The sequence below is a fragment of the Glycine max genome, chromosome 9 (assembly GCF_000004515.6).
Source record: "Glycine max cultivar Williams 82 chromosome 9, Glycine_max_v4.0, whole genome shotgun sequence".
NCBI classification, from domain to species: Eukaryota; Viridiplantae; Streptophyta; class Magnoliopsida; order Fabales; family Fabaceae; genus Glycine; species Glycine max.
In genome coordinates this window covers 26,137,356-26,209,444 of record NC_038245.2, presented here as the reverse complement: position 1 = coordinate 26,209,444, position 72,089 = coordinate 26,137,356, and the positions used below count along the sequence as shown (strand labels likewise).

Sequence of the window (72,089 nt, the reverse complement as noted above, 5' to 3'; positions counted from 1 at the left end):
TTTTTCGCATTTTTTGATTCCGTTTCGCGCTTTTGTTCATCACCATCAAGTAAGTATTCCATCCCTAAGCTTTCTAGCTTTTCATTGGTGTATTTTGATCTCCTTTTGGTACTCTAAATTGTGGGAATGTGCTCAAATATGTGGGGCAATTTTGGTTTGTTTTTTCGCTTGATTAAGTTGAATTGGGGGTTTGTATGAGATGGCCCTAGGCCTATAATGCATTTTGAAGTAATGGGGCATGCCACATTGTCCCCGTTCTCTTGCTATTGATGCCTAAACACGCGCCCACCAAGTGTTCGGTGAAATGCCTCAATGGCATTAGCGCGTGATTTTTGTAGGGAAAGAACCCATGGGGCAATTTGGTTTGCACATATTTTTGGGACATGCCGTCATTTTCGAAAGAGCTAGAGTAATTGCCACGCATATGTCCTAGGCCTAGGAACCAAAGTTTTTATGCAAAAGAACACAAAAGGAGGTGCATATTGGGTAAAGTTACCTTTTTTTTTTTTTTTTTTTGGCCAGCAATCAGCTATGGGCCACGCTACAATATTTTCCCTAGGCCTAGATGGTTAGGAATTTTGCTCATCATAAATGTGTAGGTTTAGAATAGGTAGCGAAATACCTTTGGCAATTTACACTTTGGGTATGATGGCAAAATACTTGGATGTATGTACATATAATTTTTGGTAGTCAAAATGTCTCACAAAAAAATATACATAAATATGTTGCATGTTATGTAAAGAAGATACATTACCAAAAAAATGTATACCTTTTAATTTGAATACAATTTTAGTCAGCAAAGGAAAATATACTGGAATTTGCATGCGGCTTTAGGTAGCAAAAACTTGAAAAGAGCATGAAATGTAGCACCTTATTGTGTAGATAGTCAAGATTCATCATAAAGTTTGTGTATGTATAGGTATTAGAAATACCAAGAGGTGTACATGTGCAATTTTTGGTAATCCAAAATGCTTTGAGTATGCATGTATGTGAATTTAGCCAAGGAGATGTGTGTGATGTAAGTAACAAATACACCTTGGAAGTACGTGTAAATAATCTAGGTAACGGAGCTGCCTTGATTGTATATGGGTGCATTTTTTCGGTTAATAGAATGTCTTGTGCAAGAGAACATTTGTAAGGAAATATGCGCATAAGCTTGCTCTAAATTTACATTGATGTTTGTATTTATGGGAGGAGGTTATATGCCATTTTTGCTTTAAGAGTAACGTCCCACTGGTAAAACTAACTTTCCAAATGTTTGCCTTCGCAGGAATGGCCCCGAGGAAGCTTGCCTCAAAGAGGTCCAGGAAGGACAAGGCGGCCGAAGGAACTAGTTCCGCCCCGGAGTACGACAGTCACCGCTTTAGGAGCGTTGTACACCAGCAGCGCTTCGAAGCCATTAAGGGATGGTCGTTTCTCCGGGAGCGACGCGTCCAGCTCAAGGACGACGAGTATACTGATTTCCAGGAAGAAATAGGGCGCCGGCGGTGGGCACCACTGGTTACTCCCATGGCCAAGTTTGATCCAGAAATAGTCCTTGAGTTTTATGCCAATGCTTGGCCAACAGAGGAGGGCGTGCGTGACATGAGATCCTGGGTTAGGGGTCAGTGGATCCCGTTCGATGCCGACGCTATCAGCCAGCTCCTGGGATATCCGATGGTATTGGAAGAGGGCCAGGAATGCGAGTATGGCCAGAGGAGGAACCGGTCTGATGGGTTCGATGAGGAGGCCATCGCCCAGCTGCTATGTATACCGGGGCAAGATTTTGCCCGGACTGCTGCAGGAAGGCGAGTGCGAATCATGCGCACCAACATGACCACCCTGACCCAGATATGGATGACGTTGCTCCTCAGCAACATCCTGCCCACCGATCATAATTCCGACCTCCCCATGCCGAAGTGCCAGCTGGTGTATGCCATCCTGACACGGATGAGCATCCATGTGGCTCAGTTGATCGCTGATGCCATCTATATTTTTGCAGGTATGACGCCCACTAGGCACCCTTTGGTATCATAAGTCCAACAGGGCCCTGGGATTCCCCGCACTGATCACAGGACTCTGCCAGTCGTTCGGAGTCCCCGTTGCACCTACCAAGGTGATTCGGCCGCCCATCACCCGGGCTTTTATTGAGAAGTACTGTACCCAGAGACAGGCTCAGGGTGATGCTCCACAGGCCGCAGGCGCGCCACCACCACCTCATCAGGCTGGCCAGGCTGGGGCATTTGACATAGAGCAGTATTTACGGCATTTGATTCGCCAGCAGGCGGCCAACCACCGAGCACATGTACGGACCCATGACTGTCTGTACCAGATGAACCTTAGCATGCAGAGCCAGGGCTTCGCTTCTTTTTCATGCCCTACTCCAGACCAGTTCAGGGCAGAGGTAGCATGGCCCGGAGATTGGCCCGAGGCCCAAGCAGGAGAGGCGCCCCCGGAAGCTCCCGGCGATGGAGAAGAAGCCCACGAGGATGAGGAGATGGCCGATTTGCTTGACTTCTTGGGAGGGAGTGGAGACACGTGACTGGGAGATCCCCAGATTCACGTTTTCTTTCATATTTCTTTTATCATTTTTATTCTATGTTATTGTTTTGACTTGAGAGACTAACGTTTGTTTTTGTTGTTTCGATTGTCATTTGTACAGCGCATACATTTTTGTTTAGATTGTTGCATTAGTATCTATATATCACTACTATCAATGATGTTTGAAATTCCAGAACCGTGTAGAGTTCTTCGTTTAGGAACATCGTCCAAAAGTATATATGTGAAATAAACAAAAAATCATGATAAAAATGAAATAGAAAAAGAAAGAAAATGAGATAGAAAAGAGAAGAAAGTGAAAAGAAAAAGAGAGCAAATAAGAAAAAAAAAGGGGTAAGTAAGGAAAAAGGTAGAAAAAGGAAAAAATAAGTTGTTAAGCTGAAAAACCAACATGCTTTTGAAAAGAGACGATTTCCAACTTTTCTTTGAAAAAATTCATTGATCATAACCAATTTTTGGAAAATGTGTATACACCTGAAGGGTGAATGCTGTGAAGATTTTCCCAGACGCCCGAAATGGACTCGGATGAATGCACAAATTGATAAAAGAACATATTTTGGAAACGTTGGGTTGACTAAAATAGAGGAAATGAATCCTGAACCCTAGCATCACATGACCATAAAGATTTGACACTTGAGTGTCCGCATAGGTGCATGCATGACCAGTTTTGCATAAAGTTTCTAAATCATCATTTTTGCATTCGTGTCATGGAAATAATGTGGGGCATCCCTTTTTATCCTTGAACCAAACCAAACCCCGACATGTATCATGTCTAGCCATTCTACAAACCTTGAGCCAAAATCCTGACTCACCATGAACCTTGACCTAGGGTGAGAATGTCAATCCTTACCCTCGGGAGCAAAAGAGAAAAGAAGGAAAATTTCCAATCAAAGAGAAAGTCAAAAAGAAAAGAAAGAAAATTCCCAACCAAAGAATGGGAGAAAGTAAAAAAGGAAGGAAAGAAAGTTCTTGATCAAAGAACTAGAAGAAATGTGCAGAAAGGTCTTTTGACCAGACAATATCTGAACAATACAGAATTGTCACCAAATGAACGAAAAAAGAAGGAAAGGAAACCACGACCTAAAATGGTCTTCTCCCTTTAATTACCAACCAAAATCCCGTGCGCTAGCGACCCTTTTTTCTCGCCCCGCACTAAAAAAAAAAAAAAAAAAAAAAACAGAAAAAAGAAAAAGCCAGGAAAATCAAAAGCCAAAAACACACAAAAGCCGAAAGAAGAAACCACCAAAAGAACCCATTCCCAAGGGAAGCCCTATTGATCCATGATCACACATGTGATTTTTGATTTGATAGGAAATAATTTGCAAAGTCAAGTCATGACATATCTATGGTTCGGAATTAGGATGAGACACTTACCTGTGCGAGATTGATACACTTTGAGTGGATTTCTTCTATTTTTGTCGAACCCAGTGTTTCCTCTAAATGGTCATTTAGAAACGAAATGCTAACATCCAAAATCTCATTTATGGTTATGGGAGATTTCATCAGCAGACTCTCCTTCCCCGGTAGGCGCATTGTTTTTCACTCAAAAAAGCATATGCTGCTCTAAATCAGTTGGAATATTTGTCTCTTTGCTAAAGCATGTTTGCATTTTAGTGGAGAAAACACCGAGACTTTTTCAAGTCTCACAAGTTATTCAGAACTACGTAGGTCTGAGTTCCTCATTGGGGGATACGTAGGAGCAAGAGCCTCGCTTTTGTCGACCACACCGCCTTTTGTCGCCATGACTCAAGAGCTGGTAGTACGCGGAGATACCTTACGGTTATTCGCACCCTTTTGTCATCCAGAGGCGGCGGGCCCGATGACAAGCAGAGACCAAGTTTGGTCATTCTGCACCCTTGTATCATCCAGAGGCGGCGGGCCCGATGATACGCGGAGATACCTTACGGTTATTCGCACCCTTTTGTCATCCAGAGGCGGCGGGCCCGATGACAAGCAGAGACCAAGTTTGGTCATTCTGCACCCTTGTATCATCCAGAGGCGGCGGGCCCGATGATACGCGGAGATACCTTACGGTTATTCGCACCCTTTTGTCATCCAGAGGCGGCGGGCCCGATGACAAGCAGAGACCAAGTTTGGTCATTCTGCACCCTTGTATCATCCAGAGGCGGCGGGCCCGATGATACGCGGAGATACCTTACGGTTATTCGCACCCTTTTGTCATCCAGAGGCGGCGGGCCCGATGACAAGCAGAGACCAAGTTTGGTCATTCTGCACCCTTGTATCATCCAGAGGCGGCGGGCCCGATGATACGCGGAGATACCTTACGGTTATCCGCACCCTTTTATCACCCTTTTGTCATCCAGGGTGCGTCGTCCTCCCAGTGGAGTCGCCAACTGTCGCAACCTACCCTTCGGCGGGAGGACGACGCGTGACTCGCGGGATGCGTGTTCCATGAAAGGAATACGCGCGGAGTCGCCACCAACGTTTATTTGAGGAAAACGTCGGAAAAACCGGAAAAGACGCGATCTACGAACTTTTAAGTGAAAGGTTCGGGAGTTGTATTTACGCACGGGGAAGGTATTAGCACCCCACACGTCCGCCCCAAGGGACGGCAGCCTTTAATCGAATGTGCAAACATGACTTTGATTTTTTATGTTCCCTTTTTATGTCCTTATATCCTTTATACCCTTTTTATATTTTTTCTCTTTTTGTGGTCGACAAGGGTGTTTCCCTTTGCTCCTACGTATTCCTCAATTGGGATGAGAAAATCAGACCTACGTAGTTCTTTTATATCAAGTGATTCTCTTTTACTTTAAGTGGTGATCATTTTAAGGCGTTGGACCTAAAAAAATGATCCATTTTACTTAGTGAGGAATTGAAATGACGAACTTTCGAAAGCCTATTTTTGTGGACGAGCTTGACTAGGCGAGTTGATTTTAGCCTTAGTTTCACTTTAGTTATTAATCAATTCGATTAAGAATGAGAAATCCCAAAGAGAAAACGTCCGATTGATTTTCCGCTTTATTTCACTAAAAAGATATTTTTTGATTATTATATTATTTTTTACCTCTTTTTGATTTCCAACATGGTTACGGCATGACCGAACGGTCGGAATTCATTTTAACCGAAGTTAATGGATAATACAATTCAAACGTTCGGTGGAAATTTATTTTATTTTTAAGTTAAGCGAGAAATGACTTAAGTAAAAATGGCTTAAGCACGTCAACAGGGGGTATAAAAAGTAAACAAAACGAGAATAAAAATGCACGAAACACAATGTGGACCACTACGGGTACATAGAATGAATCGAAAAGCTTGGTTCGAGGTACTTACCCGTTGAAGATCGAAGAACGATGAAGAACGAATGAAGAACGTCGGAGAATGGTTGAAACCTTTGCGAAATTCCTCACGGAAAACGTTACGGAAACGTTTCGGAAGCGCCTCGGCTTAGATTTTCTTCACGGAAACAATTTTTCCAAGCAAATTCGAAAGAGAGAGAAGTGCCTAAGGGGCTGAACCCTTTTCTTCTTCACTTCCTCCCCTATTTATAGCAAAATAGGGGAGGTGGTTGCCGCCCAGCTCGCCCAGGCGAGCTCAGCTCGCCCAGGCGAGCAAGGTTGCTTCCTCCAGAAGCAACCGCCTTCTGGAGGAATATTCCAGAGGGCCCAAGTGGGCCTGGGTGCTATTTACACCCCCATTTTTACTAAGTACACCCCCCTCTGCTGTTTTTTTGGTGATTCTTTTTTCGTAAAGTTACGGAAACTTACGAATTTCGTAACGATACTTGTTTTCTTTCCGTAATGTTACGGAACCTTGCGGATTACATAATCATCCCCTTTTTGACTTACGGAATGTTACGGAACCTCACTTAATTATGCAACGATGCTTCCATTTGATTTCCGGTGTGTCACGGAAACTTACGGATTGTGCATCAATATCTTTTTGGTTTTTCGGCATGTCCTGGAATTTCACAAATTGCCTAATGATGGGTGCCAAGCACCTCACGAGGACCAAAGAATGGTCGCACGTCATCGAGCAAAGGTCCCCGGACGAAATTAGGGTATGACACTTAGTAAGAAATTGAAATGACAAACTTCAAAAACCTATTTTTATGGACGAGCTTGACTAGGCGAGTTGATTTTAGCCTTAGTTTCACTTTAGTTATTAGTCAATTCAATTAAGAATGAGAAATCCCAAAGAGAAAACGTCCGATTGATTTTCCGCTTTATTTTACTAAAGACGTTTTTTTGATTATTATATTATTATTTTACCTCTTTTTTTATTTCCAACGTGGTTACGGCACGACCGAACGGTCGGAATTCATTTTGACCGAAGTTAACGGATAATACAATTCAAACAATCGGTGGAAATTTATTTTATTTTTAGGTTAAGCGAGAAATGACTTAAATAAAATGGCTTAAGCACGTCAAAAGGGGGTATAAAAAGTAAATGAAACGAGAATAAAAATACACGAAACACAATGTGGACCACCACGGGTACATAGAATGAATCGAAAAGCCTGGTTCGAGGTACTTACCCGTTGAAGATCGAAGAATGATGAAGAACGAATGAAGAACGTTGAAGAACGGTCGAAACCTTCGCGAAATTCCTTACGGAAACGTTTCGGAAGCGCCTCGGCTTGGATTTTCTTCACGGAAACAATTTTTCCAAGCAAATTCGAAAGAGAGAGAAGTGCCTAAGGGGCTGAACCCTTTTCCACTTCACTTCCTCCCCTATTTATAGAAAAATAGGGGAGATGCTTGCCGCCCAGCTCGCCCAGGCGAGCAGGGTTGCTTCCTCGAGAAGCAACAGCCTTCTGGAGGAATCTTCTGGAGGGCCCAAGTGGGCCTGGTTGCTATTTGCACCCCCATTTTTACTAAGTACACCCCCTGCCTTTTTTTGGTGATTCTTTTTTCGTAAAGTTACGGAAACTTACGAATTTCGTAACGATACTTGTTTGCTTTCCGAAATGTTACGGAACCCCACTATTTATGCAACGATGCTTCCATTTGATTTCCGGTGTGTCACGAAACCTTACGGATTGTGCATCAATATTTTCTTTTGTTTTCCGGCATGTCCCGGAATTTCACAAATTGCCTAATGATGGGTGCCAAGCACCTCACAAGGACCAAACAAAAGTCGCATGTCATCAAGCAAAGGTCCCCGGACGAAATTAGGGTATGACAGTTGCCCCTCTTTACTTGTCTTTTATTGGAGATAAAAGGAAAGTAAAGATAAGACACTAATTTCGTTCCTCTCGGTTGACGAGAGTCGCGGGTGACTATAAAATTTCCGCATGCAAATGACTTGTTGTTAAAAGGTGCAGAAGACGATGTCAGTCTCTGCCTGCTATCAAGCGTTCTGTCTTACAGATAGCAAAAGAATGTTTATACGGATAACCACTCAGGTATTTCCGCCCGTCAGCGTGACTCAAAAGTCAGTATGACAGATCTTGTAAGTGCGGAAGATGATGTAAATCTCTGCGTGTCAACGGGCTTGTCGGCCGCGATTGACGAAGGGTGCAGAATGACCATAATTTGTCTCTGCGTGCCACCGGACACAACTGTGTCTGAATGGCAAAGGGGTGCGGAATGACCATAATTTGTCTCCGCATGTCATCGGGCCCGCAGCCTCTGGATGACAAAAGGGTGCAGAATGACCATAATTTGTCTCTGCGTGCCATCGGACACGACTGTGTCTGAATGGAAAAGGGGTGCGGAATGACCATAATTTGTCTCCGCATGTCATCGGGCCCGCCGCCTCTGGATGACAAAAGGGTGTAGAATGACCATAATTTGTCTCTGCGTGCCATCGGACACGACTGTGTCTGAATGGCAAAGGGGTGCGAAATGACCATAATTTGTCTCCGCATGTCACATGACCTCAGGGTCAGTATGACAGAGATTGTGGGGCGGCCGACAAAAGCAAGGCTCTTGCTCCTACGTATCCTCCAATGAGGAACTCAGACCTACGTAGTTCTAGATAACTTGTGAGACTTGAAAAAGTCTCCACCGGAAGATGCTGACATCTCTGGAAAGGGCGCAGATGACCACATTGGCCTCTGCTCGTCAATCACACTTGGGGTCACTGACTGACGAGGTGCGGATAACCGTAATGTGTCTCCGCAGGCTACTAGCTCTTGGGTCATGGTAACAAAAAGCGGTATGGTCGACCTTGCTCCTACGTATCCTCCAATGAGGAACTCAGACCTACGTAGTTCTTGATAACTTGTGAGACTTGAAAAAGTCTCGGTGTTTTCTCCACTAAAATGCAAACATGCTTTAGTAAAGAGACAAGTATTCCAACTGATTAGAGCAGCATATGCTTTTTTTGAGTGAAAAACAATGCGTTTACCGGGGAAGGAGAGCCTGCTGATGAAACCCCCCCATAACCATAGATGAGATTTTGGATGTTAGCATTTCGTTTCTAAATGACCATTTAGAGGAAACACTGGGTTCAACAAAAATAGGGGAAAATCACTCAGAGTGTATCAACCTCGCACAGGTAAGTGTTTCATCCTAATTCCGAACCATAGATATGTCACGACTTGACTTTGCGAATTATTTCCTATCAAATCAAAAATTACATGTGTGATCATGGATCAATAGGACTTCCCTTGGGAATGGGTTCTTTTGGTGGGTTTTTCGGCTTTTGATCTTTTTTTTTCTGGCTTTTTCCTTTTCTGTTCTTGTTTGACGCGAGGCGAACAAGTCACCGACGCACAGGATTTTGGTTGGTAATCAAAGGGAGAAGACCACTTTAGGTCATGGTTTCCTTTCCTTCCTTTTGTTCATTTGGTGACAATTCTGTATTGTTCAGATATTGTCCGGTCCAAAGACCTTTCTGCACATTTCTTCTGTTTTCTTTCGATCCTTGATCAGGAGCTTTCTTTCCTTCTTCTTCTTCCCTTTTTTTCTTTCTCCCATTCTTGATCGGGAATTTCCTCTCTTTTCTTTTTGCTTTCTCCCACTCTTTGATTGGGAATTTCCTTTCTTTTCTTTTTGCTTTCTCTTTGATTGGAAATTTTCCTTCTTTCCTTTTTTTGCTTCCGAGGGTAAGGATTGACATTCTCACCCTAGGTCAAGGTTTATGGTGAGTTAGGATTTTGGCTCAAGGCTTGTAGAATGGCTAGTCATGATACATGTCAGGGTTTGGGTTTGGTTCATGCATGTACCTATGCGGACACTCAAGTGTCAAAATTTTATGGTCATGTGATGCTAGGGCTCAGGATTCATTTCCTCTATTTTAGTCAACCCAATGTTTCCAAAATATGTTCTTTTATCAATTTGTGCATTCATTTGAGTCCATTTCGGGCGTCCGGGAAAATTTTCACAGCGTTTACCCTTCGGGTGTACACACACATTTCTTCCAAAAAATAGCTATGATCAGCGAATTTTTTCAAAGAAAAGTTGGAAGTCATCTCTTTTCAAAAGCATGTTGGTTTTTCAGCTAGACAACTTATTTTCCTTTTCCTTTTTCCTCTCTTTTTTTTATTTGTTTATTTCTTTTTCTTGTTTGTTTTTGTTTTTTTTTTCTTTTTTTTTTCATGAGGTATTTTGCTACCTAAACATGTGTATATTTGTGAGGTATTTTTGCTATATACATGCATATCCAAGGTATCTTGCCACCTAAACATACATATATATATATATTTTGTGAGGTATCTTTTTGCTACATACATGCATATCTAAGGCATCTTGCTACCTAAACATACATATATATATTTTGTGAAGTGTGTTTTTGTTTACATACATGCATATCTAAGGTATTTTTCACTACCTAAACACGCATACATATATTTTGTGAGGTATGACTACCTTCCGAGCTTGTGCTCATTTTATTTAAATTCCCAGGATCATGAGCAACTAGGTGCGTCCTACTATAAAAAGTGATCAAATAACAAGCATAGATTCAAAAGGTACTAGGTTGCCTCCTAGTAGCGCTTCTTTAACGTCTTGAGCTGGACGCCCTATGACTTGTTGGTCATTGACCTAGTACTTTGCTTACCTTTGACTTTGGACTTGGTCGCCTATGGGTCGGCCATGTGTCGTAGGCAACGCTCTAACCTTTTTATGGATGAGCTGAGGTGAACTCTAGAGGTGGTGGTGGTGTGTCTATTGCCCGCTACCAGCCATCCCAATGCTGATGTGGTGTTTCGCCCTGCGCCTTCCTGGGGGCGCAGTACTTCTTGATGAAAGCTCGATTGGTAGGGGGGCCTGATGACCTTGCTGGGGGCGACAGGCACTCCCTAGAACTGATAGAGACCCGTATTTAGAGCTGGCAACTCCAAGACCCTGTTGGCCTTCTTCGGGTCCACTAGGTGTCTTGCGGGCACAATCCCTGCAAACAATAGATGACATCAGAAATCAGTTGGGGGAGGTGCAAACTTACCTATGCCACGACGACATGAACTTGCTGGGGGGGAACGGGCGCCCTGTAGGGCCGACAGAGGCCCGTAACCAGAGCTGGAAACCCCAGGGCCCTGTTGGACTTCTTCAGGTCCACTTGGTGTCTTTGTGGGTGCGATCCCTGCAAACAATAGATGGTATCAGAAATCAGTTGAACCATATGCATACTTACCCATGTCGGGACGACACAGACCAACTGATACTTTTGCAGGGGGAGATTGGCATTGCGGTCGCTGGGCAGAATGTTGCTAAGTAGCAATGTCATCTATATCTGTGTAAGAGTGGTCATGTTGGTGCGCATGGTCCGCACTCATCTCTTTGCAGCGGTACGGGTGAAATCTTGCCCCGGTATGCATAGTAGTTGTGTGACAGCCTCCCTCTCTGGTTGTGCTCGCACAGTTGGCCCTCCTCCAATATCAGGGGGTGGCCTAGGAACCGTTAAAAGGAAACTACTGGCCCCTTAACCGGGAGTGCAAGTCTCGGTTAAGCATTTAAGGACAGAGGACCTTAAATTCTCTTAAGGTGTAGATGTGGAGCACACTGAAAATGAGGACACGTAGCCCTCTAAAGGTGAGGGCGTGCAGTCCTCTCAAGGTGAGGGCGTGCAACTCTCTGTTGGCGAGGACGTGTAGTCCTCTCAAGGTGAGGGCGTGCAGCCCTCTGTTGGCGAGGACGTGTAGTCCTCTCAAGGTGAGGGCATGCAGCCCTCTATTGGCGAGGACGTGTAGTCCTCTCAAGGTGAGGGCGTGCAGCCCTCTGTTGGCGAGGACGTGTAGTCCTCTAAAGGTGAGGGCGTGTAGCCCTACGAAGGTGAGGACATGCAGTCCTTTGATGGCGAGGGCGTGTAGCCCTCTGAAGGTGAGGACATGCAGTCCTCTGATGGCGAGGGCGTGTAGCCCTCTGAAGGTGAGGACGTGTGGTCCTCTAATGGCGAGGGCGTGTAGTCCTCTCAAGGTGAGGGCGTGCAACCCTCTGTTGGCGAGGACGTGTAGTCCTCTTCAAGGTGAGGACATGCAGTCCTCTGATGGAGAGGGCGTGTAGCCCTCTGAAGGTGAGGACGTGTGGTCCTCTAAAGGTGAGGGTGTGTAGCCCTCTGAAGGTGAGGACGTGTGGTCCTCTAAAGGTGAGGGCGTGTAGCCCTACGAAGGTGAGGACATGCAGTCCTCTGATGGCGAGGGCGTGTAGCCCTCTGAAGGTGAGAACGTGCAGCCCTCTGTTGGCGAGGACGTGTAGTCCTCTAAAGGTGAGGGCGTGCAGCCCTCTGTTGGCGAGGACGTGTAGTCCTCTAAAGGTGATAGGTACAAGTACCCAACGGTCCACCCTTATGAGAAAGCAAGAGATCGACTCATCGAGAGGGCCGGTCATCCCAAATCCACAAGATTTGGACATTAGATGTAGGAAATCTATGCAGTTAACATGATTTTTAGGGATGCAGATGCACGCAACCTTTGTCGTGAAATTTGGTAAATGCGGACTTCATATGAAACAATGCAATGCAATGGAAAGTTATGCAATGTTCATGACATTCTTTCCCTATTTTGTGGTTTTGATTTTGATTTGATTTTTTTTTGGAAAACACAAATTGACTGTCCTTTTGAAAGAGGTGATAGTCCATGCAACCTTATCCTATCTTTTGTAAATCTCTCCGAGAACTTCCTCTGAGTGTTGTTCTGTTTGATTTAGTCATTTGACCATTTTGGAGTGACGGCAATGGAGTCGTTTGATGTTTAATCAATCCATTGAAATTCCAGGGCTTGTCTCCCCCCTTTTTTTGTTTAAAAACATCGACGGGTGAGAACTTTTGATCTGCCCCTATGTTCACTTGAGGCCCATGCATGATGCCCCTCATTGCCCCAGTGTAAGGCTTTGAGGTACCAATTGTTATCTTTCGTCATGACCTTGTAGCTGGGAACCTATTCGGTGAGAACTTCTAATCTGCCCCTAGGTTCGCTTGAGGTTTTTACATGGTGCCTTTCGTTGCCCCAGTGTAAGGCTTTGAGGTACCAATTGTCGTCTTGTTTTCACAACCTCGTAGTGAGGAAGAATGAAAGAAGCAGTTGATCCTTGCAAAAAGAATTTTCCAAGGACGAGAAATAGTCAAAGGATTTTTCAGTTGATGGATTAAGTCAAATGACTCCTATGTAGAAGCAAGATGTTTTGATGCTTTGATGATGCCGAAGGATCAAGTGCTTCTAAGTTTTATTCAAGACAAGAATCCAAGAAAATCAAGATATATGATCAAGTTGATCTCTAGAATCTTTAGGAAGAAGTTTCCAAAACAAAAGGTTTGATCGAAGAATTCTATCATTTCAAATTGAGATTTTCTCTCTGGTAATCGATTACCGGCAGTTGAAAATGTTTATCACAGTTACTAGAAATTTGAATTCAAAATTTATAATGTGTAATTTATTACACATGGATGGTAATTGATTACCAGCAGTTTATTCAAATTTTAAAGCCTGTGATCGATTACACAAGTCTTGTAATCGATTACCAGAGGAGATTTTCAGAAAATAATTTCCAAGAGTCACATCTATTCAAATGGTTTATGAATGGCCATCAAAGGTGGCATGGAAGCACGAATTTAAAGAGAGTTTTCATTGCCCACAAAGTTTATCCTCTCAAAAAGATTAAGAGTTTTTCTGAACTGAAATGTCTTATCCTCTCAAAAAGATTCCTTGGTCAACCACTTGCATATTCAATAAGGAATTTTGATTGATCTTCATTGTACAATCTATCTCTTTTAAGAGAGATTTCTTCTTCTTTTCTTCTTATTTTTGAAAAGGGATTAAGAGACCGTGGGTCTCTCGTTGTAGAGGATTCCTGAACACAAGGGAAGGGTTGTCCTTGTGTGGTTCAGACTTTGTAAAAGGAGTTTTACAAAGAGAGTGGAAAATCTCAAGTGGGTTGCTTGAGGACTGGACGTAGGCGCGGGAAGTGACCGAACAAGTATCAATCAAGTTTGCATTCCTCTCTTCCTTTATACTTCTTTTATTTATTGCTATTTATCTTTTACTTTAAAGAAGTTTATTTTGATTTGTCTTTTGAGTAATTCATGTTAAGGGTGCATTGTTAATCCAAAAAGAAAGAGTGATAGTTCAATTGGGGAATAGCCTTTGCATCTTAATTCAACTTCCCCTTTCTTAAGATAACTGAGGCCATTTGTCCAACATCCTATCCTTGACAACTCGCTTCTCTAAGAAGACAAACTTTCCGGCATGATAAAATGAGGTCACATGAACGTCTATATTTTTACTTGAAAACACAGTCAATCAAATGCCCTCTCTTCTTTTTTTGTTTTTTTTTACTTTACTCGTCGTTTTACGACACCCCCACCAACGTGCAAGATGAGTAATCTCTGATTGAACGATCTTGGAATTCAACACTCAGGAGCACAGTTTGCTTGAGCAAACAGACCAATGGCTTACACTCACATTCCGGTGGAAGTTGAATAAGCAAAGATGTGTTCGTGAGAGGATGTCCATTTTATCCATATCATTTAGCATTGTAACTGTGGTTTATGGCATAAACTTGAAAATCCTGATGAGTCATAACAACAGCTTCCAGAATTGCCCCATGTATGGTGTTGCTTGTCAAGGTTAGGATTCAACAAGCGATTCTCCTTAAATTTCAGCCAGCCCATATCAATTAGACTTCACACTTTATGCTTCGGGGTCATACAATGCTCAATGGAATGCCCCGGGGCTCCTCCATGATAAGCACACGTTGCGTTCGAGTCGTATCCTCAGAAAAATGGAGGTTGAGGAACCTTGGTTGGGGTTATGGCTATCATTGAATTATTGAGTGGATATGGGATCAAGTTTAGCATATGACAACGGAATTTGGGGTGAACCCTACAGGCTTTTTGCTGCAAAATTCCTTTTTGTTGGTGTTTTTTGGTTTGTGCTAAAGGTGGTCTTCGTCATTGGAAGTGCGGTAGACAGGCTTTGTGGTTGATTTAGGGATGGCCTTTGTGGATAACTGGGCAGTGGGTAAGGAGGAGGTTTGTTATTGGCTGAGTAATGACATTGTTGGGTTGGTGGGAAACTTGGCCGTATAGGAATGGCAGTCACAGTATGGGTTTCTCCCTCTTTCTCACCCTCTTCATTTGCCCCAGTTTTCTCAGTCGTCCTAGTAGGGTGATCAAATTTGCCTCTTTTCGGACCCACATCGATCCTTTCACTGGCAAAGACCAAATCCGCAAAGCTTTGAGGGTGCATAGCCTACCATCTTTTCATAGTAGAGTACCGATAATGTGTCTACCATCACGATTATCGTCTCCCTTTTTGCACATGTTATGTAGTTGCATCCTATCTGGAAGCATATCAGAATAATACTGATACTGCCTAACGAAAGCAACCATTAGGTCCTTCCAAGTATGGACTCGGGAAGGTTCCAAGTTAGTGTACCAGGTAACAGCTACCCCAGTAAGACTTTCTTGGAAGAAATGTATTGGCAGTTCCTCATCTTCCGACAATACATCTTTGGATGGTTCTTGGGGCAAGTAGTCCCCTTGTACTTGTCAAAGTCCAGCACCTTGAACTTGGGAGGGGTGATGATATTGGGTACTAGGAACAACTCTTCTAGGTTAGCAAAGGCATAATCTTTACCTCCTTCAATGGCCCTGAGCCTTTCCTCTTTCCCATTTCTGCCATAGCATGAGGGTTTTTAACCGCTGTGGAATGTGAGGGTTGTGGTTGTGGGTGACACTGAGGGCCCTCCAAAGTGTTTTGCAGGGGTATACCACCAACTGCTTGTCCTTCAGTGGCATATCCGAGGCAAGGCTCGAAGTCGGCTAGATTGTGGTGGGGAATTTCATGTGTCTCCTCCATGGGTCGAGAGATATGTGCATGATCAAATTGAGGTTGTTGGCTCTTAATGAGTATGGGAGTGGAGTTATTGACATCCTCATTGGGAATGTACGCCACATTGGGTGGTGTATAGTTTGGGAGGCAAGCCATATGGCGGGCAGGCGTGCTTGTTTTGAATTTGCACATCATGGGGTCATCCATACTTCCCAAATCTTTGCCTACCATATTTGAGGTTGGATGATTCACTTGCTTGAGGCCAGATGGGAGCATCGGGTTCACCTTAGCGACAGCGCTAGTAGCGGCAACTATAACCGCATTGGCTTCCATTATCTTCTTCATGCTCATCATGGCCTCCATCATTGTGGCCATTTGCTCTTTCATGGCCTCCATGTCAGCCTTCATCTTCTCTTGCACCTCCTCTGCTTCACCCATTACTCTAGCTCTAGCACGAGTTCGGTAAGGGCGCCGTAAAGCGTGTCCTTTTCTTTTTGATAACAATGATTAAGTTCATTTTATTTTATTTTATTTTATTTTTCAAGGAAAGAATGCAATGAGCAATGCAACCAATGAAAAGCATGGATATATGCGAATGATGTACAGTTGAAGTATTGCGAATTTTTACGCAGGATATGAGGTTGAATCAATTTAGATTTTCAACATGGTCCATGACATCTTTGTCAAGGTGAAACTGGAAGTAACAAGGACATCAACAATCCTAAATATGTTTGGCAGTAGACGAAGCAGTGATGTGACTCAATTCATCTTTTGCCCCAATTTTGCAAGACGGTTACTTCCATATTTCAACTTGACTTGATGAACCTTTTTGTAAAAGCATGAGCTTGGTTCAACCCTATAATCCAAGGAATGGCAATTCTGATCGCCAATACTTCAACAACATCTCATAGGGATGAATGACTCAGGCATACTTTAAGCTATGCATGAAAAATGTAATTATGAAATTGAGATGCCCGAAGAAACATCCTTCTTAGTTAACCATGCATTAGGTACCATGTTCAATTATTTTGTTTTGTTGTTGTGTTTTTTTTTTTTTTTTAGAAATGGGTTTATGATCCCAACATGGTTGGCTCATGGTACCGAATATATGCAACCAAGAATGCATCATGAATTTTCATGCTTCCTTTTTTGTTTTTGTTTTGTAGAGGAAAATGCATGGATCACGCATGAGCAAACATGAAAACAAAAGGTATGCAGTTTGTAGAACAAAAAGTATGTTGAACGCATATGCATGATGATGCAATGACTCATGCAAAATGTGATGCTGGAACATGATAACGGACAAATGCAGGAACGATATGTTCATTATGATGCCATGAAGAGATGCTTATGTCATGCATGATATGCATGCGTGCTATAGATAAAATGCGGGAGTGATTTGATTCGCACTGATCTTTGGAGTAAAAAAAACGCGGGATACACTCATTTTATTCAGGAGGTTATAACTAGTCAAGATTTGAGCGACAATACAAACTTCCTAGCATTTTCTAATCATATGGTCCCTTAAGTCTATCATATGCTGACAATAGCTGAGAAGTTCGTGGATCTCCTCGGGGGCGGAGTAGGTGTCCACCACTGCTTTGGCCTTGGCTAGCAATCGGGAAAGTTCTTGGTTTCCGTTCAAAGTAAGAGCAAATCGGTCCGTCCACATTGTTGCCTCTTGATGTAACGAGTCGATCACCCTTCCTCTAGCCTCCTTTTCCGCGTACACTTGGGCATACTCGTCCGCCACTCTATGCTCGTGGGCCGTGGCTAGACTTAGTTCCTCTTGGTACTTGGTGATGATAGCTAACATGTTGGTCTCTGTCTCGCATAACCGCTGAGACAAACTTCTTTTGGACCTCGAGCAAGCCTTCAATTCATCTTTCAAGATCAAACTGTCTACTCGCGATTGGTCCCTTTCCTCCCTCCGGAGTTTAAGCTCGTGGTTACAACCCCACAGAGCCCCTCGGAACTTGTTCCGGCCATGCTCTTCCCTACGAGCCCTCTTGGTCTCTTGTTCCAAAGCCTTGGTGGTAGCTATATTTATATCTCTCAGTTCGGCATTCTCCTTTCGGATTTTAAGAGCTGCTGATTGGAACCTTTCTTTGATTGTTTGAGCTTGCTTAAGTTCCGTCCCAAGGGCCTGCACCTCTTCGTCTTCCTCCAGTGCCTCATCTTCCTCCCTTTTAGCGGTTCTCAAACTTGGGAGCCAATCCAAACCTTGCATGTGGGCTTTCAACCACTCACGGTAGCCACCAATGGGCCCACTGCCTCTAAGCTCTTTGTCTTTCTTTTGTACCACCCCCCATGCCTTGCAGACCTTCTGAAGTGTCTCCACGTTGGTCTTATTGAAGCCTCATGAAATGACAGGCGCGAGCCCATCCTCTAGTGGCGCCCCTCTCATAGGGTAGCCAAGTTGTCTTATGGCGAGGACGGGATTATAATTAATACAACCCCTTGTTCCATCAAGGGAACATTTGGACATCCTTCGTATGAAGATAGAATCCTAATTCTTCCTTCCTTCTTGGAGAAAAAGGTGTGAAACCAGCCACACATAGAGAGTCAGTGCACAACAAACAATTCTTGCGCCACTCTTTTCACCTCCCCGGTCGAACGTGTAATACATGGCCAAAATGGCGACGACCGGGCTTTCCTTGCCATGATGAAAATAACTGCCTGAGAATTCTTTTGATTCTTCCTCTTCCCTTTAAACAAAAGATTTCGAAGGACTAACCGCCTGAGATATCTTTTGTTTCCCCTTACAAAGATTCAAGGGACTAACCGCCCAAGAATTCTTTGTCTTAACACATTGGAGGGTACATCCTTTGTGGTACAAGTAGAGCGTACATCTACTTGGGTTGTAATACTGAGAACAAGAGAGGGTACATCTCTTGTGGATCAGTTCAAGTGGAGGGTACATCCACTTGGTTGTTCAAAGAGAACAAGGGAGGGTACATCCCTTGTGGATCTTTGCTTGTAAAGGATTTTACAAGGTTATTGGAAATCTCAAGAACCGGTGGTTGCTTGGGGACTAGATGTAGGCACGGGTTGTTGCCGAACCAATATAAAAACTTATGTTTGTTTTCTTCTTCCATACACTCTTTACTTTTCCGCTGTGTACTTTTTATTTCCGCTTTACTTTTCCGCTGTGTACTTTTTATTTCCGCTTTACTTTTGTCTAAGTTATTGTTTCTGTTCTTTACTTTCTCATAACTTAGTAGTAAAGCCTAATTGAATCTAGTAATCTTAAGAAGGATAAATTTTTAATTAGTCAAGACACATTAATAATTAATTCAATCCCCCCTTCTTAATTATTCTGAGGCCACTTGATCCAACAGTTTTGAGACTATTGCAGTCTCCTTTGCCATCCAGAGACAATCAAGTCCGTTGGCATACGAAGACCATCATGGTCATCCGCTACATTTCAAAGATGACAATGTCTTTAGTCATTGCATGCCTTCAAAGGCGACAATGCTTTCTTGCTACATTTCGAAGACGGCAATATCTTCAGTCATTGCATGCTTTCTAAAGCCGACAATGACCCTCATTTATGTTCCGAAGAAGACAATGTCTTCAGTCATTGCATGTTTTCAAAAGGTGATAATGTCTTCATTTACATTTCGAAGACGACAATGTCTTTAGTCATTGCATGGTTTCAAAAGGCGACAATGTCTTTATTTACATTTCAAAGACGACAATGTCTTCAGTCATTGCATGCTTTCAAAAGGTGACAATGACCTTCATTTACATTTCAAAGACAAAAATGTCTTCATTCATTGCATGCTTTCAAAAGGCAACAATGACCCTCATTTACATTTTGAAGACGACAATGTCTTCAGTCATTGCATGCTTTCAAAAGGCGACAATGACCTTCATTTACATTTCAAAGACAAAAATGTCTTCATTCATTGCATGCTTTCAAAAGGTGACAATGACCCTCATTTACATTTTGAAGATGACAATATCTTCAGTCATTGCATGCTTTCAAAAGGCGTCAATGCCTTCATTTACATTTCGAAGACGACAATGTCTTCAGTCATTGCATGCTTTCAAAAGGTGACAATGTCGCCATCTACGCTTTCGAAGACAACAATATCTTCATCTCAAAGACTTCAATGTCTTTTGTCCTTGTGCTTCATAGGACTTGACGTCCTCTGTTTCTATGCTTTTAAAAAAAATAAAAAAGAAAAATAAAAAAAAAGATATAAAGAAAATGAAAAAAAAAAGAGAAGAAAAAAAAAAAGAACTTCAATGGCTTCATGCTTTCATGGGTTTTACTGCTTGGACCTCCGCTAGTGGCCAGTTGGATGATGAGATTTACTTCCCTTTTATTTCCAATAAAAGATAAGTAAAGAAGGGCAAACGTCATACCCTAATTTCGTCCGGGATGACCATTTGCAAACATTTAGATTCTTGCCAGCCGAATTGAGCTTCTCAACACTAATCGCCTCACAATCCAAAGGGTTTTGTGACGTTTTAGAAGGAAATGTGAAAAATACCCAAAATGGGGGCAAAAGGGTCACTTTTGGGGCATTTTTCACCCCCTGAGCCACCTAGATAACTTCATGATGAAGTAACCAGCTTGCCTGGGCGAGCTACCTTCATCCCAAATTGCTTGTTTTGCTATAAATAGGGGTGGGAAGGCTAAAGTAAAGGGTCTCTGAGTTTTCTAAAGTTTAGAGCTCCAGAAAGAAGAAGAAATAAGAGAAAAGAAGGTCGAAACGCTTTTGAATCGCATCCGTGATTGATTCATACACCATTCATCATTTGTTCGTCAATCGTTCTTCGTTCCTTCATCATTCATTCTTCGTTCTTCATCCGGTTAGTGCTTGCTTTAAGGTTTTGAATTTGATTTATGGACCCTTAGGGGTCTCCCCTTTATTCTTTGTGCATCTTCATCTCTTTCTTCGATCATCAGTGATCTTTTTCTTTGTTTAAAGCGAGTTTCGACTGATCTTTCATACTGTAATCTCGTTTAATCACTGTTAAAATAAAATTCAATCGATTGTTTGTGTTGTAATCTCACTATTTAAATGAATTTCAACCGATCGTTTGTGTTGTAATCTCACTTAATCACTGTTTAAGTAAGTTTCGACCGATCGTTGGTGTCATAAACTCTTTTCATCAATGTAAAATAAGTTTTAACTAGTCATTCACATCGCAAGTTATCTTTAAAAAATGGATTGAAGATTAATGAGCCAAAACCAAATAAAACCAACTCATAAAATTCTTTATTTCTTCAAAAAAAATCAAGAGATCATTCAAAGGTCCAATGCGTTAACGATTCTCTCTTTTCCAAAATCAAGAGATCGTTAAAGGTCCAACGCCTTAACGGTTCTCCCTTCCTTTCAAAAATCAAGAGATCGTTCAAAGGTCCAGTGCCTTAACGATTCTCTCTTTCAAAAATCAAGAGATCTTTTAAATGTCCAACGTCATAAACAACTTTTGTTCGGTTAAAATCAATCTTTCAAAAAAGATAAAAACAATTTAACCATTGTTCAGTTCTTAAAGAACTACATAAGTTTGATTTCCTCATCGCACCCGAGGATACGTAGGAGCAAGGGCAACACCCTTGTCGACCCCAAAAAGAATAAAAACATAAAAAAGGGAAAATACATAAAAAAAATATAAAAAGGGAAAATACATAATTTTGAAGTCATGATTTGCACACTTAATTGAAGGCTGTCGTCCCTTATGATGGGCGCGTGGGGTGCTAATACCTTCCCCGTGCGTAAACAACTTCCGAACCCTCATTTTCAAAATACGTAGACCTTCATCTTTTTTTCATTTTTCTAGCATTTTCCTCAAATAAAAGTTGGTGGCGACTCCTATTCGGCTTCCGGCAAGTGCATCGGATTGCACAAGTAGTATAAAACGATAAGAACCGAGTATCGAACACTCGGGGAACTTGTGTTATTTGGTAAGCTATTTCAGCATATAGGCGTCTTGTGTGTAAAAGTAAGTGTGAATATGAACAATGTATAAACTATCTGTGCAAAAAGAAAGAAAATCACACAAGAGAAATGATGTGTAAAAACAAGTAGAGAACAGGTTGGTCTTCCTAATAGGTGTCTGATTCTAAAAAGATATTCTCTATCTAACAATGCTCATGTGTTTTTATGGTGTGTCCTGAGATACTAAACCCCAATTCCTCATGATAGTTTAGCCTAATCCTAATCAAGCCTCGTCCACAAATTCCTCTTGTAAGACTAAACTCAACCAAGACCGCATTAAGACACACGTACTCAACTAACTTATCGCACCCCGATTCCTCGTGAAAGCATGACAACTCAGTGTGAATGTACGTATACATGATTTTGATGATGCCAAAGAAGAATCAAACAAGGCTACTTCAAATGATAAGCATTTGCTTCAAGAATAATTCAAGAGTGCTTTAACAAAAAAAGCCTTGTTTCAAGATTCACTAAAGACCAAGCCTTGCCTTAAAACAAAGTGCTTTCAAGACATGCAAGGCTCTGGTAATCGATTACCAGGAAGTGTAATCGATTACCAGAAGACAGGGTTGACAAATGTTGTTGAAAACAGTTTTGAATTTGAATTTTGAACATGTAATTGATTACCATATGTTTGTAATCGATTACCAGCAACGAAACTCCTGAAATTCAAATTCAAGAGTCATGACCCTTCAAATTATAACTGTGTAATCGATTACACAAACATTGTAATCGATTACCAGTGGAGAGGCTTCAAAAAAACAGCCAACAATCACATCTTTTCATTGGATTTGTGAATGGCCATCAAAGGCCTATAAATAGGTGACTTGGGCACGAATTTTAAGAGAGAGTTTTTCTTGGAAAAAATGTCTTATCCTCTCAAAAGAAAATGAGAGAGATTCCAAGAGAACTTTATTGTAAAATTCTCTCTCAAGAACTCTTGGGCAAACACTTGCAAATCCATTAAGAGTTCATCGATTGATCTTCATTGTAATATTCTTCTCTTGAAGAGAGAATTCTTCTTTCATTCTTCTTATTCAATGAGATTGGCTACGAGACTGTGAGTCTCTTGTTGTAAAGCATCTGAACACAAGGGATGGGTTGTCCCTGTGTGGTTCAGACTTTGTAAAGGATTTTACAAAGATAGTGGAAATCTCAAGTGGGTTGTTTGAGTACTGGACGTAGGCACGGGAAGTGGTCGAACCAGTATAAAACTGTGTTTGCATTCTCTCTTCCCTTATCTCATTTATGTTATTGCAATCAATTTTGCCTTGCATGTTTAAAGAACATTATTAAATTGATTGTTGCTGCTTCTTCTACATTCTAAGCCTATCCCTCTTAAGTTATTGAGGCCACAAGGTCTAACACTCAGCCTTGCATTATCAAGGACTTTAGAGTCAAACCAGTTTCCACTCTTGAATGACCCTAACAAAGCATGCATCTACGTGATCAAGGTAAAGGCATACTGGAATGAAAAGCAGATGGCACAAAGAACACACAAAACATCATTAAATAAATAGAAATATATTTACATCAGGTACCTACAGGGAAGATCCAACAGAGGATTTAGCTTTCCATACCAGGAAGCCTTCTTAACAACAAAGAGAAGAACAAGATGAAAGATTGCAAAAATACAAGTGGTGAGGATGTCTCCTTCACCTCTAGGATCTCACAATCACTCACAAACTCATCTCAAGCTCTCAAATCGGCTCCTGCTTCAAGCTCTGGTCTCTGCAGATCTTCACACAGCAAAATCTCTCAAAACTCTTGGAACTTGGACCTTTCTCTCTTTAGAAACCCTAGACATGCAAAGCTCTGAATCCAGTCCAAACTCTTAAATAGATGGCCTTGTTCGTGCTCGTACGCTTAGCGCACGTTAGTGATTTTTGGCTTAGCGTGCCTTTCTCGCTTAGCGGATGAACTGAAGCGGTGCGCTTAGAGAGATGAAGCGGTGCGCTTAGCGAACTTGTACATCTTATCTTCTTCTGGATTCTTCCTCGCGCTTAGCCCAAGAGTGTTGTGCTTAGTGGATGCTCGCTAAGCCAGCATATTGGCTTAGCGAGAAGGTGAAAATAGCATTTTCCAAAGCTTGCCTAATTAACTTGAAATTGAGAGAAAATGATTATTAAACACACAAAATGAAAATACTAAGTATTTGTTACCTATACTTAACGGAAAATACTTATAACATTACAAAATAACCATAAATTGGGAGAGTTTGATACTATTTATACAAGTTTTATACACAAAAGTTAGTCGTTTTCACCGACTAACAACTCCCCCAAATTTACAATTTTGCTTGTCCTCAAGCAAAAAGAGAACAGCTCACTTGTCCTCAAGTGACAATGACATGCAGTGACTATGTACAAAGGTGTATGCTTCAAAGTGATTGATTGTATGATAAGAGAATGGAGTAAAATGTCTTCATCACTTGTCTTTCACAAGGTATGCAGTTATCCAAAGAGAAGAATAAAATGTAACCTGAACAGATAGATGAAGTTAGGCATAAGATAGATATCAATGAAAGTAGCTTAAACCACAGTCTTACGGCTATTGTTTCCCTTAAGCACAAGTGTTTAAGCTATTCATTAATAACAACTAGCAAGAGGTCCAATCTTTGAATTTCATCTCATGCCATAAAGTCATAAATGTATAAATAGAATCAGAAGGACTTTCTTAGGTTTGTAGTGAGGCTTGGCTACAAAAATTCATTGGTTTTTCTAGGAATCAAAGGCTTAGATTCTAAGAGAGCACAAATCCTTGACTTATCCCAATGGTCTTGTATTATACAACTAGCTTTCTCACTATCTTTTCCTCTTAATTTGCTTTTGACCTTATTGTAACAGCACAATTTATTCTTTTCTTTCTCTCTTTTTTTTAACATACAATTTATTTGTTGTGTGTGCTGATGCTTAACCTTTTTCTTTTCATTCTAATTAACTTTCCTCCCCCAAATTTAAAGTAAATTTTCCTTGAACCATATGCTCTCCTAAAATCTAAACAAGGTATCAGGAGATAATTATTTAAGTTCAGGGTTTAAATTTTTGACAATATCATTCAGCTCAAAAAGGGAGCAAAGGATGCAATTATCATTCAAGGTAAGTTATTTGGTCAAAAGAGCTTGTGTATGTACAATCATGGCCTTCATCATGTCCTCATTTATACATTTCATTCTAAAATTCAGAGATTTATGCAAAGATTATCACTCACATTTTAAGGTCACACTCTCACCGGTTTTGGTTCAAGCTTTTCTTTCACAATCAATCTGTCTACTGACTAACAATTCTAATTGCAAGTTCACATTCTTGTTCTTTCTTTTTCTAACATACACTTTTGCTCAAACTCATGAAAGGAAACACAAACTCCATCACAATCATGCACTCAATCCAAAATACAACATACAACCATTTTCACAGAAAGATAAAAGTGTTTCACTACCATGTCATAAAAAATAAGTCAAACTGTTCAAAATGCTTCAGAATAAGCATACCAACCATTTATAAATAGAACTTAACTAAAAGGACTTACTGTAATAAGACTATAATTAAAAAAAAATAATAAACTAAATGGCACAAAAATGTCCTCAGGAATTTAAAAATCCTATGATATGTCCTGAGTATCCTGTGTCTGAACATCCTCCTCATTTGTTAAGTGAAGCACAGGGGTAGCTGGAGGAGAGGTGTTCAGAGACAGGACCGGTGTAGTCTGATCCTCAGGAGTGGAGGGGTCAGCTGCCTGCTGAATTGAAGCTGTATCTGCCACTAGTTTTGAAGGCTCAGAAATGGCCTCAAGAGATTTCTCGAAAGTGGCTACAGCTTCTTGTGTTTCAACTACCCTCTTCCTTCTGATCAGGGGCTCTAGAGTGGAAGTCTCAGATGACTTATCCTCCCTCTACTGTGGTACCTGAGCGGTGAGACCTTCATCCTTCCTGTGAAGGGGAGGCTGAGTCCCGGGCCAGGCTACCCATTCATTAAACTGCTCAATAGAAGAGATAGAGTTTGGAGGTGCTACTAGCTGTAAACTTTGTAATAAAACAATCTGCCCTTGATGTATGCTTTGAAGCATGGCTTCAAGACATTGAAAGTCTGCAGAAGATGGGGTAGAAGGAGGAGCTGCAGATGTGGAAGGAGCCTCAGCTGGCATTGCCCTCACTCTCCTAGCCCCTCTAATAGTAATTATCAGATCAGCAGGGTTCCAACAATTCTTCCTAATATAGGCCAAGTTAATGACCGGGCTCAAGCGTTCGAAGACTAGGCTATGAGAAGCAACCCCTCTGGACCTACATAGAGCTATGATAAGAGCAGGGAACCCAAGTCTAAAGGAGTTAGACTGGGCCATAGATGTGATCTGGCCTGAGATAAGAGCTCCTACATTCATGTCTAGTTGAGAGACTAGGCCAAAAATTAACCTAGCTTTATCTAAAGTCAAATCTGAGGTGTGAGAAGTCGAAGCCAGGTTGGAGTATGAGAGAACACTCCAAACCTGAGCAAGAGTTGTCAGATCTTTCCTGAGGATCTTCCCAGGATGGCCTTCAGCATTTAAAACAAACCCTCGACCGGGTATACACAAAGCAGCCTCAATCTCTCTGATATTAGTGGGCATCCTAAAGTATCTGGAGTAAGCGGGTAAGGATTCTCCCTCAGCCAGTACCACAGGTGTCTCCAGGAAGGTGTTGAGGCTGTCAGCATCAATTTTTATCAAGTGGCCTCAGATTCTGACTTGTTTTGGGGAAGGCCCCTCGGGACTGTAGAGGTTGGCGTAGAACTCCTTCACCAAGGCTAGGTCGATGTTGTTGTCAGCTAAATTGGTGAGGTGCTTATGGAAGTTACGCCTCTCCAATTCAGCCTTGAACTCATCCAACTCCGTATAGTATATTTCTACCTTCCTCTCAACTAGTATATGTCTTCCTAGCACATTGTCTGTGTATCTGGTCCAAGCCTTGAAGGAGTGGAATCTTCTTGTGTCATATTGAGCTGTGGGCCTTGCACCAATGCACTTTCTTTTTCTGAAAGACATCTGCAGACAAAGGAATCAAACATTTGATTAGGACACAGTTATTCAAAATTTTAAAAACTGAAAAATAAAATTGAAAAAGACACTGGCCGCTTAACGAGACATAGTCCACTTAGCTGGCCTTTGTAAAAAAACACTATCGCTTAGCGACATGTGGAGCGGCTTAGCGAAAGTTGCAGAATTTTTAGATTCTGCAGAATTGGCTTAGCGGGAAAGAGCCCGCTAAGCTGAACATGTGCCGTAGGGATTTGCGCTAAGCTCCTTGAAGGCTGCATTTAGCGGCACCAACTCTTCAAAAATTTCACTAAGTGTCGGTAGCTTAGGGAGCGAAGCTCGCTTAGTTCAGCGGATTCCGCAACCAATTGCGCTTGGCTCAGGAAAGCTCAGCTTAGCGTGCAACTATCAACAAAAAAAAATTGATTAAATTACCTGGGCTTAGCGATTCAGCCTCGCTTAGCCACAGGTAGTTCAGCAAGAGGATGAGTGTTCATCCTCAAAAGATGAACTCGCTTAGCGCGGTAAGTGCGCTTAGCAAGTTCTTTAGATAACGCTTACATACAATGAGTATTGATGAGCTCGCTTTGCGCAGCTTGCTCGCTTAGCGAGTTCATCACGTTTTCCAAAAAACGTAGAAAACGCAGCTCGTTTTCTTGCATTTTTCAAGCCTCTAAAAGGCATATCAGACATGCAATGTGTGTGTCATACACAATTCAATATACAAGCGTGTATAGCCCTAATCTTTAATGAATTCTAACAAAACATAAAAACTCTAAAAATCTAAAGCTACAGTTGAAGTCTTCTACCCTAAAGTTAAGACACGAAAAAAAGAAAAAGAATCAAGGAACTTACTTAGATGGTGTATGATTGATGCTTCAAAGTCGAAAATGCACAAAGAAAGCACAGATGCAAAACGTGCAAATTTGTGGAGAGAGAGAACGCAGAGATGGAGTTTCCGGAATCTGGCTAATGTGAGTGTAACTGCTGTTACACTCACTTAATCAGTTTTTCGATACTTTCGCTTAGTGGAGCGCTGCACTAAGCAAGCAAGAGAGACATTTGGTTTCTCAACAAGGCTCGCTTAGCGGACCCGTGCGCTTAGCCGACGTTTCACATTCAAAATCATTTTGTTTTTTTTTTAACAGAAACTCAGCTTAGCGCGAGGGTACATCCGATTAGCGAGGTCTGCAAATCAGAAAAGCTGCAACTCTCACTAAGCCAGGCTCTAGCCAACTTAGCTAAAATGATGCATCTTAAGTACAGAGGAGCATGCGCTTAGCTGAGAGGGACTCGCTTAGCGCTCATATTGCCACAATGAATCTTGCTTAGCTGCCATGACTGGTGCTTAGCATCATGGACCTCAATTATGGCCGTAAGGAATTGCGCTTGGCGACAATAGGTCACGCTTGGCCACAGATAAGTTGTCACTTAGCGATCAGGCTGAAGCTTAGCTGAATTCAGATCGAATTGAAGTTAGCTTAGCTCAACCTTGGCCAGCTTAGTGGACCAAATCAGCCTCAGATGCAAGGGTTGGGCACTAAGCGCTTGAGACTCGCAGCTTAGCGCATGAACAGAGATGCACTTAGCCGAGGCTTGCGCTTAGCGAAAGGACTATTTTTTTTTCAAAAAATATTTTTCTAAGTTATTTTTCAGTCCTTTTTCCTTGAAATTGAAATCCTTATGTTAAGCATTCAAAGATAGGCTGATATACTCCTATGTACAGACTATATAGCAAGTTCCAAATCATTTAAATGCATAAAAAGCAAAGATAACAGAAATTAAAACTGGGTTGCCTCCCAGGAAGCACTTCTTTAACGTTATTAGCTTGACGCTTTTACCTCACTGGATGATCTTATGTTTTGGTTCCTACTTTCAGAACTTTTTGACCTCTTTCCATTACCTGTAAGCAAACATTGTGTTCTGGAGCAGGCTTGTCTTCAACAAACAGATCAAAATCAATTTTCTAATCTTCAAAACCTAGCTCTAGCTTCCTCTTCCCCATATCAACTATGCAGCTTGTGGTCAACATGAATGGCCTTCCCAATATTACAGGGATGTCAGTGTCTTCAGAGATATCCATTACCACAAAGTCTGCCGGGAAGATAAAATGTTTTACTCTGACCAAAACATCTTCAATTACTCCATATGGCCTGGCAATGGAGCGGTCAGCTAATTGTAAAGTCATTCGAGTGAGCATTATTTCCAACTCTCCCAATCTTCTGCACATGGAGAGCGCATCAAATTGATACTGGCTCCCAGGTCAATAAGAGTTTTTCCCACATTGACTTCCCCAATTGAACAAGGAATAGTTACACTCCCAGGATCTTTATCTTTTTCTTTTTCTTTTTCTTGGTCCTTCAATTCTTTATTTTTGACCATTATTTGTTCCTCTTTTTCTTGATTACTTTCACCTCTCACCTCATTTTTCTTGCCATCAGTACTTTTCTTGTCAACATTTTTCTTCTCATGTACAACACTATCCTTATCCTCAACCTCCACAAACCTTTTACTCCTTGTCATCACAGTTTTGCATTCCTCCTTGGGATTCTGTTCTGTATTTGCCACAAAACTGTTGGATGACTTGTCAGCTATCTGCTTGGCCAGTTGTCCCACCTGGACTTCAAGGTTCTTCAGTGCTAACTCAGTGCTTTTATGATTTGACATTGTTACCTGCATAAACTGAGTCAAGGTCTCCTCCAGCTTAGTAGTTCTCTAGAATATGTTAGGTCCTTGTTGGATTGGCCTTTTTGAAGGCCCACTCTGGTCTTTGTTGAACTGATTGCCAGGGTGTGTCCTCCACTGTCCTTGCTGATTATATGGACCCTGCTGGAAGCCTGAAAATCCTCCTTGAGTACCATTGTCGTTGTTTATTTCCCATATAATGAATTTCTTGAGTGTTTTCTTCAATGGGAGTACATTGGCCTATTTCATGAGCCTCACCACAGATGGTACAACCTGTAACCTGCAAAATAGAAGAGTGTGTAGGTTGACCCATAGACAACTTAGTTGGCAGCTTACCAAGTGTTTCTGTTAAAATTTCCAGTTGCTTAGAAACCAACTTGTTTTGTGCCAATAACGCATCATGTGATGATAGCTCAATCAAGCTTTTCTTCGTGGGTTGGTGGGTTCTATCTCGTAGAATGGCATTATCACTGGCTAACATGGTCTCAATTAGCTCTGTTGCTTCCTCTGGGGTCTTCAATTTTATCTTTGCCCCTGTAGAAGCATCTAACAGTTGCTTGGTTTGTGGTCTCAGCCCATCTATAAACATATTCAATTGGATTGGCTCAGAAAACCCATGAGTGGGAGTTTTTCTTAACAAACCTCTGAATCTCTCCAATGCTTCACTCAGAGATTCATCAGGAAACTGATGAAATGAAGAGATTGCAGCTTTCCCTTCTGCAGCCTTGGACTCTGGGAAGTATTTCTTTAGGAACTTTTTAACAACTTCTTCCCAGGTTTTCAGATTGTTGCTCTTGAATGAGTGGAGCCACCTCTTGGCTTCTCCTGCTAATGAGAATGAGAAAAGGCTGAGCCTAATAGCTTCGTCTGGTACACCGGCAATCTTAACAGTGTTACATATTTCAATGAACATTACCAAGTGTGCATATGGGTCTTCATTAGGTAATCCTTGAAATAAGTTCCCCTGTATTAAATGAATTAAGGAATGTGGATAGTTGATGTTGTTAGCTTGTACTTCAGGACGTGCAATACTGGAAAAAAATTGTGGCACTGAACTACTTGAATAATCCTCAAGGGTAATCCTCTAGTCATTCTCCTCCTCAAGAATGGATGCAACTATTCTGTTTTGCAAAAGTTTCCTTCTCCTTTCGGCCCTGTTCCTTCGCAATGTAGCTTCAATTTCTAAGTCCAAAGGAACTAAATTGCCTGTGAGAGATCTATGCATATACAATACTAACAGAACAGCGGTTATCCAGTTAAATAGGAACAGACAAATAGAATTTATGAATGAATATTCACAAAAACAATCAAAGAATAACAAATAAAGAATAGACAACTAAAAACGAGCTAACTTCCCAAATAAAAAGAAGTTCCCCGGCAATGGCGCCAAGAACTTGACCCCATTCCGACAAGTGCACCGGATCGCACAAGTAGTATAAAACGGTAAGAACCGAGTATCGAACACTCGGGGAACTTGTGTTATTTGGTAAGCTATTTCAGCAGATAGGCGTCTAGTGTGTAAAAGTAAGTGTGAATATGACCAAGTGTATAAACTATCTGTGCAAAAAGAAAGAAAATCACACGAGAGAAATGATGTGTAAAAACAAGTAGAGAACACGTTGGTCTTCCTAATAGGTGCCTGATGCTAAAAAGATATTCTCTATCTAACAATGCTCAGGTGTTCTTATGGTGTGTCCTGAGATACTAAACCCCGATTCCTCATGATAGTTTAGCATAATCCTGATCAAGCCTCGTCTGTAGATTCCTCTTGTAAGGATAAACTCAACCAAGATCGCATTAAGACACATACTCAACTAACTTATCGCACCCCAATTCCTCGTGAAAGCACGACAACTCAGCCCTGCACTATCAAGGACTTTAGAGTCAAACCAGTTTCCACTGTTGAATGACCCTAACAAAGCATGCATCTACGTGATCAAGGTAAAGGCATATTGGAATGAAAATCATATAGCACAGAGAACACACAAAACATCATTAAATAGATAGAAATATATTTACATCAGGTACCTACAGGGAAGATCCAACAGAGGATTTAGCTATCCATACCAGGAAGCCTTCTTAACCACAAAGAGAAGAACAAGATGAAAGATTGCAAAAATACAAGTGGTGAGGATGTCTCCTTCACCTCTAGGATCTCACAATCACTCACAAACTCATCTCAAGCTCTCAAACCGGCTCCTGCTTCAAGCTCTGGTCTCTGTAGATCTTCACACAGCAAAATCTCTCTAAACTCTTGGAACTTGGACCTTTCTCTCTCTAGAAACCCTAGACATGCAAAGCTCTGAATCCCAGTCCAAACTCTCTTCACAAAATCTGATTTCAAGCTTAAATAGGTGGCCTTGTTCGTGCTCGTGCGCTTAGCGCACGTATGGACCGCTTAGCGCAGTTAGTGATTTTTGGCTTAGCGCGCCTTTCTCGCTTAGCGGATGAACTGAAGTAGTGCGCTTAGAGAGATGAAGCGGTGCGCTTAGCGAACCTGTACACCTCATCTTCTTCTGGATTCTTCCTCACGCTTAGCCCAAGAATGTTGCGCTTAGAGGATGCTCGCTAAGCCAGCATATTGGCTTAGCGAGAAGGTGAAAACAGCCTTTTCCAAAGCTTGCCTAATTAACCTAAAATTGAGAGAAAATGATTATTAAATACACAAAATGAAAATACTAAGTATTTATTACATATACTTAACAGAAAATACTTATAACATTACAAAATAACCATAAATTGGGAGAGTTTGATACAATTTATACAAGTTGTATACACAAAAGTTAGTCGTTTTCACTGACTAACAACTCCACGCATTTTCCTCCCTTAGAAGACGCACCTGTGAGCCTCGCGTCGCCCTCCCGCCGAAGGGTAGGTTGCGAAACTACACAATTTAATTTTCTCTCATGTGTATCACTCTTTCCCTCACGTGTATCACTCCTCTTTTTCCTATTCGTCTTTGGTGTTTCACTCTTTTCTTTCTCTCGTTCTCTCTTTTTTCTCATTCTGATTTGGTCATCACACACTTCTCTAGGAGATAAAGGTTTAAGAATAATTTTCTAGTCATGGTGCTGGAAAGAAATCTTGTTGGTGAAGCCATCATGCACTGTTTTGGTGTCATATTGCCATGGCCTTCCTAATAGTATATGAGTCACCTCCATTGGAACCATATCACACAACACCCTATCATTGTATCTTCCAATGGTGAGACACACCTCAACCTACTGAGTCACTTTTAAACGTGCAAGACAAAAATTAATTGCAATAATATAAATGAGATAAGGGAATAGAGAATTGCAAACTCGATTTATACTGATTTGGCCACTTCCCATGCCAATGTCCAATCCTCAAACAACCCACTTGAGATTTCCACTATCCTTGTAAAACTCTTCTACAACTTCTGAACCACCTAGGGATTCCTCTCCCTTGTGTTCAGGATTCTTACAATTCAAGAGACAAACAATCTCTTTATCATCACAATTCTTTTTCAAGAATTACATATATTTTTCTCTCTTTTAGAGAAGATGATACAAGTTGAAGTTCTTAGAAGAATACTCAAATGATTTGCAAGTGTTTGGCCAAAGATTTGTTTTTGAGAGAATAAGGCAATGAGGTTCTAAAAAACTCTGAAGATTTTCATAGACAAGTCACATATTTATAGGCTCTTGGTGACTTTTCAAAATCTTATGAAGGGATGTAACTTTTCAAAGTAATTTTTGAAATTTCCTCATTGGTAATCGATTACAGATCTTTGGTGATCGATTACACAGTTATTTAATGAGGGGTCATGTCTTTTCAATTTGAATTTCTGGAGTTCCGTTACTGGTAATCGATTACATACATGTGGTAATCAATTACAACTTTTAAAATTCAAATTTCAAACTTTTTGAAAGCTTTTTAAAACTAATTGTGCTTCTAGTAATCAATTACAGCTCCTGGTAATCGATTACTAGTGAAAAATACCTTTTTTGGAAATGTAAAAAACATTTAAAAAACTTTTTATAAGTAACTTAAAAATTCTATTTTTAAGGCCAAATCTTTTCAATCATTAAGAGATTCTTTTAACAAAAATGACTAAAGTGAATCTTTTCTCTTGATCTTTTGTTTACTTGATCTTGATTTGGACTTGAAGTAAACTTGAGTTGCTTCTATCTTTGGCATCATCAAAACCTTTATACATATGCAATCACACTTCTTACCATTAGCATATCACCCTGCATAACTTCCTCCTCAAGCTCTTCTTCCACCTCTTCTTCTTCACTAATTTCAGATTCACTGGTGATTTCTCCATCTATCTTCATGATCATGGTCCTCCTTGTTGGACAGTCAGAAGCAATATGTCATTTGCCTAAGCATTTGAAGCATTTTATGTTTTTGGTACCGGTGTTGGATGATGAGGCAGAATTATGTTTGGTTCCAGCACTAGGTGCTGCTAACTTTCCATGTGGAGACTGTGTAGGTCCAGTTCTGGTTGAAAGTGTTGGATGAGTTCCTTCTTGTTGCGCTTTTCCTCTCTAGCTACTGTTCAACCTGGACTGCCTTATGCAGCAAGTCATCCAATTCCATGTACTCCTGTAATTCAACAACATCTCTAATGTTAGGATTTAGGCCACTCAGAAAACGAGTCATTGTGTCCTCAGTTTCCTCTTCAATGTTTGCCCTCACTAGTGCATTTCCATCTCTTTGTAGTACTCCTCCATAGTCAAACTTCCCTAGGACAACCTCTGGAGTTTTTATCGCAAGGTTCCGCTATAGCTAGTTGGAACATACCTCTTTTGCATAAACCTTCTCATCTCAGTCCATCTGTATTTATCTCCCGCCCTTCCTCCCTCATCATGTGTCTTTGATTTTTATTCCACCAAACAAGGGCATAGTCTGAGAATTCAGCTACTACTAGCTTCACCTTCTGCTCTTCAATATAATCATTGTAGGAGAATACATGCTCAATCATCATCTCCCAATCAAGGTATGTGTCTAGGTCACTCTTGCCTTTGAAATGAGGTACATTGAGCTTTACTCCCTCAATTTTGTTCTTCCCCTCCATTCTATTTTTCCTGGGTCCATCATTGCCCCCTCTCTTCCCACCATAATGTCGTCCAACATTCTGATTCAGTTAGTTCTCCAAACCTTCAATTCGTCCATAGAGCTCTTCATTGTTACGGTTAGTAATCGTTGCATCTATGTAGTCATCACATCTAATAACAAGCACTGAGATCCGTCCAGCTGATGATATTCACCACCACCGTCACCAGCTCCTGCCATAATTAAGGAACAAAGAAGAAAATATGCAGTAATTTAAACAAAGGTTTCAAGACCTCACCACACTCTACTCATGTGTTTTTCTCTTTGATGGTAGTACACTCGTGTTTAATGCTCTCAATATAGGCTTTTGTCTTATGTTTTTCACTCTTCCCTTTTACCATTCACTCCCTCTTAAGTTCTTGGATGAATCAAATTAGACGCACAAGGTAATATAACAGAAAAGATAGCTTAATTATCACAGACTCAGTAACAAATTTAATTAACATATTTCAGTAATAGATTTGAAGAACAGATTTGGATAACAAATTTGGATAACAGATTTAGATAATAGACTTGAATAGCATATTTGGATAACAAATTTGAATAACAGATTTGGATAATAAATTTGAATAATAGATTTGTATAACAGATTTGTATAAAAGATTTTTTCCAAGAAAAAAACCTCTAACTGCCTCAAATTCGCATTCAAAGATCAAACACACACCTTTTTTTTTTCAAACTTTCTACAACTCTTTTTTTTATGTATATGATGCTTTCTTTGTTTTTTGTTTATATATAATGTTTTCTTTTTCAAAATTCGTCTAGGATAACAAAACAAAACACGAAACCGAGACAAATTACAAAGAGAAAAAAATAAAAATTGGAGACAAATTACTCGAGTCCCTGTGGAGATGAATTCTTTTATAAATGTGAAATCTACAATGACAATTGGTATGCTTGCCAAAAGTCTTAACAACATGATATTGCTTATAATGTGCATGTTGTTAGCCAGTTTGTTGTTTCTCCTACCATAGTACATTGGGAAACTATTCTTCAAATTCTTATATATCTTTAAGGCACTCAATTTCAGAGTCTTCTCTTTCCCTCATCTTCTTCCTTGGAGCTATGTGCTCACTTTGATGCAAATTGGACAGGTGACTCCACTGATCGTAAATCTACCATATGTTTTTGCATTTTCTTAAGAGACACTCTTATCTCTTGGAAGAGCAAGAAACAAGACATTGTCTCTCATTCTTCTACAGAAGTTGAATATCATGTCATGTCTTCTACCACTACAGAGGTAGTTTGGTTGGGTTGGCTACTCTCTAACATGGGTGTTTCTCTCTTGGGATCCATTCCGATGTATTGTGACAATAAGTGTGTCATCCAAATTACTCTTAACTCAATCATTAATGAACGCACAAAGCATATTAAAAGTGATTGCCATCTCACTCACCATCATCTTCAACATAACACCATTACTTTGCCTTTTGTTTCTTCAGCTATGCAAATTAGTGACTTATTCATCAAATCTCATTCTATTAAACACTTTTATTTTCTGACTGACATTCCCAATGCTTCGTGCTTATGCATCATGAGTTTTAGAGAGGATGTTAGATAATATTAGATATATTAGCTAATGATAGTTTAATGATTCTGTCATTTATATATATTACGCTTTTGTGTTTTATATTGTACAAACTTTACAATTACTAATGTTATGGAACCCTGGCTCCCTTTTTCCTTCTCCACTATGCCTCTTCTCTTCTTATGTTAACATATCTAATGAGTGAAATTGAGATCCTAAATCTAATTTTTACCTGTATAAAAAGAGTCATTCAGTTTCATGTAAATCAACTTAAACTTATTTTTTGATACTTGATCTTATTTGTGTGTCATTTAACCGTTATCAATAAGAAACCAATAAAAAAATTATTTGGATACTTCTCTAACTCTCGATTATTTTAATTTAACGATAAAAGAACTTTGAGAATTAGATAAATACCGGAAAAATGCTATATATAACAGAAGTCACAATCCCTTGGAAAAAAAATAGAAATAGCAAATTTTGTATCATTTTGTCAAAATGTCAATGTTATGACTCATGACCATTCTTCCTTCTAGACTTCTAGCATTTTTTCGTTATTCTTTTTCGTCCAAATCGTCTCTCTTCTCATCAATGCTATCAATTCCTCGTTGCTTGCGATATCTGTTTGGCAGCCATGTAAACACCCTTCCCCACATACCTTTGGCCTATTTATAAAAAGAAAAAAAAGAAAGTAAGAAAAGAACAATTCTCTCTCTCCTTTTATTTTGTGTCTGTCACCATCCACTATCCACTCCTGATTTCCTCTCCTTCAATTTCCTGCAGTCTACACTTACCTTTCTTCCTTTTTATTTTTTTAGTATTAGTATAAGTAGTTGTCTTCATTTTTTATTATTAATGATATGGGTATGAAATAGTTTTTCCTTTTTTCGGTTACTTATGGTATTATGAAGTAATCATTGTCAAAAACAACTAATGTTGATCAGAAACTGGGAGTGGGCTTAAAATAGATATTCTGTATTTTTCTTTCTTCCTGTTTGCTACTATTAATTAATGGGTTCCTTTCTTCCTCTTTGCTACTATTAATTAACATATAAACAAACTAAAGAAAAATAAAAAAAAACCGTTTTTCCTTTTCCATTTCGGAGGCTTTCCCCTTTCGTCATTTTCCGCGTAAACCACACTCACCTTCTCCTTCCTTCCCCTCTTTTAAATTCCGCCTTCTCTCTCTCTCTCTCACACACACACACACAAACAACACCACAAAAATAAAAACACACACATTTACACTCTTGTTCTATATTCCGTTACACCAAGCGAGCCTCGTGCAGGTGAGTGAGTCCCTCGCTCTCTTTCTTCTTTCCTTTTAATTACAGTTCCATTGGTCGAGTTGTTCTTGTAGATACAAGCAATGTTCTATCTAACCTTTTACAATTCCAAACAAATTGATCGGGATCTTATAATTTTCAAAAACCTCAATTTGTCTTTGTAAAATGTAAACTAATAATCAATTCGGACACTGCTTTCCTGTTATCAAAGGTGTGGAAAATGATCAAACGGTTCACATTTGTGATCAAAATTGCAGAATCAGTTTACCAAGACACTGTAGGGGGCCAAATAAGTAATTTAATCCCCTCTGTTATTTTTCTCCGTGCTTCAAGTTACTGATCTGAGAATTTTGGGTTTCTTTCTAGCTACAAGTGATTCTTCGAGCACTCAGTTCAATTTTGTGTTCTCTGTTAAAATGTTCACTGTGAATTTTGTGGCTGAAGTACTCAAATATGCTTGTGTGATATGTAGTTGTATGAAAAAATAAAATTGTGTAATGAGATCCTACGGTTAATCTGGCAATGCCAATGATATTATATTATAAATATCATTCAGGCATGAGTAAGGGGCACAGTATTATCTAAAAGACTGAAACTAATAGAATTGAAATTAGGGAATTACACTCAGATTGAAATTGTATTCATCTCGTCCAGGAACACTGTGAAAATGAACTAAGTTGTACTTTTTTTACTGGCATTGTGTTTCTTTAATATTTTTGGTGTTTTGATTTTCAATTAGCATTGCTAATTTTGTCATTTGCAGCAGAAAAATGCCAGAAGATCAGTTGAACAGACACACGATCAGATCACATGGAGCTAAAGTGGCAAGGACACATATGCATGACTGGTTGATTCTTTTGCTTCTTGTTATCATTGATGGGATCTTGAATGTGATAGAACCATTTCACCGTTTTGTTGGAGAGGGGATGATGTCCGACTTGAGATACCCGTTGAAAGATAATACTATACCCTTTTGGGCTGTTCCAGTATGTTCTGCTTCTAACAAACTATGCATCCTTGTTGTTGAGATTATGTTAATATAGACCTTTATTGACATTCAAGATATGAACTCTTAAATTTCAAATTTTGGGACAGATTGTAGCAATATTGTTGCCAATAGCAATCATTCTTGTTTACTATCTCATCCGAAAGGATGTTTATGACTTCCACCATGCTATCTTGGGTACTTTTCTGTCTTTTAGAAACTTTTCCTAACCTTATTTTGCATATCACTTTGCTATAGCCTAACCTATGTATTGCCAAATGCATATTCAGGCCTTTTATTTTCTGTACTCATTACTGCGGTGATAACGGATGCTATCAAAGATGGTGTTGGACGGCCACGCCCAGATTTCTTCTGGCGTTGTTTCCCTGATGGAAAAGGGGTGGGTTCTCAATTTTATGAACTACCAAGATTTCCTTAATACCTTTACCATGTGATACGTAGCTAAAGAAATATGGTATTGATTACTGTTATGTTCAGGTGTTTGATCCAGTAACAAGGAATGTTAGATGTACTGGAGATAAGAGTGTTATTAAGGAAGGGCACAAAAGTTTTCCAAGTGGACATACCTCTTGTAAGTACCCAGAACAAACTTGAGGGTCTCTAGGACCTTATTAGTTATTATTTTGATGTATGGTATATATCCTCCATGTTCCACATTTCGTTGAAACAATGGTCTTATTGCCTCTTGAAGTCAACATAATTGATAAATTGGTAATCTTAAGCTTACTTTCACATAGCATACCAGGTTCTAGAAAAAACAGGGTTCCAAGTTGAAGGAAGAATTGAATACTCGTTGATCAAAGTTCACTCCATCATAGTATGATAGATCTTTTGAAGAACTGAATAATTAAATGATAATATCAATCGAGTCCCATTCTACATGTCTATATTGACAACAATAAAATTTAAACAGTGAAACGGAAACCCATTGAATTTAGAAATCTTGAGTTTCCAAATCCTATATGTCAACGATAAAGTTTTTCTAGGGAAATATAATAGTTACATAGCCTGAAATTTTCATTAATGTGTCAGGTTCAATGATTTTTTTTAATTAAATACCTATTTATTTAATCTTATACCATTTTTGTAAGTTTGAAGGATTTGGTGCTTTTGGAAATACTTACTTGGTCTCTCAACCTTGGAAATTTAATTTGTCTGCTGCATGACTAACAACTATATCAGGACTAGAATTTGCATTATTATTTTTTTTTTTTTTTGTTATTGGGCATTTGGGGTTTGTAAGTGAGACCTATGTATATTTTTGTTCTCGTTTTATAATAAATTATGTTAAAAAATATTCAACTATTGGTATGCAGGGTCCTTTGCTGGACTTGGTTTTCTTGCATGGTATCTATCCGGGAAAATTAAGGCATTTGACCGTAGGGGCCATGTTGCAAAGCTTTGTATTGTTTTCTTTCCGCTTCTTGTGGCAGCTATGATTGCTGTCTCTCGTGTTGATGATTATTGGCATCATTGGCAAGATGTTTTTACTGGAGGGCTTATAGGTCTGTTGAAGACTGGATTTTCTTTGTTTGATTTATTAATATGTAAATATACTTTTCTCCAGACTTTTTATACGAGCTTTTATGCAGGTTTGACAATCTCTTCCTTTTGTTACTTACAATTCTTTCCACCTCCATATGACACAGATGGTATGTCCATGAATTTATACTTTTAAACTTTTTATTATCTGTTGACGTTATTGTTATGATGTGCTTTTTCTTATGTATGTAGTAGTCGGATTATTTGTTACAGTTTAATATATCAAATGTATTTTTGGTCCTTCGGTTTATCTATAATTTTGGATTTGATTCCCCGGTAATTTAATTCACGAATTAGGTTCCCCTATTTTGTAAAATAGTGCAATATTGGTCTTTCAGACCTCAATTGGACGTTGACCGTTAAATAGTGATTTTGACTACCACGTGTCACGTTCTTATTGGATGATAACTACCACGTGTTGGTCAATGAAAGCAATAATGTATTTCATCTTTCATGGAGTTGACATCCAATGAACAAGACACGTGACAGTTATAATTCAATAAGAACGTGACACATAACAGTCAACATCACTATTTAACGGTCAACATCCAATTGAGGCGTCCTGGATCAACATTGCAGGATTTTATAAAACAGGAAGACCAAATGCGAAATTGGAGTTAAAGTGGGAGATCAAAAGTTCAATTTTGCCTATATCAAATAGTTGTCATATCTGTTTTCAAGAAATATGTTAATTGCGCATCACAAGCTAAACTTTGGTTGTGTTATTGGATTTTCAGGGCAATAATTGACGTTATTAATAACTAGATTCTGTTTAGGGATGAAAAGCACGTTTGTCAAACTCTTGAAGGGAATAATTTTTAAACACATGCTACATGTTTTTTTTTACTGACAAATGTTAGTTTTTGTTAGTAGAAAGGATCAAATCTGACCTTTCCACTCTTCCATTCTTCCTTAACCATCCAACTCACCTTATATCTTCATGTGATGCTATTGTTACCGGGACTTCTAAAATTCAGTTGCTGAGCATGTTACTTGTTGCTTAACGAATCATTTAGCAGAACTAAGATTAAAAATAGATTAATTGGAAATCATTATGGCGGTCTGCCTTATGAAGTTATAGCAGTTAACTTGCCTACCATAACTAAAATAGAAGCAGGGGTTTATTGTTTTATCATATTGCCAGTCATTTTAACAAATGCTTTATAAATTTAATTAATATCATAATGTTGTTCAATTTTTAGAGAACTTTTATGACAATATATTGTCCTTATTTATGAACTGTTGGAAGGGTAAGTGTTATCAATGTAGCATGTTATGCTGTTTTGCTCAGGAGCATACTTTTAAGATATTATCATTATTGCTAAGTTTTAGCACTAACATGGGACTTAGTTGTTTATGAAGTAAAACTACAAAGGCATAAAAAGTGGGCAGCAATATTCTGTCCGAAACTTTTTGTTTGCACATAACTTATTTTGAAAATTAATTAATTAATTTCTGTATTTAAAATTAAAATTTAATTTGATTTGGGTTAGATTGGGATCACTTTCCTTTCTGGACAAAATGTGAGTTTTCAACCTACGGCCCAGCCTCTGATTCATGGATATATTTTTTTCTTTTTTTGGTAGTACGTTTCACCTTTAAGATGGCTCTCTTGTAATTAACTAATTTTTTGTATCAATTTTTTTTATCAATTCTTGTAATTAACTAATTACTTTTACATATTACTCCCTCTATAGTACCATAAAGGGTAGGAAATTAGTGAATTTCTATCACTTAGTGGACAAAAGTTAGACAATGTCTCAGTTTTTTTTTTTTATTGAGGGGACAATGTCATAGATTGGTATCTATGTTTTGTGGTTAATCATTTATTTAATGTTGTTTTCCAATGAAAACTGTGGTTTTACCTCTATAAATGTGCCAACCTTTGGAGTATCTGTAACCCAACATTTTTTTTTTTTTTTATTGTTTATTACGTCTTAAGTGATTCCACACCATTACAAATCACTCATTTTTACATTTTAGTTTACAACTTTTACAACTCTTCTTTTCAACTGAACAACTTTAAGAATTTTACTAAATATATAGGTCCCACAAGTGACCACATCCTTACCTTTCATATTTTTTTTATTATTACATCTTCACTTTTTTCATAAATAAATGCTCATTGATTATATAAGCATTTTTTTATTGCTTCATAGAAGTACCAGTGGGTAAATAAACACGTTGTGCTTCACCCACACTTATTAAGAATTTCCTCCAATTAATGCTTGACTCTTTAAGCATCAACTCTTATTAAGCCCATTCGAATAAAAAAAGAACTCTTATGAAGCCCACTGCACTCAAGCATCTCCATTGGAGGTGCTCTTAGTGTAACTATTATTGTGTAGGTTACTGAAGTGAAACTTAAGTTTCGATAATAGAATAACAACATAAAAAGTACTTACAATACATCTAAGTCGTCCTAATAAAATATTTATGCATGCAAGTGCTTATGTCATGTCACGTCAGTTAAACAATACTATCAGCTCAACTGCTAAGTTTCCATCTACTTCTCTAGTTTTGTGAGTAGGAGGTACTTGTTATATATTAGTTACCATAATGATTCCTGTACTTCTCTTTGTCATCCTTTAACCATGTTCAATATAGTCTAGTGTGGTTCTTTTGTAGATTTTGAAGGAGAAAAGAAATTAATTAACAACTTCCAAAATAATGTGTTTATATTTTAATTAAAAAAAATCAATTTCTTTTGCAGGATGGGGACCTCATGCATATTTCCAGATGTTGGCTGAACCTAATGGCGTTCAAACTTCTTCGAACAGCAATTATGCGCAGCATGCTGAGGTTCAGATTCTATCTGTGTGTATCCCACCTCAACATGATGGCGATAATGCAAGGATACATTGATTGTACATTAAGTGTGACATAGGAAAAATCACAGAATGTCCATAATCTGTAACAAATATAAGGATTCGATAAGATTATTTTGCAGATAAACAACACTACAGTATCATTGGTTGTTACAGATGCACTATGTCAATTACTTATTTACTTAAGTTGATAGTAGATGTTTGTTGGATTAGGAGTATCTTGTTATTGGTCTTTTTCGGTCATCTTATTTGTTAGTTGGTATAGTCACCACAGTGTAATTATGTTCATATCATATTAATAGTTGAGGAGGGTTTGATGGATCCCAAAGGGTAAGTCTCCTTGAAATACATAATTTTCTCGCACAATACATCGATATAAATTTAATATGCATGGTAAAATGTTTCTATTACAAATGGACAAAACACTTACCCTTATGTTGAAGGGTCTTTTACTGTATCGAAGGGTCTTATCTGACAGTTCCTTACTGAAGTTTCTAGTGTGTGTAAGTTCGAAAGAGCGAGGGGGGGATACCTACAAAAGACGTTCCAACGTTCAAATAAGGGTTTAGCTCAGAGCAGTAGACGATAGTGAAATATTTAAGAATGAATTAATCTTTTTACCTGGGGGGGTTCTCCCCTTTTTATATTGACCTTACTGTGCCTGGGGTCTATGAGCCTGCACTTCCCGATTACCAGTTAAGTAATATGCCTTTTAATCCCAAGGTGACAAAGGGGTTCTTGAATTGCAACAACCGCCTTCCCAAGGTGTTAAGGGATAGGGATCAATGTTCGGACGCACACTTAAGTTGGTAGCTCTAGGGAAGTCGACTATGGTTGACTCAGCCTCCCCTCCTTTAGGTGGGCTTGCCTTAGGTTGTCGTGACCTGTGAGCTTCCCGCAGGTGGGTGTTCTCGGACCTAAGGGCTACAACTTCCTTAGCATGATGCCTTTACATTTATGAGACCTGAGCTTGTAACCTTTGCATTATAGAGGACAAGTCAGTTTGGTCCTCTACATGAATCTCTTTGTTCTATTGATCATTCGGTTGCTCCATTGTTGTTGTATTGGTTCAAGTTCTTGTTATTGCCATAATCTCTTGGGGATGGGATATAACTTATACAGCCCCATGATGGATACCAAAATGTTCTTGTCAGAAATGGACTGAACACTTACCCTTATGTCGAAGGGTCTTCTTGGATGGTTCCTTGCTGAAGTCTCTGGTGTGTGCAAGTTCAAAAGAGCAAGGGGGGGGGGGGGGGGGGTACCTGCAAAAGACACTCCAATGGTCATGTAAGGGTTCGACTTAGAGCGGTAGACGATATTTAGTGAATATTTAAGAATGAATTAGTCCTCTTACTTGGGGGTTCTCCCCTTTTTATACTGGCCTTATTGGGCCTGGGGTTTATGGGTCTGCACTTCCTAATCACCAGTTAAGTAATACGTCTCTTAATTTTGTTTAGGTACTTCTAATCAAGTAATTACCGTTAAGCATGTTTATTGGCAATAATCATGGCTGAATGTTACTCATCACTTGCCTATATTGAAAGTCGAGACGTGCTATATGAAATATGTGGGTATATAGGTGAGAGGGTACTCGGTTGGACACACCAGGTGTCCTCTCGTATTGAACGAATACTTTATCTGGTATAGTAATCCATATTAAAAAAAAATGTCTTGTAAAGATAATTTGCAAATTAATTAATTTAAACTTGTATGCACATGAAAAATTTTCTACATAATAAGTTTGTCTACACCCTCTAAAAACAAAGGTTTGTCTACAGAGTGTGCTAATAAAGATATATTGATATTCACCAAAAAAATAAAGATATATTGATTTAAAGCTAAATAATCAAAAGTGTGATGCGGTGACAAATTGATCCCTAAAAGATAAAAATATAAATTTAGTCCATGGATGTGGAGAAAGTGCGACAAATTAGTTTTATCATTAAATTTTTAAGACCATTTTATCATAAGTTGTAATGTTCAAGGACCACTTTTACAATCTCTCTATTGCTCCCCTCTCCCCCTCTCTCTCTATATATATTTACATATTAAAACAATGATCTCTAGTAGAGGTGTAGTTTTCATTGCAATTTTTGTTAAGAAAATTAATCAAACTTATATTTGGATAGAACTTAATTTGAACAAACCTAGTCTCTTTGGGCTGCTATAAGTTAGGTTAATATATATTTATTAGTATGCAGCAGGGCGAACGCAAGTTATTTGAATAAATATGTTTATTATGAGAAAAAAAATCATCTTTTATTGAAAAAAATGAATTGTTTTAGGATTAAAAAGTTGATCTGTCAGTATGCATTTTATTTACTTATTTATATACTTAAAGGTGTTAAATATGTTTTAATTAATATTATTCATTTTATTTGCCATATATATTAACAATAAACTAATTTAAAGTTAATGATGAGAACAAAAATAATATTTTTTTATTTTTGAACTAGGGCGATGATATGCAAAACATCAAAGACATCATAACATCCTAAGAGGTTGACATCCTATGAACAACTTATCGTCTAACATAGGACTGTTAGTTGCTATTCACGACTTAGTTTTGTATTAAATATTTGCATGGAATTAGCGCTTTACCTCCAATTTATGGTTTTTTTGTATGAATTGTACATATTTTCATGTTTAGTGTGATTTTATAGAGTAGATACTCTCATTTTGTGAATTAATGTTGAAACCACTTCAGTTTCAGGCCAAAAGAAGATAAGGTTCAAGTAGTTGATGACTCGCTAAGTGAGGCAGATCCGCTAAGCGAGTGTCATTCGCTAATCGAGGAATACAACTCACTTAGCTGTGGAAGCAATGACTTCCAAGATTATTTTGATGATGCCAAAGAATCAAGAGTTAAGCAAGTTCCAAAGAATCAGGCTTCAAGAATCAAGTCTCAAAGAATCAAGATTCAAGAACAATTAAGTTTCAAGATTCAAGAACAATCAAGATCAAGATTCAAGATTCAAGAGAAGTTGATTTCAAGATTCAAGAGAAGAAATCGAGAAGCAATAGTCAAGACTTCACAAGGGAAGTATTTTTTCAAAAAATCCAAACACAGCACAATTTTGTTTTACAAAAGAGTTTTCTAAAAAAATTTCTAAGTTACCAGAGTATTTACTCTCTGGTAATCAATTACCAGTTTCATGTAATCGATTACCAATGACCAAATTTGATTTCAAAATGTTTTTAACTGATTTGCAATGTTCCAAAATATTTTTCAAATAGTGTAATCGATTACACTATATTGGTAATCGATTACCAGTGTATCTAAACGTTGGAATTCAAATCCAATTGTGAAGAGTCACAACTTTTCATAAAATGCATTGTGTAATCGATTACATGATTGTGGTAATCGATTACCAGTGATAACTTTTGAATAAAAGGTCAAAAGTTGTAACTCTTGACATGATTTTCTCAAGGTTATAACTCTTTTAATGGTTTTCTTGACCAGACATGAAGAGTCTATAAAAGTAAGACCTTGACTTACATTCAATAGACTTTTACAACTCTTTAACAATTTTTGAGAACATCTAAGAATTCCTTTCTATGAAACCTCTCTTCTTGTTCTTCCTTTGCCAAAAAGCTTTCTAAGTTTTGTTTTTCCAAACCTTGTTTTTCTGCAACTGAAAATTCTGCAGAAAACAAAAGTGCGCTATCTTTTCTTCTCTTCTCCCTTTGCCAAAAGAATAGAAGGACTAACCACCTGAATTCTTTTGTGTCTCTCTTCTCCCTTTGCCAAAAAATAGAAGGACTAACCGCCTGAATTCTTTTGTGTCTCTCTTCTCCCTTTGCCAAAAAATAGAAGGACTAACCGCCTGAATTCTTTTGTGTCTCTCTTCTCTCTTCCAAGAGAATTCAAAGGACTAATCACCTGAGAATTCTTTTGATTCTTCCCTTCCCCTTAAACAAAAGATTTCAAAGGACTAACCGCCTGAGATATCTTTTGTTTCCCCTTACAAAGATTCAAAGGACTAACCGCTTGAGAATTTTTTGTCCTAACATATTGGAGGGTACATCCTTTGTGGTACAAGTAGAGGGTACATCTACTTGGGTTGTTATACTGAGAACAAGAGAGGGTATATCTCATTGTGGATCAGTTCAAGAGGAGGGTACATCCACTTGGTTGTTCAAAGAGAACAAGGGAGGGTACATCCCTTGTGGATCTTTGGCTTGTAAAGGATTTTACAAGGTTGAAAGAAATCTCAAGAACCGTTGGTTGCTTGGGGACTGGATGTAGGCACGGATTATGGCCGAACCAGTATAAATCTTATGTTTGTCTTCTTCTTCCCAACACTCTTTAATTTTCGTTATGTACTTTTAATTGCCGCTTTTACTTTTGGTTAAGTTTCTGTTTCTGTTTCTGTTTCTGTTCTTTACTTTCTTAACTTTGTAGTAAAAGCCTAGTTGAATCTAGTTACATTAAGAAGGATAACTTTTTAACTAGTTAAGACACATTAATAATTAATTCAACCCCCCATTCTTAATTATTCCGAGGCCACTTGATCCAACATTAGTGAGCTGGAAAACCCTAAAAGAGGATTAGTCAGAGATGTGCTCGCCCAATGCACAGCTAGCCTCCCAACGAGGTCATTGTCCCTTCTCGCGCTTAGCGCGCCCAGCTCGCTAAGCCAAAATCCAAGAGCCTTTAAAACACTGAATTTGGCGGAGTTTTAGAGAGAGTAAAAAAAAGATCACAAGGGGAAGCTGAAGCGACAAAAAGAGAGCAGCAAAGAGAGCTTAGGTTAGAGGAGTGAAGTTAGGGTTTTAGAAGTGACTCTTTTCACTTCTAAAATCCTAGATATTTAGTTTATATTCAAATAAACTTTAGTACAGAACCCAACTTGATATTTATCTTGCTTTTAGTTTATACAAATTTTTGCATACTAGATGTACAATGTCTGAGTGAAACAAATTCTCTGTGAATACGATACTCGGTCTTACCATTTTAATTACAACTTGTGTGAATCGGTACACTTGCCGACACACGAACAAGTTTTTGGCGCCGTTGCCGAGGAATTTCTTTCCACTTAGATAGTATAATTCAGTGTGCAAACATTTATTATTTATTCTTTGATTGATTTGTGAATAGATATTTAGAATTCAATTTTTGTCTTGATTTGGTTAACTGCTTGATGTGCCATCATTTTCTTCTATTTTCTAAACCCTTTTTGCACCATTTTAATTACTGATTGGTCTTAATTGTCAATTAATCAGGAAGTTTTATTATTTGGGCTCATTTAGCTAATTTGATGTTTTTAATCTAATTTCAGGAATTAATGAAACATTGGGCTTAATCCGGATTTTGGTTATGGACTTGAAGAGGGCAAATTAAGCAGCGCTTACCTTAGTTAATTAGGAAATTTCGCAATTTTATTTTATGTTGTTCAGTGTTTATTTCGTTTTGGGCCAGAGTATTGTAATAGGGCCCAGTGACTTTGAGTGACTCTTTTTAAATAGCAGCCTTGGGATTCGTGCAAGGCATTCTGTTATGCTATTCATTATTCAGAGCTTTTGTTTTAGGGTTTACGTTTTCTGCTTTGATGCTACTGTTCACGTAATGCAATTTTACGTTTTCTACTTCTAATTACAATTTTGTTCTTGCTTCTTCTTCTACTCTCATTTACGTTTCTGTTTCGTCTACATTTCTGTTCATTTACATTTTTGTTCATTTACGTTTCTGCTTCATGTTTCATTTGCGTTTTCTGTTTGAATCCATGGAAGGCTAGATTTTCTGGTGTTGTTTCCTTTTGAGGACGAAGCCCAACTCTCTTTGAGGTTTCGCTTGTAATGTGGTTTCCTGGCAGTTTTCCCTTCACCAGTTATCCCAAATTCGTGAATATTAATCAGTGCACACTTCGTGTTCGATTAATTGCCTCTGAGCCTAATTTGCGTTCATGCTTAATGGACGAAGGGCTAACTGGTGTATGTGGTGCCTAATCACGTATTGAAAACCCTAAGTTGATTTTCGCTTAGTAAATTGAAATAGGGTTGGATTAAGTGGTTGACTGTTAGGGACAAATTCTCCATAACCCAGGATAAGAGAATGGCTTCTGGATCAGAGGAAACAACCCGTTTTTAATATTAGTAGTTTCGTATTCCAGTTTACTTGTTCTGCTCTTTAATCACAAAACAAGCAAACCCCCCCCCCCCCCCAATCGTTACTGTTACTGCAAGTATATTATGAACATTTGGTTTGTCACTGCTCGTTGGGAAACGACCTAGGATCACTTCCTAGTTACTGCATTTTCATGTTTATTTGATTCGGGTACGGCCTCGATCAAATTTGGCACCGTTGCCGGGGAGCAGTGTCCAAAGGTTCATAATAGCTAGCTAGTGTGTGTGTTTAATCCTTTCGTGTTTTATGATTAATTGTTAGTATTGTGTTAGTATGTGTGTTAGTGTTGTTTAGTGTCCTGGTATTTTGTTTAGTGTGTGTTCTGTTTCAGTTTTCCCATTAAGCGTTTCCCCTGTTTCAGTCTTGGGTGTTTTGCTGTGAATAGTGTTTTGTGACGGACTTAGCGACCACTTTTGCTTGCGGCAAAACAGAGTAGTAGTAGAAATCAATTAGAGACGGATTTTAACGACCACCCATGTTGAATTATTTGTGATTTTTTGTTTTAGTAGCTAGGGTTGTTATTTTTGGCTGAATTTTTTGTGGTAACTTCTTTTAATCCATATTTTGTGGGAAAAATAGCTAGAGCCTTTAGTTTGGTCAGATTTGAAAGTTCCAAAAAAGTAGCAAATTTTGTGTTTGTCAAAAATTCAAACGGCCATAACTTTTGCTCCGGTTATCAGAATCGCAATTATTATATATGCATTTGGGGTAGAAAAAAATTTCCTACGCTGTGGTAGCTGACCATAGGCCGGCTGAGATCTCCATCGTCCAAAAAAAGCGATTCTGTCAAAAGTTTTTTATTTTTCAAGTTTTATTCACTTATTTTACTTAACCTACCATTTTTAGCTTTCATAGTTATACTTTGCATTTTTGTCTGAAATTTTTTGTGCTATCTTCTCATCATTTTATAAGGTTGCTCACAAAATTTCAAGTCATTTGGATATCATTTGAGGGTAGCTGTAGTTCAAACCTACACCTTTATTTACATGACAAGGCAACTAGATGTGTGCATGCTGAATGTAGTGTATGACTAGAGGCAATCCATCTGACTTACAACCCTTTGATCCTGAGATAGATAGGACATTTCATAGATTAGTTAGGCATCATTTTATACCTTTTGATCATTCTGAGCATTCCATTACTGGTGAATCTGTGCATTCTGTTATTGGTGATTTTGAACATCCTGATCTTGAGCATTATAATTTTGAGCATTCTGATTCTGAGCATTCTGATTTTGAACATTCTGAGAACATGGCACAACCTCCACCCCGTGAGAGGACTCTAAGGGAAATGGCTGCACCTGATTTCACCTACGAAAGCTTGTGCATCCAATACCCTGATGAGGATGTCCCATATGTTCTTAAAACTGGACTGATTCATTTGCTTCCAAAGTTTCATGGCCTTGCAGGTGAAGACCCGCACAAACATTTGAAGGAATTTCATATTGTCTGCTCCACCATGAAACCCCCAGATGTCCAGGAGGATCACATATTTCTGAAGGCTTTTCCTCATTCTCTGGAGGGAGTGGCAAAGGACTGGCTGTATTACCTTGCTCCAAGGTCCATCACGAGCTGGGATGACCTTAAGAGAGTATTCTTAGAAAAAAATTTCCCTGCTTCCAGGACCACAGCCATTAGGAAAGATATCTCAGGTATTAGACAACTCAGTGGAGAGAGCCTGTATGAGTACTGGGAGCGATTTAAAAAACTGTGTGCCAGTTGCCCTCACCATCAGATTTCGGAGCAGCTTCTTCTCCAATATTTTTATGAAGAACTCAGTAATATGGAGAGAAGTATGATAGATGCTGCCAGTGGTGGAGCCCTTGGAAACATGACTCCTGCTGAAGCCAGAAATTTAATTGAGAAGATGGCTTCCAACTCTCAGCAGTTTAGCGCCAGAAATGATGCCATAGTCATTAGAGGAGTGCATGAGGTAGCTACAAACTCAGCTGCATCATCTGAGACTAAGAAGCTTGAAGGCAAACTGGATGCATTGGTTAACTTGGTAACCCAGCTGGCCTTGAATCAGAAATCTGTACCTGTTGCAAGGGTTTGTGTTTGTGCTACTTTGCTGACCACCATACAGACCTTTGCCCTTCCATGCAGCAACCTGGAGCGATTGAGCAGCCTGAAGCTTATGCTGCAAATATTTACAATAGACCTCCTCAACCTCAGCAGCAAAATCAACCACAGCAGAACAATTATGACCTCTCCAGCAACAGATACAACCCTGGATGGAGGAATCACCCTAACCTCAGATGGTCCAGCCCTCAGCAACAACAACAGCAGCCTGCTCCTTCCTTCCAAAATGTTGCTGGCCCAAGCAGACCATACATTCCTCCACCAATCCAACAACAGCAACAACCCCAGAAACAACCAACAGTTGAGGCCCCTCCAGAACCTTCCCTCAAAGAACTTGTGAGGCAAATGACTATGCAGAACATGCAGTTTCAGCAAGAGACCAGAGCCTCCATTCAGAGCTTAACCAATCAGATGGGACAATTGGCTACCCAATTGAATCAACAACAGTCCCAGAATTCTGACAAGCTGCCTTCTCAAGCTGTCCAAAATCCCAAAAATGTCAGTGCCATTTCATTGAGGTCGGGAAAGCAGTGTCAAGGACCTCAACCCGTAGCACCTTCCTCATCTGAAAATGAACCTGCCAAACTTCACTCTACTCTAGAAAAAGGTGATGACAAAAATTTACCTAACAATTTTTGTGCAGGTGAATCTTCTTCCACAGGTAATTCTAATTTGCAGAAGCAACACATTCCCCCTCTTCCATTCCCTCCAAGAGCAATTTCCAACAAAAAAATGGAAGAGGCAGAGAAAGAGATCTTGGACACGTTTAGAAAAGTAGAGGTAAACATACCTCTGTTGGATGCAATAAAGCAAATTCCAAGATATGCCAAATTCTTGAAGGAGTTGTGCACTAATAAGCGGAAGCTTAAAGGAAGTGAACGGATTAGCATGGGCAGAAATGTCTCCACATTGATTGGTAAATTTGTTCCTCAAATTCCTGAAAAATGCAAAGATCCAGGTACATTCAGCATACCTTGTATTATAGGGAATAGTAAGTTTGACAATGCCATGCTAGATTTAGGAGCTTCTGTTAGTGTTATGCCTCTGTCTATTTTTAATTCTCTATCTCTAGGTCCCTTGCAGTCAACTGATGTGGTAATTCATTTAGCTAATAGAAGTGTTGCCTACCCTGTTGGTTTCATAGAAGATGTCTTAGTTAGAGTTGGTGAACTGATTTTCCCTGTTGATTTTTATATTTTGAATATGGAAGATGGATTTTCTCAAGGATCAGTTCCCATCATTCTAGGCAGACCCTTTATGAAAACTGCTAGAACTAAGATAGATGTTTATGCAGGCACACTATCCATGGAGTTTGGTGATATAACTGTTCATTTTAATATTATGGATGCTATGAAATACCCATCTAAAGATCTTTCTGTATTTCGTGCTGAAATAATTGACCATGTTGTTGATGAATACATGACTGATCTTTATTCTAATCTGCATGTCTCTCACTCTTCATGCATTGAGTCTGAAATTGTACTTGATCATGTGTTTGAATTTGATGCTGAGAGTGAATTTGAGAGTGAATCTGAGAGTGATATTGATTGCATGTCTGGTGGTGGTGTTTTACCTCTTGAGATTGATTTTATAGAGTCAGATAGGACTAACCATGTTTCAGGAAGTACACATACCTCTGACTTTCTTTATGAGGTAAAGGCTGAGAAACCATCTCCTTCTACCACTGTCCAGCTGACCACACCAGAATTGAAGCCTCTGCCATCAAATTTAAAATACGCTTACTTGGATGATAGCAAAAGTTTTCCAGTGATTATATCTGCCTCCCTTGCTGATGAGCAAGAGGAGAAGTTGTTGTCAGTTCTCAAGAAGCATAAGAAGGCTATAGGCTAGACCTTGGCAGACATTCCTGGTATTAGCCCATCCACATGTATGCATCGAATAAATTTAGAGGATGGAGCTAAACCAGTAAGACAGCCATAGAGAAGACTCAACCCGGTGATTCTTGATGTAGTGAAGAAGGAGATAACCAAGCTTTTGCAAGCTGGAATCATTTATCCTATCTCCGACAGCCAATGGGTGAGTCCCGTCCAGGTAGTCCCGAAGAAGACCGGCCTCACAATGATCAAAAATGAGAAGGAGGAGCTAATTCCTACTCGGGTGCAAAACAGTTGGAGAGTCTGCATTGACTATAGGAGGCTGAACCAGGTTACCAAAAAGGACAATTTTCCCCTGTCATTCATTGACCAGATGCTTGAACGCCTGGCAGGTAAATCCCACTACTGTTTCCTTGATGGTTTTTCTGGTTATATGCAAATTACTATTGCTCCTGAGGATCAGGAAAAGACCACATTCACCTGCCCCTTCGGCACTTTTGCCTATAGGAGGATGCCTTTCGGCCTGTGCAATGCCCCTGGTACCTTCCAACGGTGCATGATTAGTATTTTCAGTGATTTTTTAGAAAATTGCATAGAGGTGTTTATGGATGATTTCACTGTATATGGATCCTCTTTTGATGGTTGTTTGAATAGTTTGGAAAAAGTTTTGAATAGATGCATTGAAACTAACCTTGTTCTAAATTTTGAAAAATGTCATTTTATGGTTGAGCAAGGTATAGTTTTAGGCCACATTATTTCCAATAAGGGTATTGAAGTAGATCCTGCTAAAATTTCTGTTATTTCACAATTGCCTTACCCCTCTTGTGTGCGAGAGGTGCGATCTTTTCTTGGTCATGCAGGATTCTACAGGCGCTTTATAAGGGATTTTAGCAAAGTAGCCCTTCCATTGTCGAACTTGTTACAAAAGGAGGTGGAGTTTGACTTTAATGGCAGATGCAAAGAGGCTTTTGATTGCCTCAAAAGAGCGCTGACTACCACCCCCATCATCCAGGCACCCGACTGGACAGCCCCTTTTGAGCTTATGTGTGATGCATCAAATTATGCATTGGGGGCTGTCCTTGCTCAGAAAATTGATAAATTGCCCAGGGTGATATATTATGCTTCTAGGACTTTAGATGCTGCCCAAGCGAATTATACTACTACTGAGAAAGAGCTTCTAGCCATAGTTTTTGCTCTTGAAAAATTTCGATCTTATTTGCTTGGTACCCGCATTATTGTTTATACTGACCATGCAGCTCTAAAGTACTTGTTGAAGAAGGCTGATTCTAAGCCTAGGTTGATCCGATGGATGCTCTGGCTCCAAGAGTTTGACTTGGAGATCCGTGATAGGAGCGGAGCACAAAATCTAGTTGTTGATCATTTGAGTCGGATCGAACGTGTATCTGATGCAGATTCACCTATTCGGGATGATTTCCCAGATGATCATTTGTATATACTGTATAGTATTTCTGACTCTCTTTCTACTCCCTGGTTTGCTAATATTGTCAATTATTTAGTTGCTTCTGTTTTTCCTCCCTTAGCATCTAAGGCCCAAAAAAATAAAATTAAAAGTGATGCTAAACATTTTATTTGGGATGACCCCTACTTGTGGAAATTGTGCAGTGATCAGGTCATTAGACGGTGCATTCCAGATCATGAGACTGACTCAGTCCTGCAATTCTGTCATTCTTCCGCACCGGGAGGTCATCTGGGTGTTCAAAGGACAGCTCGCAAAGTGCTTGATTGTGGTTTTTATTGGCCCACCATCTTTAAAGATGCGTGGAAGATCTGCAGCACTTGTGAGCAGTGTTAGAGAGCAGTAAATACACTTACATGGCGACAACAAATGCCTCAGCAACCTATGCTATTCTGTGAGGTGTTTGATGTCTGGGGTATAGATTTCATGGGTCCTTTTCCTGTCTCTTTCGGTTATGTTTACATTCTCCTTGCAGTTGACTATGTTTCAAAATGGGTGGAAGCCAAGCCCACTAGAACTAATGATGCTAAAGTTGTCGCAGACTTTGTCAGGTCTAATCTGTTTTGCAGGTTTAGAGTACCTAAAGCAATTGTTAGTGATCATGGAACCAATTTTTGCAACAGAACAATGCATTCCCTGCTTAAAAAGTACGGGGTGGTACACAGGGTATCCACACCATACCACCCCCAGACCAATGGACAGGCAGAAATTTCTAACCGGGAAATCAAGCGAATTTTAGAGAAGATTGTGCAGCCAAGCAGGAAAGATTGGATTACCAGGCTTGATGATGCTCTCTGGGCACTTCGGACTGCCTACAAAGCACCCATAGGAATGTCTCCTTATCGGGTTGTCTTTGGAAAGGCATGCCATCTTCCAGTGGAAATTGAGCACAAAGCTTACTGGGCAGTGAAGACTTGCAACTTCTCTATGGATCAAGTTGGTGAGGAAAGAAAGTTGCAACTGAGTGAGTTAGATGAAATCCGCCTAGAAGCCTACGAGAATGCCAAGTTCTACAAACAAAAGACCAAGAAGTTCCATGATAGCATGATAGTTAAAAAAGACTTCGTGGTTGGGCAAAAAGTGTTATTGTATAATTCTAGGCTTGGACTCATGAGTGGTAAGTTGAGGTCTAAGTGGATTGGTCCTTTTGTTGTTACTAATGTTTTTCCTTATGGTACAGTTGAGATCAAAAGCGACTCCACAAACAAGAGCTTCAAGGTCAACAGACATCGACTTAAGCCATTCCTCACGAACCCTTCTTTAGTGGACGTAGTGGTGGAAGAGACTTCCTTACTCCACCCTACTCTTCCTCCACCATGACTTAGGGAGTTTTTCTTTTCCTATCTCCTTCTTTGCTTTTATTACACTTGTCCGATTCTATTTGATGATTTAATTGTTTTTAATCTTTTAATTGTGCTACATTGAGGACAATGTGTTGTTTAAGTATGGGGGGGGGGGGGGGGAGTGTTCTTTGGTTTTGCTAGTGTTGTTGGTTTTGTTAATTTGTTAGTTGTGTTAATTTGTTAATGTTGTTAGTTTCGTCAGATTTTTAGTTTAATATTTTGGGTCAATTTTGTGTGCATGTACGACTTTACATGTTTTTCTTTGAATTATAGGATATGTTCAAGAAATGGGTAATTGTTTTGAAAATAAAAGTTCTTGACATTTTGTGACTTGAAATCCTTGATTCTTCTCTACATGTCATGATAGTTTTGAAAGCTCAATTTGAAAGTGATGAGTTTACCTTTGTGACAATTTGAGCCATCCATCATCATAATCATTTGGTGTGTTTTGCCCCATTTACTGCTTGCACAATAGCCTTGGCTTGATTCTTGTTGATGCGTCCTAATTCACATGCATATTTGGAAATGATTGAGGCAATTTTGTTCTTATAAGCTTCTAGCCAAATGGACTTACCTTGAATTAATTCCTTTGATAGCCCTTTTGAGCCTTGTTTCCCTTTCCTTGTTTTGAAGCTCACTACAAGCCTTAAGTGAAAGACCATGATATCACCATATCCTTAAGGAATTTTGGAGCTTTGGAATTGTTTTGGGAATAAGTGTGGGGGGGTTTTTGTTTCATTGGATAACTTGTTTTGTTGGCTATACTTCATGATGTATTTTGGGCAATACTTGATGTACATTTTATATTGGTTAAATGTTGGACATGCTGAATGAAATGCTGTTTCTCAAAGGATATAGAGTAAAAAAAAATCGAAAATGAAAAAAAAAAAGCAATAAAGTTGAGTGAATAAGATCTTAAATGGCAAAAGAATGATGAGACTCTTGGTTCTACTCTTTATGTTTAAATTTTATCTTTACTTCTTTTTATTTTCTTATTATGCACTTATTCCCCATTGTTCCTCTATTCCTTTGGGATTTAGCCACTTATTCCATATTTTTCCATACCTTGTCCTTGGCCCCATTACAATCTTAAAAGACCTTTTGATCCTCATGTGCTTGTGTTTATGGGTTGATTGTCAATTTTAGAATCTTGCCAAGTTTATGTGGTGTTTGTTTTCATGGGTGCTTTGAGGGTAAATAGTAGCCTAGACACTTGAGAGATAGAGTGTATATCTTGTGAGGCTTTATCACTTTTCATTCTTGAGCTGATTAACTATTTTGCCATGATTGGGTTGCTTGGATGATTTTCATGAATGTCTTGACTTTTCAGATCTCCTTATGTTAGATGTTACCCATTACTTTCATTCCTTGATGTTCATTGAGAAATATGTGAATGTTTTCGTTTGTCTCTCTCTGATATCCTTGGATTTTGTTCTTTGTTTCATTTTGCCCAGGAGTGCAAAAGGCTAAGTATGGGGGGTTTTGATGTGCCATCATTTTCTTCTATTTTCTAAACCCTTTTTGTACCATTTTAATTACTGATTGGTCTTAATTGTCAATTAATCAGGCAGTTTTATTATTTGGGCTCATTTAGCTAATTTGATGTTTTAAATCTAATTTCAGGAATTAATGAAACATTGGGCTTAATCCGGATTTTGGTTATGGACTTGAAGAGGGCAAATTAAGCAGCGCTTACCTTAGTTAATTAGGAAATTTCGCAATTTTATTTTATGTTGTTCAGTGTTTATTTCGTTTTGGGCCAGAGTATTGTAATAGGGCCCAGTGACTTGGAGTGACTCTTTTTAAATAGTAGCCTTGGGATTCGTGCAACGCATTCTGTTATGCTATTCATTATTCAGAGCTTTTGTTTTAGGGTTTACGTTTTCTGCTTTGATGCTACTGTTCACGTAATGCAATTTTACGTTTTCTACTTCTAATTACAATTTCGTTCTTGCTTCTTCTTCTACTCTCATTTACGTTTCTGTTTCGTCTACATTTCTGTTCATTTACGTTTTTGTTCATTTACGTTTCTGCTTCATGTTTCATTTGCGTTTTCTGTTTGAATCCATGGAAGGCTAGATTTTCTGGTGTTGTTTCCTTTTGAGGACGAAGCCCAACTCTCTTTGAGGTTTCGCTTGTAATGTGGTTTCCTGGCAGTTTTCCCTTCACCAGTTATCCCAAATTCGTGAATATGAATCAGTGCACGCTTCGTGTTTGATTAATTGCCTCTGAGCCTAATTTGCGTTCATGCTTAATGGACGAAGGGCTAACTGGTGTATGTGGTGCCTAATCATGTATTGAAAACCCTAAGTTGATTTTCGCTTAGTAAATTGAAATAGGGTTGGATTAAGTGGTTGACTGTTAGGGACAAATTCTCTATAACCCAGGATAAGAGAATGGCTTCTGGATCAGAGGAAACAACCCGTTTTTAATATTAGTAGTTTCGTATTCCAGTTTACTTATTCTGCTCTTTAATCACAAAACAAACAAACCCCCCCCCCCAATCATTACTGTTACTGCAAGTATATTATGAACATTTGGTTTGTCACTGCTCGTTGGGAAACGACCTAGGATCACTTCCTAGTTACTGCATTTTCATGTTTATTTGATTCGGGTACGGCCTCGATCACTGCTGCTCTATTTAGTGCTTCTTGTATGCGAGGTAATTCTTCAGCAGGGAATTTAGCTCCATTAGATTTGGAGATTGAAGCTACTTGCAAGAGAAACAACGTAGAAAGGAAGAGAAAAGCTTTGCAAGAGAGGACAGCACAACCAAGTTCGGAGGGAGCTCATTTGTCTGAATCATCTTCTGGATTTCCAGAAGACTTGAGGGAATCCGAAGTTGGTGTGTTTGAAGCACATATCATGGCGGAAGATCAACCACAAAGGGTGACTCTTGAGGACTACTCTAGCTCTACCGTGCCGCAATTTTTTACAAGCATTGCACGACCGGAAGTCCAAGCTCACAACATCACATATCCTCATTCCTTGATCCAGCTGTGTCAAGGAAATTTGTTTCATGGTTTGTCGAATGAAGACCCTTACACACACCTTGCTACATACATAGAAATCTGCAATACAGTGAAAATTGCAGGGGTGTCGGAAGATGCAGTGAGACTAAGCTTGTTTTCATTCTTTTTGGCCGGAGAAGCAAATAGGTGGCTGCATTCTTTCAAAGGGAACAACTTGAAGACATGGGAAGAGGTAGTAGAGAAATTTCTAAAGAAGTACTTCCCAGAATCAAAGACAGCTGAAGGCAAGGCAGCTATTTCTCATTCCATCAGTTTCCAGATGAATCCTTGAGTGAAGCACTTGAAAGATTTCGTAGCTTGCTGTGGAAGACACCAACTCATGGATTCTCCGAGCCTATTTAGTTAAATATTTTCATTGATGGTTTGAGCCCGCAGTCCAAGCAATTATTGGATGCTTCTACTGAAGGAAAGATAAATTGAAGACTCTTGAAGAAGCAATGGAACTTATTGAGAATATGGGTGCTAGTGATCATGCTATTTTGCGTGATAGAACTCATGTTCTTACAAAGAGAAGCCTGTTAGAGCTTTCTTCACAAGATGCAATTTTGGCACAAAATAAGCTGCTAGCAAAGCAGCTTGAATCACTTACAGAGACACTTAGTAAGTTGCCAACTCAGTTACAAGTGGCTCAACCTTTCCATTCAGCAGTTATGCAGGTTGGAGGTTGCAGTATATGTGGAGGACCGCATGAATCTGGTTGTTGCATACCCCTGGATGATGTTGCAAAAGAAGTGAATTATATGGGGAACCAGAACAGACAAGGATTCCATGCAGGCGGTTTTTCAGGTTACCAACAAGGGAGAAATTTCAATTCAAATTAGGGGCAAGGATGGAGATCTCATCCAAGGAATCAGTTCAATAAAGACCAAGGAGGACAATCCACTAAACCTCAGAATCAGGGGCCTAACATGTATGAAAGGACCACCAAGCAGGAAGAGACCTTGGCTCAGTTCATGCAAGTTTCAATGTCCAACCACAAGAGCACTGAGTCAGCTATCAAGAACCTGGAGATCCAAGTGGGACAGCTAGCCAAGCAAATAGCTGAGAATTCTTCTGGAGGTTTTGGAGCTAATACAGAAAAAATCCCAAAGAAGAATGTAAGGTTGTCATGACCAAAAGCAAGAGGGAGACCATGGTGGAAGATGAGAGGAGGATTAGTGATGATAAGGAGTTAGTAGCTGATGGAGAAAAAGAAAAAGAAGAAGATCAGATGAAGGAGAAAAAAAATAAAGGATGAGGAGGAAGAAGAAAAAAATGAAAAAAAAATAGAGAAAATGAGGAAGAGAAAAAAAACTAAGTTGGCCAAAGAAAAGAAGAAGGAGATTGTTCCATGCATAAGGAATGAAGCACCATACCCTTTGGTGCCATCCAAGAAAGACAAGGAACAACACTTTCCTCGTTTCCTTGATATCTTCAAGAAATTGGAGATAACTATCCCATTTGGAGAAGCCTTGCAACAAATGTCGCTCTACTACAAATTTCTTAAAGATCTACTGACCAAGAAGGGAAAATATATCCACAGTGATAATATTGTGATGGAGGGAAATTGCAGTGCTGTTATCCAGAGAATCTTTCCACCAAAATACAAGGATCCAGGGAGTGTCACAATCCCTTGCTCAATTGGTGTTGTGTCAATTGGAAAAGCCCTTATTGACTTAAGGGCCAACATTAACTTGATGCCTCTATCCATGTGTAGAAGGATTGGAGAGCTGGAAATCATGCCAACAAGAATGACATTGCAGTTGGCAGATCGATCAATTATAAGGCCATATGGCGTGGTGGAAGACATTTTGGTCAAAGTGTGTCAATTTACTTTTCCTGCAGATTTCGTAATCATGGACATCGAAGAGTGATCGAGGCCGTACCCGAATCAAATAAACATTAAAAATGCAGTATCTAGGAAGTGATCCTAGGTCGTCTCCCAACGAGCAATGGTCAACCAAACGTTCATAACAGATAGTAATAAAACAATAATGAATTGGGGGGGTTGTTTGTTTTTGTAAATTAAACAGCGAATAAATTTGAATTAGAAAATATCAAAATTAAAACACGTTGCTTCCCCTTGATTCACAAGCAAGTCTCTTATCCTAGGTTACGAGAATTTATCCTTTATCAGTTCAACCACTTAATCCAACCCTAAATTAAATTACTAAGTGAAATTTAACATAAGGCATTCATTATGTGATTAAGCAACACATACACCAATTAATCATGAACGACCATTAAGCATGAACGTAAATTAAGCGCAGAGACAATTAATCAAGCACTAAGCATGCATGGACTAATAGCAACAAATACAGAATAATTAGTGAAGAGGAGAAACTGATCAGAATTTAATAGTAATAATAGAACCTCAAAGAGAGTTGTGCTTGATCCTCCAGAGAAAACAACGCTGGAGACTTAGCCTTCCATTAATCAATAGAAAACAAAATTGTGGTAGAAACGAAAACTAGAATTATTCTCCAAAATGAAAAAGAAACTAAAACGAATTGAGAGTAGCACTCTAAAACTAAAACGAAAAAGCGAGAGAGGAGAGGAGAGAGAGAAGAAGAGAGCCTAAACTAGAACCCCGGTGCTGTTATATATTTTTCAGCCCCAAAGCTTTACAAATCTGTTTTAAATCCAAGTCCATAAATAAAATAAAATCTAGATAAGATAAGATAAGATAAGATCTAGATGAAATAATATCTAGATGAGATCAAATCTAAATAATATCAAGATAAGATAAAATTTGGTAGAATAAAATAGTCTGCTCTCTTCAAGTCCAAGCCCAATTCTAGATTCAAGCCCAAGCCCAATTCTGGATTCAAGCCCAATTGCTTATAATTCTCCTGAAATTAAATTAAAAACAAAATTAATCCAGTAGGCTCAAATGATAAAACTGCATAATTAATTTGACAATTAAGGCTAATCAGTAATTAAAATGATGACACATCAAATCCCCTCACACTTAGCCTTTTGCACTCCTGGGCAAAAAAAAAAAAAACAAAGCAAGGGACAAATTCAGAGACATTAAAGAGAAACAAACATACACAACAACAATTACATATTTCTCAATGAATATCAAGGAATGAAAAAAAATGGGTAACATCTAACATGAAGAGATCCAAAGAGTCAAGACATTCGTGAAAATCATCCAAGCAACCCAATCATGGCAAAATAGTTAATCAGCTCAAGAATGAAAAGTGAAAGTCTCACAAGATATACACTTTATCTCTCAAGTGTCTAGGCTACTATTTAGCCTCAAAGCACCCATGAAAACCAACACCACATAAACTTGGCAAGATTCTAAAATTGACAATCAACCTATAAACACAAGCACATGAGGATCAAAAGGTCTTTTAAGGTTGTAATGGGGCCAAGGACAAGGTAGGGAAAAATATGGAATAAGTAGCTAAATCCCAAAGGAATAGAGGAGCAATGGGGAATAAGTACATATTAAGAAAAAATAAGAAAACCTAAAGAAAAAATTTAAACGCAAAGAGTAGAGCCAAGAGTCTCATCATTCCTTTTCCATTTATGATCTTATTCACTCAACTTTATTGCTTTTCTTTTTCTTTTTTCGAATTGATTCAACTATTTTTTTTTTTTTGTTGCATTGTAGCATTTGAGAAATAGCATATCATTCAGCATGTCCAACATTTAACCAGTATACAATGTACATCAAGTATGGCCCAAAATACATCATGAAGCATAGCCAACGAAATATGTTATCCAACAAAACCCCCCACACTTATTCCCAAAACAATTCCGAAGCTCTAAAATTCCTTAAGGTTAAGGTGAGATCATGGTTTTTCACTTAAGGCTTGTAATGAGCTTCAAAACAAAGAAACGGAAACATAGGCTCAAAGGGCTATCAAAGGGATTAATTCAAGATAAGTCCATTTGGCTAGAGGCTTATAAGAACAAAATTGCCTAAATCATTTCCAAATATGCATGTGAATTAGGAAGCATCAACAAGAATCAAGCCAAGGCTATTGTGCAAGCAATCAATGGGCCAAAACACACCAAATGATTATGACGATGGCTCAAATTCTCACAAAGGTAAACTTATCACTTCCAAATTGAGCTTTCAAAACTATCATGACATGTAGAGGAAAAACAAGGACTTCAAATCACAAAATGTCAAGCGACTTTTATTTTCAAAACAATTACCCATTACTTGAACATATCCTATAATTCAAAGAAAAATATGCAAAGTTGTACATGCAAACAGAATTGACCTAAAATATTAAACTAGAAACCCAACAAAACTAACAAAATTAACAAATTTAACACAACTAACAAAATTAACAAAACTAACAAAACTAGCAAAACCAAAGAACACTCCCCCCATACTTAAACAACACATTGTCCTCAATGTAGCACAAGTAAAAGATTAAAAGTAATTAAACCATCAAATAGAATCGGACAAATGTAATAAAAGTAAAGAAGGAGATAGGAAAAGAAAAACTCCCTAAGTCATGGTGGAGGAAGAGTAGGGTGGAGTAAGGAAGTCTCTTCCACCACTACGTCCACTAACGAAGGGTTTGTGAGGAACGGCTTAAGTCGGTGTCCATTGACCTTGAAGCTCTTGTTTGTGGAGTCGCTTTTGATCTCAACTGTACCATAAGGAAAAACATTAGTAACAACAAAAGGACCAAAATCCACTTAGACCTCAACTTACCACTCATGAGTCCAAGCCTAGAATTATACAATAACACTTTTTGCCCAACCATGAAGTCCTTCTTAATTATCATGCTATCATGGAACTTCTTGGTCTTTTCTTTGTAGAACTTGGCATTCTCATACACTTCTAGGAGGATTTCATCTAACTCACTCAGTTGCAACTTTCTTTCCTCACCAGCTTGATCCATAGAGAAGTTGCAGGTCTTCACTGCCCAGTATGCTTTATACTCAATCTCCACTGGAAGATGACATGCCTTTCCAAAGACAACCCGATAAGGAGACATTCCTATGGGTGCTTTGTAGGTAGTCCGATGTGCCCAAAGAGCATCATCAAGCCTGATACTCCAATCTTTCCTGCTTGGCTGCACAATCTTCTCTAAAATTCTCTTGATCTCCCTGTTAGAAATTTCTGTCTGTCCATTGGTTTGGGGGTGGTATGGTGTGTATACCCTGTGTACAACCCCGTATTTTTTAGGCAAGGCATGCATTGATTTGTTGCAAAAATAGGTTCCTTGATCACTAACGATTGATTTAGGTACTCCAAACCTACAAAATAGATTAGATCTGACAAAATCTGCAACAACCTTAGCATCATTAGTTCTAGTGGGCTTGGCTTCCACCCATTTTGAAACATAATCAACTGCAAGGAGAATGTAAACATAACCAAAAGAGACAGGAAAAGGGCCCATGAAATCTATGCCCCAGACATCAAACACCTCATAGAATAGCATAGGTTGCTGAGGCATTTATTGTCGCCATGTAAGTGCACTTCCTTCTCTCTGACACTGCTCACAAGTGCTACAAATCTTCCACGCATCTTTAAAGATGGTGGGCCAATAAAAGCCATAGTCAAGCACTTTGCGAGCTGTCCTTTGAACACCCAAATGACCTCCTGGTGCGGAAGAATGACAGAACTGCAGGACTGAGTAAGTCTCATGATCTGGAATGCATCGTCTAAGGACCTGATCACTGCACAATTTCCACAAGTAGGGGTCATCCCAAATAAAATGCTTAGCATCACTTTTAATTTTATCTTTTTGAGCCTTAGATGCCAAGGGAGGAAAAACAGAAGCAACTAAATAATTGACAATGTTAGCAAACCAGGGAGTAGAAAGAGAATCGGAAATACTATACAATATATACAAATGATCATCCGGGAAATCATCCCGAATGGGTGAATCCTCATCAGACACACGTTCGATCTGACTCAAATGATCAACAACTAAATTTTGTGCTCCACTCCTATCACGGATCTCCAAGTCAAACTCTTGAAGCCAGAGCATCCATCGGACCAATCTAGGCTTTGAATCAGCCTTCTTCAACAAGTACTTTAGAGTTGCAAGGTCAGTATAAACAATAGTGCAAGTACCAAGCAAATAAGAACGAAATTTTTCAAGAGCAAAAACTATGGCTAGTAGCTCTTTCTCAGTAGTAGTATAATTCGCTTGGGCAACATCTAAAGTCCTCGAAGCATAATATATCACCCTAGGAAATTTATCAATTTTCTGAGCAAGGACAGCCCCCAATGCATAATTTGATGCATCACACATAAGCTCAAAAGGGGTTGTCCAATCGGGTGCCTGGATGATGGGGGTGGTAGTCAGTGCTCTTTTGCGGCAATCAAAAGCCTCTTTGCATTTATCATTATAGTTAAACTTCACCTCCTTTTGCAACAAGTTGGATAGTGGAAGGGCTACATTGCTAAAATCTCTTATAAAGCGCCTGTAGAATCCTGCATGACCAAGAAAAGATCGCACCTCTTGCACGCAATAGGGGTAAGGCAATTATGAAATAACAGAAATTTTTGCAGGATCTACTTCAATGCCCTTATTGGAAATAATGTGGCCTAAAACTATACCTTGCTCAACCATAAAATGACATTTTTCAAAATTTAGAACAAGGTTAGTTTCAATGCATCTATTCAAAACCTTTTCCAGACTATCCAGACAAACATCAAAAGAGGATCCAAATATAGTGAAATCATCCATAAACACCTCTATGCAATTTTCTAAAAAATCACTGAAAATACTGATCATACACCGCTGGAAGGTACCAATGGCATTGCACAGGCCGAAAGGCATCCTCCTATAGGCAAAAGTGCCGAAGGGGCAGGTGAATGTAGTCTTTTCTTGATCCTCAGGAGCAATAGTGATTTGCATATAACCAAAAAAACTATCAAGGAAACAATAGTGAGATTTACCTGCCAGGCGTTCAAGCATCTGGTCAATGAATGGCAGGGGAAAATGGTCCTTTTTGGTAACCTGGTTCAGCCTCCTATAGTCGATGCAGACTCTCCAACTATCCTGCACCCGAGTAGGAATCAACTCCTCCTTCTCATTTTTTATGACGATGAGGCTGGTTTTCTTCGGGACTACCTGGACGGGACTCACCCATTGGCTGTCAGAGATAGGATAAATGATTCCAACTTGCAAAAGCTTGGTTACCTCCTTCTTTACTACATCAAGAATCACCGGGTTGAGTCTTCTCTGTGGTTGTCTTACTGGTTTAGCCCCATCCTCTAAATTTATCCGATGCATACATGTGGATGAGCTAATACCAGGAATGTCTGCTAGGGTCCAACCTATAGCCTTCTTATGCTTCTTGAGAACTGATAACAGCTTCTCCTCTTGTTCATCAGCAAGGGAGGCAGATATAATTACTGGAAAACTTTTGCTATCATCCAAGTAAGCATATTTTAAATTTGATGGCAGAGGCTTCAATTCTGGTGTGGGCGGCTGGATAATGGTAGAAAGAGATGGTTTCTCAGCCTGTACCTCATAAAGAAAGTCAGAGGTATGTGTACTTCCTGAAACATGGTTAGTTCTATCTGACTCTAGAAAATCAATCTCAAGAGGTAAATCATCACCAGACATGTAATCATTATCAATTTCAGATTCACTCTCAGCATCAAATTCAGACATATGATCAAGTACAAATTCAGATTCAATGCATGAAGAGTGACAAGCATGCAGGTTAGAATGAAGATCAGTCATGTATTCATCAACAATATGGTCAATTATTTCAACACAAAATACAGAAAGATCTTCAGATGGGTGTTTCATAGCATCAAGAATATTAAAATGAACAGTTATATCACCGAACTCCATGGATAGTGTGCCTGCATAAACATCTATCATAGTTCTAGCAGTTTTCATAAAAGGTCTGCCTAGAATGATGGGAACTGATCCTTGAGAAAATCCTTCCTCTATATTCAAAATATAAAAATCAATAGGGAAAATCAGTTCACCAACTCTAACTAAAACATCCTCTATGAAACCAGCAGGATAGGCAACACTTCTATTAGCTAAATGAATCACCACACCAGTTGACTGCAAAGGACCAAGAGATAGAGAATTAAAAATAGACAGAGGCATAACACTAACAGAAGCTCCTAAATCTAGCATGGCATTGTCAAACTTACTGTTCCCTATAATACAAGGTATGGAGAATGTACTTAGATCTTTACATTTTTCAGGGATTTGGAGAACATATTTACCAATCAATGCGGAGATATTTCTACCCATACTAATTCTTTCACTTCCTTTAAGCTTCCGCTTATTAGTGCACAACTCCTTCAAGAATTTAGCATATCTTGGGATTTGCTTTATTGCATCCAGCAGAGGTATGTTTACCTCTACTTTTCTAAATGTTTCCAAGATCTCCTTCTCTGCCTCTTCCATTTTTTGTTGGAAATTTCTCTTGGAGGGAATGGAAGAGGGATATGCTGCTTCTGTAAATCAGAATTACCAGTGGAAGATTCACCTGCATAGAAATTGTTAGGTAACTTACTCTTTAAATTTTTGTCATCATCTTTTTCTGGAGTAGACTGAGGTTGGGCAGGTTCATTTGCGGATGAGGAAGATGTTGTTGGTTGAGGTTCTTGACACTGCTTTCCCGACCTCAATGCAATTACACTCATAATTTTGGGATTTTGGACAGATTGAGAAGGTAATCATTCAAAATTCTGGGACTGTTGTTGATTTAACTGTGTAGTCAATTGTCCCATCTGATTAGTTAAGCTCTGAATGGAGGCTCTGGTCTCTTGTTGAAACTGCATGTTTTGCATAGTCATTTGCCTCACAAGTTCTTCAAGGGAAGGTTGTGAGGGGCCTCAACTGTTTGCTGTTTCTAGGGCTGTTGTTGCTTTTGTTGTTGTTGTTGTTGTTGCTGCTGGATTGGTGAAGGAACGTATGGTCTGCTTGGGCTAGCAGCATTCTGAAAATAAGGTTGTTGTTGTTGTTGTTGTTGTGAAGGACTCGACCATCTAAGGTTGGGATGATTCCTCCACCCGGGATTGTACCTGTTACTGGAGAGGTCATAATTGTTCTGTTGTGGCTAATTTTGCTGCTGAGATTGAGGAGGTCTATTGTAGATGTTTGCAGCATAAGCATCAGGTTGTTCAATTGCTTCAGATTGCTACACAGAAGGGCAAAGGTCTATGTGGTGATCGGCAGAGGAGCATAAACCACAAAGTCTTGTGACAGGTACAGACTTCTGATTCAAGGCCAGCTGGGTTACCAGGTTAACCAAGGCATCTAGTTTACCCTCAAGCTTCTTAGTTTCAGCTGATGAAGATGAATTCGTGGCTACTTCATGCACTCCTCTAATGACAATAGCATCATTTCTGGCACTAAACTGTTGGGAGTTGGAAGCCATCTTCTCAAATAAATTTCTGGCTTCAACAGGGATCATGTCTCCAAGGGCTCCACCACTGGCAGCATCAATCATACTTCTCTCCATGTTACTGAGTCCTTCATAAAAATATTGGAGAAGAAGCTGCTCAGAAATCTGGTGGTGAGGGCAACTAGCACATAGTTTTTTAAATCTCTCCTAATATTCATATAGGCTCTCTTCACTAAGTTGCCTAATGCCTGAAATATCCTTTCTGATGGTCGTGGTCTTGGAAGCAGGGAAATTTTTTTTCTAAGAATACTCTTTTGAGGTCATCCCAGCTCGTGATGGACCTTGGAGCAAGGTAATATAGCCAGTCATTTGCCACTCCCTCTAAAGAATGAGGAAAAGCCTTCAGAAATATGTGATCCTCCTGAACATCTGAGGGTTTCATGGTGGAGTAGACAATATTGAATTCTTTCATATGTTTGTGCGGGTCTTCACCTGCAAGGCCATGAAACTTTGGAAGCAAATGGATCAGTCCAGTTTTAAGAACATATGGGACATCCTCATCAGGGTATTGGATGCACAAGCTTTCGTAGGTGAAATCAGGTGCAGCCATTTCCCTTAGAGTCCTCTCACGGGGTGGAGGTTGGGCCATGTTCTCAGAATGTTTTTCAAAATTATACTACTCAAAATCAGGATGTTCAAAATCACCAATAATAGAATGCACAGACTCACCAGTAACAGAATGCTCAAGATGCTCAAAAGGTATAAAATGATGTCTAACTAATCTATGAAATGTCCTATCTATCTCAGGATCAAAGGGTTGTAAGTCAGATGGGTTGCCTCTAGTCATGCACTACATTCAGCATGCACAACTAGTTGTCTTCTTATTTAAGTAACAGTGTAGGTTTGAACTACAACTACCATCAAATGATATCGAAATAACTTGAAATTTTGTGAGCAACACCCTAAAATCATGAAAAGATAGCACAAAAGTTATTCTGATACCTGGTTCTTTTGAAATTTTGCTAGCTATAGACCTCAGTCGGCCTTTGGCCCACTACCATGGTATGGGAAATTTTTTTCTACCCCAAATACATATATAATAATAGTCATTCTGATACATGGAGCCAAAGTTATGGTCGTTTGAAGTTTTGATAAACACAAGTTCTCAAATTTTTTTGAATCTCTCAAATCTGGCCACAACAAGTGTTCCTGGTATTTTTCACACAAAATATGAGTCAAAAGAACCTACCACACCAAAATTCAGCCAAAAATAACAACCCTAACTATCAAAACAAAAATCGCCAATTAAATTGTCAGTAGTAGTCACTAATTCAGTCACTAATGGATTTGCACTACTACCCTGTTTTCCAGGTCAGCAAAAGTGGTCGCTAAATCCGTTGCAAAGCACTATTCACAACAAAACACAAAAACTGAAACAGGGGAAGCGCTGAACAGAAAAACTAAAACAAAACACCACACTAAACAAAATAACAAGACACTAACACAACACTAACACAACATGAAAGCATAAAACAACTAAACATAAAACAAGAATCACTAGCTATTATGAACCTTTGGACACTGCTCCCCGGCAACGGCGCCAAATTTGATCGAGGTCGTATCCGAATCAAATAAACATTAAAAATGCAGTATCTAGGAAGTGATCCTAGGTCGTCTCCCAACGAGCAATGGTCAACCAAACATTCATAACATATAGTAATAAAATAGTAACAAATTGGGGGGGGGGGGGGGTTGTTTGTTTTTGTAAATTAAACAGCGAATAAATTTGAATTAGAAAATATCAGAATTAAAACACGTTGCTTCCCCTTGATTCACAAGCAAGTCTCTTATCCTAGGTTACGAGAATTTATCCTTTATCAGTTCAACCACTTAATCCAACCCTAAATTAAATTACTAAGCAAAATTTAACATAAGGCATTCATTATGTGATTAAGCAACACATACACCAATTAATCATGAACGATCATTAAGCATGAACGTAAATTAAGCGCAGAGACAATTAATCAAGCACTAAGCATGCATGGATTAATAGAAACAAATACAGAATAATTAGTGAAGAGGAGAAGCTGATCAGAATTTAATAGTAATAATAGAACCTCAAAGAGAGTTGTGCTTGATCCTCAAGAGAAAACAACGCTGGAGACTTAGCCTTCCATTAATCAATAGAAAACAAAATTGTAGTAGAAACGAAGAAAACTAGAATTATTCTCCAAAATGAAAAAGAAACTAAAACGAATTGAGAGTAGCACTCTAAAACTAAAACGAAAAAGAGAGAGAGGAGAGGAGAGAGAGAAGAAGAGAGCCTAAACTAGAACCTTGGTGCTGTTATATAGTTTTCAGCCCCAAAGCTTTACAAATTTGTTTTAAATCCAAGCCCATAAATAAAATAAAATCTAGATAAGATAAGATAAGATCTAGATGAAATAATATCTAGATGAGATCAAATCTAAATAATATCTAGATAAGATAAAATTTGGTAGAATAAAATAGTCTGCTCTCTTCAAGTCCAAGCCCAATTCTGGATTCAAGCCCAAGCCCAATTCTGGATTCAAGCCCAATTGCTTATAATTCTCCAGAAATTAAATTAAAAACACAAAATTAATCCAGTAGGCCCAAATGATAAAACTGCATAATTAATTTGATAATTAAGGCTAATCAGTAATTAAAATGGTGACAAAAAGGGTTAAGAATATGAGAAAATGATGACACAAAAAAGAGGATGCAGAAATCCCATTGATTTTAGGCCATCCCTTCATGTTAACAGCCAGTTGTGTGGTGGATATGGGAAAAGATAATCCAGAATTTAGTGTGGATGATCAGAAGGTTACATTTGATTTGTTTGATGCAGCAAAGCACTCAATTGACCGGAATGTCTACTCCAAGGTGAAAGAGAATGAGAATGAGATAGCTCAGATGGCTAGATCTAAGATTGCACAAGACCCTTAGAGGTAAAATGTGTCAAGCTAATGACGTTAAAGAAGCGCTTACTGGGAGGCAACCCAGTTTTTTCTTTGTTTTCTTAATCGTTACTTTCTGTGCATCATTGCATATAGCTAGGTTTCAACTTATTTGTGATTGTTAGAGTCATAATCAGCATGTTTTGGTATGATAGAGGGGTTGGCAAAAGTTTCTTTGGAGCAATGGATGAGGAAAGAACTTAGAAAAAAATTTAGTCATCCACTCGCTCAGCGCGTTATGTGCGCTAAGCGCCCCAACCCCCACCCATTGGCTGAAGGGGTCTTGCTAAGTGAGACAATTGCAGTAATCCCAAAAACCTCTATGGATTGCATTTAATGGAATAGGACTAAGCGCAACATAGTTTCTCGCTAAGAGCATCTATGCGCTAAGCGCAAATCACTCTCTGCCTGGACCCTCATGTCAATTGGGCTAAGCGAGTCATACCCACTAAGCCCAAAGCTCTCTCTGGAATTGCATTGCGCTAAGTGAGACCATCTCGCTAAGCGTGACCCCACTATTGCATTTTGAGGCATTTAATTCACTAAGCTGGTCATGTCCCACTTAGCGGAAGTTGCAGACCAATCAGAGCTGCATAACTTGCTAAGCGCACACCTGTGCGCTAAGCCCAAAACCTTCTCGAGTTTTCTAATAACATCAAGAGGAATTCAGTAGAACGACCCAACGCTTTTTACTTGATTGTTTTCACTTCTAAAATCCTAGATCTTTAGTTTATATTCAAATAGACTTTAGTACAAAATCCAACTTGATATTTATCTTGCTTTTAGTTTATACAAATGTTTGCATGCTGGATGTACAGTGTCTGAGTGAAACAAATTTCCTGTGGATACGATACTCAGTCTTACCGTTTTAATTACTACTTGTGCAAATCGGTACACTTGCCGACACACGAACAAGGACCAATTTATTGATAATTGAAAAGATTAAAATAGAGATATCATAAGTAAGTACAAACTATCATTAGCTGACAAAAGATAAGCTAAATCTATAACTAGATCTATAACTAGGAAGACTTATTCTATCTCTCTGTGAAAAAAAAATCATTTACAAACTGGGGTTTAGTATCCCACTTCTTATTCTATCTCTATGTAAAAAAAATCATTTACAAACTGGGGTTTAGTATCCCACCAGTTAAAACAAGGAATATCAATCCCATGATTCGCAAGTTGATCAATGCAACGATTCCCCTCTTTGAATATGTGCAAAGTCTGAATTTGCAGAGACAAAGTGATAACTACTAAATAAGAGTTGTCTTTTTAATGAAAATAAT

At 39.1% G+C, this 72,089-nt stretch overlaps 1 protein-coding gene and 2 non-coding genes across 7 annotated transcripts; 2 read left to right on the top strand and 1 right to left on the bottom strand.

The window, feature by feature from the left end:
• Positions 1-36,792: 36,792 nt before the first annotated feature.
• On the top strand, positions 36,793-42,954 carry LOC100782531 (lipid phosphate phosphatase 2). 5 transcript variants are annotated; one of them, XM_041004911.1, is made up of 8 exons: positions 36,793-37,260; positions 38,021-38,243; positions 38,353-38,440; positions 38,533-38,642; positions 38,741-38,834; positions 39,580-39,768; positions 39,856-39,915; positions 40,543-42,512. In XM_041004911.1, the coding sequence occupies exons 2-8, from the start codon at positions 38,028-38,030 to the stop codon at positions 40,548-40,550; spliced, it is 765 nt and encodes a 254-aa protein (XP_040860845.1). In that variant the 5' UTR covers positions 36,793-37,260; positions 38,021-38,027; the 3' UTR covers positions 40,551-42,512. The 5 variants fall into 5 exon arrangements, with proteins under 5 accessions (XP_040860845.1, XP_006587221.1, XP_006587220.1 ...); XM_006587158.4 differs by lacking the exon at positions 40,543-42,512 and adding an exon at positions 42,519-42,954 and having other exon boundaries at positions 36,803-37,264; XM_006587157.4 differs by lacking the exon at positions 40,543-42,512 and adding an exon at positions 42,519-42,954 and having other exon boundaries at positions 36,804-37,264; positions 38,024-38,243.
• Positions 42,955-50,392: 7,438 nt separating this feature from the next.
• Positions 50,393-50,499, bottom strand: LOC112997976 (small nucleolar RNA R71). Its single transcript, XR_003263023.1, has one exon. It is a non-coding gene; the product is annotated as a small nucleolar RNA R71 (small nucleolar RNA).
• A 17,486-nt stretch (positions 50,500-67,985) lies between these two features.
• On the top strand, positions 67,986-68,092 carry LOC112997943 (small nucleolar RNA R71). Its single transcript, XR_003262992.1, has one exon. It is a non-coding gene; the product is annotated as a small nucleolar RNA R71 (small nucleolar RNA).
• The last annotated feature ends 3,997 nt before the right edge of the window (positions 68,093-72,089 follow it).

Coding starts and splice junctions, on each gene's coding strand:
- LOC100782531 (XM_006587158.4), top strand. CDS start 38,028: ATGCCAGAAGATCAGTTGAACAGACACACGATCAGATCACATGGAGCT. Junction 38,835..39,579: donor TCCAAGTGGACATACCTCTT/GTAAGTACCCAG, acceptor ATTGGTATGCAG/GGTCCTTTGCTGGACTTGGT. Junction 39,769..39,855: donor TTTTACTGGAGGGCTTATAG/GTCTGTTGAAGA, acceptor GCTTTTATGCAG/GTTTGACAATCTCTTCCTTT.